The sequence below is a fragment of the Eumetopias jubatus genome, unplaced genomic scaffold (genome assembly GCF_037043125.1).
Source record: "Eumetopias jubatus isolate StellerSeaLion01/CBP00866 unplaced genomic scaffold, mEumJub1_p1.0 scaffold_11, whole genome shotgun sequence".
Lineage (NCBI taxonomy): Eukaryota > Metazoa > Chordata > Mammalia > Carnivora > Otariidae > Eumetopias > Eumetopias jubatus.
This window is the reverse complement of record NW_028274817.1, coordinates 97,321,213-97,393,301: the sequence shown is the minus strand read 5'-3', so window position 1 is coordinate 97,393,301 and position 72,089 is coordinate 97,321,213. Positions and strand designations below refer to the sequence as shown.

The 72,089-nt window shown below is 35.8% G+C and overlaps 3 pseudogenes; 2 read left to right on the top strand and 1 right to left on the bottom strand.

Annotated features, from left to right (window-relative positions):
* The first annotated feature begins 6,744 nt into the window (after nt 1-6,744).
* LOC148163119 (ferritin heavy chain pseudogene) lies at nt 6,745-7,317 on the top strand (annotated as a pseudogene).
* A 15,385-nt stretch (nt 7,318-22,702) lies between these two features.
* On the bottom strand, nt 22,703-44,004 carry LOC114216765 (small ribosomal subunit protein uS2 pseudogene; annotated as a pseudogene).
* Nucleotides 44,005-44,083: 79 nt separating this feature from the next.
* LOC114216764 (RNA-binding motif protein, X chromosome-like) lies at nt 44,084-45,228 on the top strand (annotated as a pseudogene).
* The last annotated feature ends 26,861 nt before the right edge of the window (nt 45,229-72,089 follow it).

The window sequence follows — 72,089 nt, the reverse complement described above, 5'->3', positions numbered from 1 at the left end:
ATAAAAAATGGGGACACTAACTGCTAGGATAAATGAGGCAGAAGAGAGAATCAGCGATATAGAAGACCAAATGATGGAAAATAAAGAGGCTGAGAAAAAGAGAGAGAAACAACTACAGGATCACGAGGGCAGAATTCGAGAGATAAGCGATAACATAAGACAAAACAACATTAGAATAATTGGGATCCCAGAATAAGAAGAAAGAGAGAGAGGGGCAGAAGGTATATTGGAGCAAATTATAGCAGAGAACTTCCCTAATGTGGGGAAGGAAACAGGCATCAAAATCCAGGAGGCACAGAGAATCCCTCTCAAAATCAATAAAAATAGGTCAACACCCTGACATCTAAGAGTAAAACTTATGAGTCTCAGAGACAAAGAGAAAATCCTGAAAGCAGCTCGGGAGAAGAGATATGTAACCTATAATGGTAGAAACATTAGATTGGCAACAGACCTATCCACGGGGACCTGGCAGGCCAGAAAGGACTGGCATGATATATTCAGAGCAGTAAATGAGAAAAATATGCAGCCAAGAATACTATATCCAGCTAGGCTGTCATTGAAAAGAGAAGGAGAGATCAAAAGCTTCCAGGACAAACAAAAACTAAAGGAATTTGCAAACACGAAACAGCCCTACAGGAAATATTGAAAGGGGTCCTCTAAGCAAAGAGAGAGCCTAAAAGCAGCATAGACCAGATAGGAACACAGACAATATACATTAACAGTCACCTTACAGGCAATACAATGGCACTAAATTCATATCTTCCAATAGTTACCCTGAATGTAAATGGGCTAAATGCCCCAATCAAAAGACAAAGGCTATCAGATTGGATTAAAAAACAAGACCCATCAATATGCTGTCTGCAAAAGACTCATTTTAGACCCAAAGACACCCCTAGATTGAAAGTGAGAGGGTGGAAAACCATTTACCATGCTAATGGACACCAAAAGAAAGCTGGGGTGGCAATTCTTATATCAGACAAATTAGATTTTAAACCAAAGACTGTAATAAGAGATGAGGAAGGACACTATATCCTACTTCAAGGGTCTATCCAACAAGAAGATCTTACAATTGTAAATATCTATGCCCCTAACATGGGAGCAGCCACTTTTATAAGGCAATTAATAACAAAAGCAAAGATACACATTGACAACAATACAATAATAGTGGGGGACTTTAACACCCCCCTGACTGAAATGGACAGATCATCTAAGCAAAAGATCAAAGGAAATAAAGACTTTAAATGACACACTGGACCAATAAGACATTGATGAAAGAAATTGAAGAAGACAGAAATAATTGGATATTCCATGCTCAGAGACTGAAAGAATTACTATTTTTAAAATGTACATACTACTCAAAGCAATGTAGACTCAGATTCAATGCAGTTCCTATCAAAATTCTAATGGTATCTTTCACAGAAGTAGAATAAACAATCCTAAAATTTGCATGGAGCTACAAAATAACCCAAATAGTCAAAGAAATCTTGAAAAAGAAGAACAAATCTGGAGGTACCACAGTTTGATTTCATACTGTATAACAAAGCTATAGTAATCAACACAATATAGTATTGACATAAAAAGACACATAAATCAATGGACTAGAATAGAGAGCCTAGAAATAACCCCACACAGAAATGGTCAATTAATTTATGACAAAAGGGGCATGAGTATACAATGGGGAAAGAAAAATCACTTCAATATATGATGCTGGATAAACTAGAATTACACACAACACAATGGAACTGGATCCCCATCTTAAATCGTACACAAAAAATCAACTCAAATTGGGTCGAAAATTTAAATATAAGACCTGAAACCATGAAATTCCTAGAAGAAAACATAGGGGGTAAGCTTCTTGACATTAGTCTTGGTGATGACTTTTTGGATTTGACACCAAAAGCAAAGGCAACAAAATAAAAAACAAGAGGGAACATCAAGCTTAAAAGCTTTTGCACAGTAAAGGAAACAATTAACAAAATGAAAGGGCAACATAAGGAATGGGAGAAAATAGTTGCAAGTCATATCTCTGAGAAGAGGCTAATATCCAAAATATATAAAGAACTCATACAACTCAATAGCAAAAAAACAAACAATCTGATTTAAAAAATGACAGAGAAACGGAATGGACATTTTTTTCCAAAGACATCCAACTGTCCAACAGGTACATGAAAAGATGTTCAACATCACTCATCATAAGAGAAATGCAAATCAAAACCACAAGTTATCATCTCATACCTGTTAAAATGGCTATCATCAAAAAGACAAGAAATAAGTGCTGGTGAAGTTGTAGAAAATAGGGAACCCTTGTACACTGTTGACCACTATGGAAAATAGTATGGAGATTCCTCTATGGAAAACAGTATGTCAATTCATCAAAAAATTATAAAGAGAACTACCATATGCTCATATAAATACTACTTAAATACTACTATGAACTACTAAATATAATATGAACTACTATTCATATATATAGAACTAGATCTAGTATTTCACTTCTGGGTATATATCCAAAGATAATGGAATCACTATCTCAAAAATATATCTGCACCCTCATGTATCACAGCATTACTGAAATAGCCAAGGCATGGAAACAACCCAACTATCCACTGATGAATGAATAAAGAAATTGTAACATATATACAATGGAATATTATTCAGCCACAAAAGGAGGGAATCCTGCCAATTGTGATAACATGGATGGCCTTTGAGGGCATTATGCTAAGTGAGATAAGTCAGAGAGAGACAAATACTATATAATTTCACTTATAAGTGGAATCCAAAAAAAACAAATTCACAGATACAGAGAACATACTGATGGTTGCCAGTAAGAAGGGGTGGGGAGTACGGGAAATGGGTGAAGGTGGTCAAAAGATAAAAATGTCCAGTTATAAGATAAATAAGTTTGGGGAATATAATGTACAGCATTGTGCTTTGTTAACATACTGTACTATATATATGAAAGTTATCAAGAGAGTAAATCTTAAAAGTTTTCATAATTAGAGAAAAAATAACTATGTGAGGTAATTAATGTTAACTAAACTTACTGTGGTAATCATTTGGCGATATATATATTATATATAATTGTAATATATATAAGTATAAATATATATGTATCAAATCATTATGTTGTACATCTTGGACTAATACAATGTCATATACCAATATAGCTCAGTAAAATTGGAAAAAACACCTTGCCTTAAAAAATTTGAATTGGTACATTGCCTTCCTTAATGTGGGTGAGACTTATCCAATCAGCTGAAGGCCTGAAAAGAACAAAAAGGCTGACTATCCCTTGAGGGAACTCCTCCTGCCTGACTGCCTTCCATCTGGGACATTAGTATTTTCTTACTTTCAAACTGAAACTGAAACTCAGTTCCTCCTGGTTCTTAACGCTGCTAGCCTTTGTACCTACACCATCATCTCTCCCGGGTCTCCAGTTTGCTGACTGTAGATCTTGGGACTTCTCAGCCTCTTTAATTGCATGTGCCAATTTCCTTTTTTCCCCCAGAATTTATTTATTTAGTTTTAATTTAAATTCGTTAGTTAACATACAGTGTAATATTAGTTTCAGGTGTACAATTTAGTGATTCAACACTTCTATATAAGCCAACTTCTTATAATAATAAGATATATATATTTTATTGGTTCTGTTGCCCTGGAGAACCCTAACACAAATACCGACCACAAACATTTCATTTTATGGTCCTATAATCATATTTTTAAAAAACATAATCTGCTCTATATTGTTCCCATTCTATGTTTGTATTTAGTTTTATATTCCTCACTAAAGAAAAACTGGATGGAATGCTGTTTATACATATGTATATTTCCTTTATGGAAATTTCAAGTCCCAGTCCATGCTTGTTTGTTGATTTTCTCTTAGAAGAGTTGGTTTTTATGTCTTGGGTTTCTCATAGTTATAACATATATATTACTGTTATCTACTTCCCTAGGAGGTAATTATGAGGGATGAAATATCTGAGAAACACCACTGGCACCCCTTAGTATATGGTACACATAAAACTATTCAATAGCATTATTATTTTAAATATTTATAGAGTAAAATTATAGGGGTAAATTAATTATTAAATAATCTTGGGAATATAATGAGAAAATATTCTACAAAATCAAGACCTCTTTTATTTAAATAGATTCTTACACTGAAATCTACAATGGAATCTCCCAAGGAAATTTTTAAAGTCTACAATTATATTAAGATAAAGTACTTGTAGGGGTGCCTGGGTGGCACAGTGGGTTAAGCCTCCGACTCTTGGTTTTAGCTCAGGTCATGATCTTAGGCTTGTGAGCTCAAGCCCTGCCTCCAGCTCACGCTCAGCAATGAGTCCGCTTGGGGTTCTCTCTCCTTCTCCCTCTGCCCCTCCTGCTTCTCTCTCTCTCTCTCTATCTCTCTCTCTCAAAATAAATAAATAAATCTCAAAAAAAAGACAAAGCACTTGTTAAGCAAATATAGAATAAAATTTTATGTCATTGAGAACTTATCATAGTTCTTTTCCATCTCTAGTGTGTAATTTTATCATTAAAATCAACTTATCAAGTAGACATTGTTATTATTCTATCTCCTTACAGAATCAACAATTATATACCTCTAAAACTGTTTAGAGAAATTTACATTGTGATATTTGATATTTGATCCTTTGCTTTCTTCATAAAAACTGATTATAAAATAGCATAAGCTTCCAAAGGGGAATAAAAAGACCCCCCCCAAAAAAAAGGTGCATCAACTAGAGCCATGAGATTAAACCCTTCCATGAAAATAGGCCTTTTCGGGCGCCTGGGTGGCTCAGTCTGTTAAGCATCTGCCTTTGGCTCAGGTCATGATCACAAGGTCCTGGGATCCAGTCCTGCATGGGACTCCCTGCACAGGGAGTCTGCTTCTCCCTCTGCCTGCCTCTCTCTCTGTGTCAAATAAATAAATAAAACCTTTAAAAAAATAGGTATTTTATCCTAACTTTATCTGAGAGCACTTATAATATTCTGTCACTCTATGTTGTATCTTGAGAACAGAGACCATGTTTGATTCTTCTGTATATCTCCAGAATCAGTGTCTGATATACATTTGGAGTATCTAAATGGTTGTTGAATTAATGCATAAATTGTTATAGATACCTAGATTGGTCTTATATTTGTCACTATAAGATCCTTGAATCTAAGAACATACAGTTTATTTTATTTTTATTTTTTTTAAATATTTTATTTATTTATTTGACAGAGAGACAGAGAGAGATCACAAATAGGCAGAGTGGCAGGCAGAGCAGCAGGCAGAGGGAGAGGGAGAAGCAGGCTCTCACTGAACAGGGAGCCCGATGAGGGGCTCGATCCCAGAACCCTGGGATTATGACCTGAGCCAAAGGCAGCCACTTAACAGACTGAGACACCCAGGCTCCATAGAACATATAGTTTTTTAAAATTTACATATACACATGTAATATCTTTTATGTATGCACTTGGGACAATAAGGGGTTGGGGGAAAGATGGTTGTTTAGTTTTGTCTGCTTCTCCACTCGAATGCAAACCCCAGTGGAACAGAAATTTCTCTCTGTTACTAATGTATGCCCAAATCACAGACCAGTGCCTGGGCAATATTAGGTAATCAATAAATATTTGCTGAATAAATGAATAAAAGGCAATTTGAGATCAGTGGTATTTCTTACCACTGTGGTTCATTCCGCAGAATATAACTGAAGGAGTTTAAAAAAAAAAAAAAAGAGGCTTGCTGAGTGGCAGTGAAAGTACAGATGAGGTCGGAGGGAGGGATACATCCACATGGTTAGCAGTGCATTCTCTAAGAATGCACCTAAAACTTGTGTTTTCTGCGAGAGAAAAGAGAAATCTGCATTTACCCAAGAGGAAGGGAACTGGCGAGCCAGGTGAGAGGGGGGTGAGCAAATCTAGGATGTCAGTGAAGAGATCACTGACGCTGTCCATACTGGGGTCCAGACAGTGCAGAAGGAATGTGTTACTAGCACTGCGCTGCAAGAGTAAGAGATGAGAGGGAATACAGGGAGTGAAGAACAAGTGCAAAAAGAGTGGAAGACTGAGAGGTGGAAAGATTCGCTGAGACTTTGGAGGTGCTGCTCTGTTGGAAAAGACTGAACCTGATCATGAATAGGAGAGAAGTGGAGGTCCCTCCAGGAACTGAATAAGGAGGCTATCAGAAGTGTCATTAATATGGATGTTGAGTCACTGAGGATAGCTGCCATCCAAATAAAGCTCTGTGATACTAAATATTCCAATGAGTCCACACTGTATTTAATGAACAATCCCATCAGGACAATATTCCAGTACATCGCTCAAAGAAACCATGCATGTGACTAACTCAAAACGGTTGCACTTCTATTCACGAGTAACATTTAAAAGCATTATGTAGGCCACCCGCTCAGCACAGAGTCGCACTGTCACCCAGCTCCTTGGAACCCGGAACAGCCCTCGCGCTCCGCCCCGCCCCAGCCCCGCCCCCAGCCCCGCCCAGTCACGCCCCCCTAGCCCCACGAGAGCCCAGGGCACCCTCCCCTCTGACCCCAATGACCTGCTAACGGATCCTCACCCCACCCCCCAACTCCCGGGTAACGGACCCACCTTCCGGTTCCAGCCCAGAGCTCGTGAGCCGCTAGCCCAGGAGCCTGCCTGCCTCCTGCCTCCCTCGTTGCCCACCCTGAAAAGGCGCCGAGGACCCGCCGCCACCGCCTTTGGCCCCGCAGCCCTCGCTTCAGCACCACCTTCGCCTTGATGCCCGGGCTGCCAGCCATGGCCACCTCGCCACTCTCACAAGTGCGCCAGAACTACCACCCCGACTGCGAGGCCGCCATCAACAGCCAGATCAACCTGGAGCTCTACGCCTCCTACGTGTACCTGTCCATGGCCTTCTACTTCGACCGCGACGACGTGGCCTTGAAGAACTTCGCCCAGTTCTTCCTGCGCCAGTCCCGCGAGGAGACCGAGCATGCCGAGAAGCTGATGCAGCTGCAGAACCAGCGCGGGGGCCGCATCTGCCTCCGCGACATCAAGAAGCCAGACCGCGACGACTGGGAGAGCGGCCTGAACGCCATGGAGTGCGCCCTGCACCTGGAGAAGAACGTGAACCAGAGCCTGCTCGGCCTGCACCAGCTGGCCACCGACAAGAGCGACGCCCACCTGTGCGACTTCCTCGAGAGCCACTACCTGCACGAGCAAGTCAAGTCCATCAAAGAGCTGGGGGGCTATGTCACCAGCCTGTGCAAGATGGGGGCCCCAGAAGCCGGCATGGCAGAGTACCTCTTTGACAAGCTCACCCTGGGCGACAGCGACAAAAAGAACTGAGTTGGGACTGTTTCCCCTATAGCCACAGGGTGCATGGTGACTTTCCCTGATCACCATGCCGAGCCTGCATATTGCAGTATTGCCTTTGCAAAACGTTCCAGTTTTTTTCTTCCAGTTCTGCCATAAATAAAGTTAATTTGGTTTCAATAAAGTTATTTGGTTCTTAAATAAATAAAGGTCTCTGGTTGAATCATGTGTACAAATCTCTCACCTTTTAAGTTTTAAAATGGTAACCAGGAGTCCCTCTACCCACCCATGCCCCATCCACATGCAGCTCAGGATCTCGGGAGATGGATGGAGAAGGTATTCCATGGGACCCTGGAAAATACAATATCAATTTTCCCATTATAAATAATGTGGGTATATGAGGTTGGGGGGTGGAGTGGGGTGAGGTGGTGCCCTGGTGAATGTTAAGTGCATGTGAATAGTAAAAGTATAGAAATATGGACTGAAGATCATGACTGCAGTTGCGTCTGGGCAAGAAGGAAAAGGAATGGCATTGGGCAGGGATTAAATTAAAGGGGATCTTGGCTTTATCTGAAATGTTTATGTTCATTAAATTCTGCAAATACTAATGGTTAAGTCTGCATAGCAAGATAGAGATCTTGGAAGTCAGAATGTGAGAGTATCTCTGACAAACTCATGCTGGGCAACAGTGATAATAGGAAACAAGTCATAGGCCAGCTTAAACATAGACACTGGCAGTAACTTCCTGTGATTACCAATGCCTGGCATACATGTTGCAGTTACAAAACAACCACTTATACATGTTTTCTTTAATATGTATCATATGTATATGTGTACATGTATATATATATATACACTCCAATCAGCAACAGAGTTCATTGTGAATCTCCAGACAAGATCCTGAATGTTTGCTTAGGAAGATACTTTGTTAAAAAGCACTGCATTACTGGAAATGATATAGCTACTTTCTAGACCTTTACTGAGCCTGGTTATATTTCTGCCTCTGGGTTTCATGAATCCAACTGTGATTTAGCTTTTGTTATTTGCTACCAAGAAAACCTAAGCTAATATGTCTTCTTATTATCATTACACCTTTACCAGGCCCCACTGTAATTATTTGCAGTAAATAGCTCCTCTGGAGTAGTAAGTGGCATTTTTTCTTTATCCCTAGGACAGAGTCTACTGAAAGGAATAAAATTATGAAGTGACCTGGATGGAAATACAGAGTAGTTGAAGACGGCTACCACAGGCATCCCTTTCACCTGAAAGTATTTCCTTTATAATTTACAGGTTTTAATTCCTTAGACCAGCCTTTCCAAGACTGTGTTCAGTATCAGCCAGTGCCACAAAATATTAGCAGGTGTTCAGGGAAAAATGGATTCAAGGATATTTATAAACACACATATGTATAGATATGCATGGATATATATTTTTTTACATTACACGTTATATATATATAATGTTTGTATTCATTGAATTAGCAGGATTTTTTGTTTTATTTTTCAGTTTTTATTTACTCTAGGAATTTTAAGTCTTTAACATAAAAAATATATATACAGTGAATTTACAACAAGGGGATAAAATATTCATTGTTTCCCAAACATTCTGTCATAGGATCCCTTTTCTACCAAATCTCACAGAATAGCATTCCAAAGAAAATAGCTTTGGAAATGTTAAAAGATCTCATTGTCTGTTGTTTGAGAAGCACATACCTAGCAGCTAAACTTCACTCACTTTCACTAAAAAGTCATTATGAAAAACTGGAATCTTTGCGGTGAAGTTTCCAGCACAGTAAGTTTTAAGGCAGATGTGTAATACACAGCCCTCACCACGAAGGTGGATAGATGTTACACACCTTTCATTTGGTTTCCTGATGGATAACTCCCAACACTGTATTTTTCCATCATATTCTAATTTTCATTTCTAAAAGAATGGCTTCTGGAAATGATAACACTGATATTTTTCCAATATTTAAATCGAAGTTGAGAGAAGGTCCAAAGCTGCTAAATAACTTATATTCTTCACCTCTCTCTACCTATGCATTCCTCTCGCCAGTAGCAGAATTCTTCATTTTGATTTTCCAGATTAGACTGCCAAATTTTGGTCAATAATATACCTTTTGGTGAAAAGCAGTTAGTGCCTGAATTTTCTGAAAATGAGTTGCCTATTCCTCTCACCAAAGCATGCTAAAATTCCTCAAAATTCAGACATTTAATTCTGAGGGGGGAAAAAGGCATATATGCTACAAAGCACTTTATTAGTCAAGTTCAGAATTATTAAATACATATATAATGAGTAATGTGCTTAGTGTGCAGCATCTTACACCACCACCTTTTTCCTCCAGTAGAGATCATCAACTTTATATCATTACTGATTTTGGATGAACACCCTATTGCAGTGTGTTCCCCTCTAGGTTCAATGGAGGACCTATCAAGTTTCTCTCCAGTCCTAAAGGACACGATGGAGTTCTATAAATTGAAACTGCATTATTCCCAAACAATAGTGGGCATAAGGAAATATCTAAATGTGAACTCTTCCAGATTTTTGAATTTAAATTTGTTCCCACAACTAGTTTTAGATATCAATTCTCATGACACCTCCAATGAATTCGATAAAGTGCCTATTTTATTCTCAGGCAGATATCAACATAATACTAAACTATTATCTTCTATATATGGAAAATATTCTATCATGTTAATAAATGATTATATTATGCTAGAAAATAACAAGGTGATTAAAGTAAGCTTCTCAACAAGAACAGTATCTCATTCTGGCCCATCTTATTAATCACAACTTTCATTTCTCTACTGTTTGGCTACTTAATTTGATTTAGCAGGCATTTATTCTTAATAAATGAGTTCATGTGAGGGAATCAAAGTTAAATAAGACATGAACATGGCCTAGTTAAACCAAATGTATTAGTATTTTGCCAATTTTCTAAGAGTAAAATACAAGTCCAATATGAGATTATTTTAATAACCAATTAAATCAGGAGTGTAGGCAGAGAGTGTTTTCATTTATCACTCTCCACTTCACAAAGAGGTATGCTACACAATCATTCAACAAAATTTCACCAATGGGAATGTAGCATTTTTCAATAATGTATGAAGAAGAATAGAAGCCAGCTATTCTTCTGCTCAGGACAGTGGACTAAACAAATCTAAAGCATCATCATAATGACAATCATCTAGGTAAATTATGCCATCAAAGTAACATGTTGAGAAATTTCCTCTTTCTGATAATGAGGGATGTTACCTAAGGGGGACAGAAACTTTGAGGAAGAACAATAATGTAACATGAATAATCAATTAAATCTCAGCAAATAAAGTTACTCATTTGTTTACGTATTTTATGCTGTTGTTGCCTGGAGAGAGGAGACACTTGAAGGTCTATGTTACTCGTGTGGATCACACAGGAGTCTTCTTAAGGACTGCTACAAAAACATCTTCAAAGTTAAAGAAAAAACTCATTTCCACTGTAGATTTGAATCTGTGAGAAATCTATAGGTAAAGATAACCTAAAAAATATTTAGGGCAGCCTTAATGGCAGGTCTTTACAAAAGAAAAAAATACACATACTTGTTGAAGGCTTTTACAGCATCATTACTTACATTCATTAATAAACACTGCTTATACTTACTGAGTTTGCCATTTATCAGGCATCAGGTTATGACATTTATATGAACTACCTCATTTCTGCCTCACAACCACACAAGAGATAGTGCTATTGTTATCCCCATTTTATAGATGATCACAGTGAACTCAGAGATACATTGAGTCTCTAATGTCTCACAATAAATGGCTGAACTTGAATTGAACACACATAGTCTAACTTGAAGACCTAGGCACTTAACCATTAGTCTATATGGTAATAACTAAATGAGAATCTTACAAGTCCTATGAGTTATGATAATGTGACAAAGTTTGCTGTGAGAAATTAGTAGGGAAGAGATCCTACAAGCCTGATTGTACTTACAGAAATCTCAATCCAGCAGGACATACCTGTAACAGATTAATCAGGTAAGTACCAATAATACAAACTGACACAGCCTCTGGTCTAAAAAGTCAAAGAGACTTCTAGAATTATTCAAAGGGTAGTAAATTTGGACACAGAGCCTTCCACTTTGTATTAATATAACTGCACAAACCCAAAAAAAAGTGAACCCTGGCTGTGATTGGGCAGAAGTCAACTGCTGGGATTTTCTAAAGAAATTCATTGGAGTTAGGAAATAAAAATAGAAAGATTATTTTAAATGGCTAGTAGAGTGAGCATATTTAATCAATCAATATAATGCTTAGTGAGAAATAAAAATTACATGAATGAGCATTGATTTTCCAATCCAACATTTTTTTAAATTTATTTTTTAGAGAGAGAGCACATGCAAGTGGGGGTGGGGGAAGGGTAGAGGGAGAGGGACAGAGAGAGTCACAAGCAGACTCCGAGCACGGAGCATGGAGCCCAACATGGGGCTGGATCTCACAACACTGAGATCACAACCTGAGCAAAACCAAGAGTTGGATGCTTAACCGACTGTGCCACCCAGATGCCCCCAATCCAACATTCTGTGGTTAGTAACAGAGTATAATTACTCTATTGCTACCAATCTGAATCTCACATTTTGAAAAAAAGATTTTCAATCCCTTTCCTCTAGAGGCCTCTAATAAAGTACTAGAAAATGGCACTGCTTTTTGCTATATTCCCCCAAAGTTTGCTTTTCTGGTTCTAAACATCATAGAAACAGTGGGAATAGCAGGTCCCAAGAGTCATTATTAGCCAAGAAGCAGAGGATGAATTTATGATAGGATGCACCTACATAAAGTACTTTCTCTAAGAATGCACCTAAACCTTTTGTTTTCTGCCAGAGAAAACAAGTCTGTACTTTTAAAAAGGGAATTGGCAAGCCAGGTGAAGTGGGTGAACAAATCTACGATGTCACTGAAGAGATCACTGAAACTGTTTCAGGTTCAGACAAGGCAGAGTGTGTTTCTAGGACTGTGCTGAAAGATAAGAGACTAGAGAGGATGAAGGGAGTGAAGAACAAGAAAGATGGAGAGGTAAAAAAGATTCACTGAGACTTTAGAGGTGGTGCTCTGCTGTCAGAAAAGTGTGAACCTGATCATGAATAGAAGGGAGAAAAGTGGAGGTTACTGGAGTTAACAAGGTCTAGGAACTGAGCAAAGAGGCTATCAAAAGTGTCACTAGCATCAACATGGGCTCTTTTCTGTTCATCTAGGTGATCTGCTTTGTGTTCTGAATTTCATGTCTGCAGGATGCCAAGACCTTAAAATAATGAAAAAAATTAACTACATTTCCATAGCACTTGATAATGTGATATCATGGTGGTCACTTTTTCTAATTTTTACCTTACATAGAACCCTCTGTTATTATAAGTGTAAAATTCTTTCAGACATTTTGCTTTCTACGCCAAAACTTTTTTTTTTTTTTTTGGCTGTTTCTCAGCTTTTCTTATCATGTGTTCAGGAAGCCACTTTCTTCAGATCTAGAGTTAGGGATAGTGTATGTGCCTGGTATTTTGCCATTCCGAGACCTCTTCAGAAGGTTAGGGTTAGGGTTAAATTTAGATTCAGAGTTAGGGGTTGGGGCTAGGTTTAGGTAAGTATTAGGTTATGTGCCTGGTATTTTGCAGTTCAGAGGCCTCTTCAGAGGTAAAACCCTAGACTTCTGCTGGTGTTAGAATAGACATGTATGCCAAAATATCTTAAGAATGTGAAAGATGAGGAGGTCAAGGTGTTAGATAGTAAGGTGTGAAGATATTTTTAGAACTGGAAAATTTGACTGTGAGCATGTATCTTAGGTTTGAGCAAAGCCAGTTTAAAGTGTGTTTATTAAACAAAACAAAACAAAACACACATGATTTAGTTGATTTGGGGCCTGAGAGAAAAAGAATAAAGGAAGTATATATAATGTATTAGGAGTTATTTAAAGAAAGCAAGAAGTTTGGGAATTGGTCCTCACTTGCCTTCAAAAGACTCCATGAAGTCATTTGGAGAACAAATGTATACTTTTGTCTTGGGTGGTTAAGTCCATCAAAGTATAGAACAGCTGGTGCCAGCATGGGAAATAATCGAGCTGCCAGGCCAAGCAGCAATTCCATGGCTCTGAGTAGTGAAAAGAAAGTGATGTATATTTGTGCAAACATTATCTCAGCACCAAATTCTCAATGCTTGCTGGGTCAGCGTTTCCTTCCCCAGCTGTACAAAATCCCCAAGGGCTACTGATATATTTATTTTTCTTTTTTAAAGGGACATAAAATTCTGGATTGGTTGAAGTAAAAAAAAAAAATTTCCACATGTGCTTATCAAACAAAATGAGTTGGTTTGTACATTAAAGTTACAAAATGTGCAAATTTATGTCATTGCTCTTACTTTGTGATAATACGCTTATCTCATTTTTGTTGGAAGAGACTAATATATTTAACCTAAAATATAAATTAGAATCTAAAGTCCACAGTGGGAACTGAAATTATTATTACAGTTTGAAGAATGGAGTGATATTTGTCAAATTACAGCTATTTGTCACCGGACTTCATGTTCAAAGTTGTCTCTTCTGATGGTGATCATAATCTTTGTGTGTCGGTGTGATTGAGAAGCAAATATGTGATCAGAATTTTAAGGCGGTAATTTAACTTTTTAGCTAACATAACATTTTCAAAGTTCTGTTCTATTAGCAAGTGTGTATTATTACAAAAATTTTCCTTAAATAGAGAACTACTTAATCAAGTATTTCTAAGAGATCTCATTTCTTTTATTTATTGTTCAGGAAGCAACTAAAGGCCCAGATAATTCTCATACCTATACAGTGAATAAATCAGAAGTAAAAGTAAAATCTCCCTTCTCCTAGCCAAGTAAGTTCTTCAATACAAAGTTGACAAATGTTTTTCTTAAAGCAGCAAACTATCAGGCTGAGTCCGGAGCATAATTTCTGAAGGGTGTTTCAGTGTGACCTTTTGGACCTTCTTGTACCTCTCCTCTTTACAATCCCTCCAATTTAGTTTGTTGAGCTGTAGCTCTTTCTATCCATGTTTTCCTTCTATCGCATATGTGTTGCTAATAGTGAAAATGATTGCTCAACCATTTCAACCTAAACCAAAGTGAATGATGTGTCTATTGCCTTAAGTATCAGTCCTAAAGTGAAAACTTACCATAATCGCTCTGGTTTATTATAATCAGAAGACTTGGGAAATGCCTCATGTAATCTTCTGCCTATAGTCACTAATGCCAATTTACAAGCCCTGTCTCAATTTTAGAAAGATTTCAATCCTTGCTGGAGAGAGAAGTCATGATTGTGATCAATACTCAGTTGATCTGGTTTCTCCTGTAGTTCTACTTTATGTTTCAGTTCTAGTAACTTGATTCCTCCCAGGGGGATTCTGTCTCCTATTTGAACTCTGTAATTTGTCCTGACCTTGATAAGCAAACCAGCACAGCAAGGGATTCTTCAGGATTGAGATTCCGATTGTCTCATGCCCCCATCCTTGCCACTTGAGACCTGATTCTGAACCTCAAACTCCATGCTTTAGGGCTAGTCTGTTTCCTCACATCTGTTGACAAGTAACTGGCCTGTCTGCTTACCACATCTTAATATATTACTTCCCTGTAGATTTCTGGTTTTTGCCTTGTACACCTGCTATTACGGTAGTTCCTCAGACTGACCAGTTACTTGTCAGTTTTTCTCAAGATAACTGACTTTTCTTGTCTGGCTGGACATCCTCACCTCACTAGCAACTTCTCTGGTGAGTACATCTAGTTCCAGGTCCAAACTCTCTAGGACTGGCCCCCTGTCTTGCAATCAAACCTTCTGTGGAGAACTATTCTACAGAGAAAACCAAAATCTTCCATGCTGGCTAAAACTACCTGCTCCAAGATCTCTTTGAAGATGGTTATCACAACATTTAATATTATATACTATTTGATCAGAACTTTCTGCAAATCTTTTCTTCTCTCTGAAAATTACAGAATTCCATCTCCAAAATCCAGTAGACATAGAGCTACAAAAATTTAAATAAAATATGCACATTCTTTAAAACTATCTCTTTATTTTACCACATGTAAAATGTATCTATCAGAAAAAGTATAGTAACATTTCTGTTTAATCTATGAAAACATGTTACTTATTTAAACGAGTCATTATAAGCTTGTCATGTAAAAGACAGCAATTTAAACACCACAAAACTAGTACCTCCATTAACATGACATTCAAATTAGTACATGAACTACAGAGACAAAGAAAAACCCATCAGAATTAGAGAGGAAAAAGTATGACTTCGTACTTGCTTCTTTCAACATCAATAGATTTTAAAAATTAGGGTTGAGTTGAATTTGATTCACATTTTCAATTTATGCTTGAACATATTTTTGTCTAGAAAAATGAAGCCTTTTTTCACACTAATTCCCTTAATCTATGTCATCTTCACTTATAATCTAACCTGATGAAGACACGTTACTTGCTTAAATATACCTCACATTATCCTCTCAAAATTTATCCATTAGCATCATTTGACATAAGATATGGAAGGCAAATGCATAACAACATAGTTCAGAAGCACATCTCTCTTTCTGAAACACTGATTTTTAGGATGACGCTAGGAAAATACTATGAAATAAAATATAAATCTTTAACAAAAAACCCTCAATTTCTAAAAATACATTTAAAATCAATGGTAAATCTTTTTGAGAGGCAGTATATCATGGATTTTAAGAATTTGAGCAAGACACCAATGAGTAAAAATCCTGACTATTTGCTATATAACTTTTGACAAGTTTTTCCTCCATTTTATCATTTGTCTACATAACCATACTTTTAAAAAATAGTGAATGAGCTAATTTATATAAACTGCTTAGCAGTGTGCCTAGAAGGTGGAAAATGTTTAATAAATAGTAGCTAGTATTACCTTATTATCAATAATCATTGTATTGCTATAGTTCTTGGCCTTTATTTTCACTTAACTTGTATTATAATATTCTGAAATGCCTTTGATGACACTTATAACATTTTATCACAGACTCTGTGTGGGGATTTTTAATATTTAATCAGGCTGTGGTATTTTGCTTTTGCAAAAGAGTGTGTTGAGATATGTAGAAAAGACAAATGAGAACATTAAAAAGGTGCATTTTAAGTAGTTTATTTCTTGACAATACATTCAGACACAGGAAAATCTATTCTTTCTTATGCATTCTTTTGAAACCTCTTGCCCAGAGAGGCTGTAGGACCATTCATCATTTCCTATTGTTTCTACATTCATCACATCTTTTCCCTCCAGTCTCCATATGACCTCCTTAGCTTTTCTGATTGCAGTAGCAAGCAGAACTAATCATGAATAAATTCATATTTGGGACAAGGAGAAGCATAGTGGCCAGATATGACCTGAGGTCTCTACAGTCCATGGCCCTCAGGGTATTCTTATCTATCATGATAAAGAGTTTATTAGATTTCAGCTGTGCACAAGACTAGGCTAGGCATTAAAGAAAGCAAGTTAAATGGGCAAAATCTGCTAGCTCTGTCAGGCATCTTTAGGTGTTGATTACTTAGCATTTGTCAAATGTCCCTTGTGCTGTCTCTGTCAAAACAAATCAAGGGCTCTGCTTTGAAAAACCTGTGTCTTAATACGGCCCAGAAGAAAATAGCTAGAATAGATACATACAGAAGATGCTAGACATAAATTTATGTATTTTTTGGTAAGGAAAGTAAAAAAAAAATAGAATATGGTCCTCATCTTTCTCTGTGGTTGCACTGTGGTCTTGGTATTTCTGAGTTAAAATGTTGACAGTGGAGAGAAATTCAAGATAATGTGGTGGTAGGAACTAATGCAAACACATCCCCATTTCTCCCTTTATTATAGAAGTCCCCTTTTTAGTTCTCATTTTCTCTGTAAGTCTGAAAATTTGCATTAAACATATTTAATGTTCCCATAATTGTGCTCTCTTTGGGGGTGGAGTTCCAAAATAGGGTACAGTCCCTACTTTCAGAAACCTAAGAATTCCTCACCTTTAGGGAGAGGAGACACATATACTTGAAACAACTAGCAAACAATCCTAATAAAAATATTAAATTCTACATGTTATTACATAGACAATAAGGGCAGAATGGGATTGGAAAAGAAATCAGAGAAAACAGAATAGTTTAAAAAATTATGGATTCAGTTAAATTTTAAGTGAAGTTTTAGTGTCAAATTTAAAATGTTGTATAGGGTTGTTTTCTTTATATTTATCCTTAACTTTTTCGATAAGCTGAAGAATTGAGAGAATACTCAAGATTTGCAAATGCTATTTAAACACAAAAACGTGAGATCCATTACCTCATAAAGAAGGAAAGAGAAAGAACTTTTGCACAGATTGATAGACTCTCTTGTTTTCGGTGACAAAATTATAAAGGTAGTGACTGATTGAAGATCAATAGAAAAGCCCAGCTTTTAAGGATTGGACAGAGGAAGAAAATCCAGAAAATAAGCCAGAGACAGAGTGGTCATAATGATTAGAGAAGAGCCAGGAGTATGGAGGCCCAAGATATTAATTTTCTGTTGTTTTCAAAATACCTCTGTTTTTTGTTATAAAAGCACTTAATATAAGATCTGTCCTCTTAGCAAATTTTTATGCATACAAGTGCTGCATAACAAATTACCACAAGTTTAGCAGCTTAAACCAATATCTATTTATTCTATCGCAGTTATCTTGGTCTGGGCACAAGTTCTCACAGACTAAAATCAAAGTATCAGCCAAATTGGTCTATTATCTGGAGACTGTGGAGAAGAATCTATATCCAAACCCACTGAAGTTGTTGGAAGAATTCACCCATAGCTACAGGACTGTAGGACTGAGGTCCACATTTTCTTGCTGGCTGTTGGTCAGGGGTCTCTCTCAGCAAGTAAAGGCTGTCCACATTCCTTCACACATACTACCTTACTCTCCACTCCATCTTTAAACTAGTATTGGTGAGCGAGTTCCTTCTTGCACTTGAAATCTCTCTGACTACCCTTTCTGTAGCCACCTGGAGAAAACCCTACTTTAAAAGGGCTCACTTGATTGGGTCAGGCCACGTGGATAATCTCCATATTTTAAGGGTAACTGACTTGGAACTCTGATTATATCTGCAAGATCCCTTCACAACAGTGCCCAGATTAGTGTGTGAATAATCAAAGAGCAGGAATCTTAGGGTGGAGGCATCTTTAGAATTTTGCCTACCACATCCAATAGCCCAAGAAAAAAGACTTTAACAAATGGATAAATCAAGTATGTGTAACTATGGCAGGCTAAGGGAGGTCAAGAACTATGTAAAAGACAGTGTATTGTCAATCTGGTAGAGGATGGTGACTTTTGAGTGGGCTAATGTGGCAGTGATGGAATTAAAGAGAGTATGGAAAGAATGATGGAACTGCAAGGAAATGAAGAATGAATGGGTAATTGGAAAGCACAGACACTACATACGGCATAGTCAAGAAAAATCAATTCCCATTTATATTAAGAGTAATGTCAAGGAATCCCAAAGATGAATAGAAAAACTTAAAAAGCACTTAGAAAAACAAATAAAAACTCAATGGCAAGCATGGAAGCCAAAACATGGTGGAAGGTTATTTTCTAACTGTACGGAAAAATTGTTGTTAACCTAATAGTGTGTGCCTAGCAAAGCTGTCTTTCAACGGGGAGAGAAAAACAGACAAAAAAAAATTTAAGATATATAAAAACAGAGAGATTTTACCATAAGTAAGTCTACACTGAAGAGACTTCTAAGTAATCTACTTACTGATGAAAATGCTTAACAGTGGGGAAAAAAGTAAGTATATCTAACAAGTATTTTCTGTGTAAAATAAGAATAATAACAATAACAACAAGTTGTAATCTGTGGAGCTCAAAAGAGGGCAAATAAAACATACTTAATACAATACATGTAAAAATTGGGATGATAAAATTTAAAGAGTTCTAGGGTCTTTGCATTGGTCAGTAGATGTTTGAATTATTAACTTTAAATTGTGTTAAATAAATATTCAGGATAAAATAACTATTATAAATAAAATTGTAATATACATTCAAAACCATTAAAAGGAAAAATGATATGTGAAAGCAAACAAAAGCAGCTCAAATAGTCCCCAAATTAAAAAAAAAAGAAAGAGAGAGAGAGAGAAAAGTAGTTCAGAGAATATAAAACAAACTTAAAAGGAAAAGTAAATGTATAGAAACTAATCAGGCATTCAGTATTTATTTTATGTGTTGTCATATATAAAGTTTATATGGCTAGAAGCCCAGACACCAGACATTTCTAGGGTAGTGTTTTTTTGGGAAAACCCATAAAAATAGAAGCAATAACTAGTGTGCATATCCTGCATTACCCTTTCAATTCTAGGGCAATGAAGAGAATTTCAGGGTAGGTTTCAGACTGGAAAAAGGTCCTCAGATATGAGCTGTGGAGCTTTTAAATATCATTAATCCATGGAAAGCATTAAATCTCTCCATGGTTAGATCAGGAGCCAGACTAATCAGCAATTTGACAAGGCAGAACCTTGGCTTTAACCCTGACCTGCAATCTCGGTATTTGTAGTAGATAGGTGGCATTATCTGCCCCTTCTGGTTCAAGCCATGTGACTACAGCCATTTGATTTGTCAACCTAGCAGCAAGATTTGACATGTTCTCTTCATATAACCTGGGGCTGGGACTCCAACCTTAATATGTACCAGGAGTGGTTTTCTTAGTCACCAGACCATAACTCATCTCCACAGAGCTTTATAGGAATGTATGAACTCAAATCTTTCTGTAGCCCAACCTGCAGTACACCAATCTGGGATAAACTAACCCTTACTTCTCAGTAATATATGAACTAAACTTATTAAGACACATATTTTCAGGTTATATAAAAATATCAAATTTCAGCTATATGGTCTTTATAATACATGCACCCAAAACCCAAGGTCAAGTAAAAATAGAAATTAAAATAATTAATAAGTATATTCCAAGAAAATGCTAATGCAGTTACAGTTAAGTCTATTATTCTAACATCAGAAAAAAACAGACCTAAGCAGGATGGATTTAGTATATATTAAATACATATACTATATTTACACAGAGAAAAGTATCATTTCTCTAAGAATATATAAAAATGCTAATTCTTGTATGTGGTAAAACACTCTTATAGTATGTGAAGCTGAACTGGCCAGAACTATAAGTTGAAATAGACAAATCCAACAACATAGAAGATTTTGACAAAACTCAGGTTCTTACAAGCCAAGCAGACAAAATAGTAAGATACAGAAAATTTGAACAAAATGTCTACACAATTTACTTAGTGGTCATATGCAGAACTCTGGAGCAACATGTGGAGAATACTTAAGTACATACTGAACATTTAGAAAAATGAAGTCTCACCTAATTCATAAAGTCTCAAAAATTGTCAAAGAAGTGGTATTATACAGACCACTTTTAATTTTTTTTTTTCCATACCCAGCACGGAGCTCAATGCAGGGCTTGAACTCACAACCCTGAGATCAATAGTTGGACGCTTAACTGACTGAGTCACCCAGGCGCCCCTATACAGACTATTTTTAAATAACTCATTCATCAAAAAAAAACCATAAGAGATATTTAAAAAATATTTACGATTAACCAATAATAAAATTCTGTATATCAAAAGATGCATTGCAGACCATGAGAATTTTTTAAAATACTATCAGATATCTAAATGCTAAAATAAAATTGTACTAGTGAATTATACAGGTGAATTCCTTTTTTATCTAGGAAAGGTAAAAAATTCCTTGCTGTGATTCAAAATCTAGAATCAAAAAGGAAATTCCTGATTATTTTGATATTAAAAATGTGCATGGTATGAATAAAGAAGAGAAAGGAAGGGAGGGAGGGATGGTAAGAGCGATAAGGATAAATGACAAAATTGAATATAATATTTGCATTTTAAATCACATAGAAAGGTTAAATAAACATTGCTATTAAATAAAAAAAATCTAAGAAATAAGCAGAAAAAGTCCAAAAGCTTTAGGAAAAAAATAGGTAAATGACATGGAAAATAGTTCACAGAAAAAGAACCAGCAATGGCCTTTAATCACATATATAACAAGAGAAATACAAATTGAAACTACAGTGAGGCATGATATCTAAAAACAGATAAACATTTTGAAAACATACGCTGTTGTTAAGGCTGTGAGAAAACAATCACTTTTTTTTAAGAATTTTATTTATTTATTTTTATTTTTGCAAGAGAGTGAGAGAGAGAGAGAAAGTGAGCAAGAGCAGCAGGGAGGGGCAGAGGGAGAAGCAGATTCCCCGCTGAGCAAGGAGCCCGATGCGGGGCTCGATCCCAGGATCCCGGGATCATGACCTGAGCCCAAGGCAGACACTTAACCAACTGAGCCACCGAGGCGCCCAACAATCACTTTCATACACTTCTAGTAGAAATTCAAAACCATACCACCTCTAAGATTTGATATTAGCAAATTATTAATTAGCTAAATTAAACAGACATTTACCCTTTGACCCAGAAATTTCACTTTTGGGATCTGCCCTGAAGATACACTCACAGAAATATTAAGTGACTAATGCACAAGGCTATTTACATCCCTACTATTTGCAAAAGCACAAAGGTTATACAAAAGAATGAAAAAACGTTATACCTCTTTGGGTACCTTTTGGGTAACAAAGGTGTAAGAATTCATACACACACTCATTCACATATACACACATATGTGCTAATACTTTCTAAAAGAAACAGTGAAGGGATAAACCAAGTATTACTTAGAAGAAATAGTAAACTTTAGATAGGAAGAAGACAAAAGAGAGGTGGTGGAAAGTACAAGAATGAAAGCTAGGTATTTTTTTAATGTGCCTTCTTTATAGTTTTGACCTTAGAACCTTGCTCATGTTTTATGTATTTAAAAGATAACATTAAATTTAAAAAGTGAGGCAATCCCTAAAATAAAAACCAAATTGAAACTCACTAATGTTACTTTATAATAAATTGGTAGCATAATGGCAAGGATATTTCTCTTAGTTAATTTAAAAATACAATTTTGACTGAATATACTCGTAAGTGAAACCAAAAATAAAGATCACTAAATCTTAAGTTGCAGCTACTGGGCTTGTTATTAAGTTTAATGTTAGTATAATTTTAAAACTATTATAAGCATATACACATACTCCACTACACACAAAATAGATTACAGCATATACGTTATTATACTAATATCATTACGAACCAAGATTTTCAGCAAAAAAGACAAGATAAAGATACAAATCAAACAAATTAAATAAAATCCTATGATTGCCATTTAAATTTGGGAAATAAATTTTATGAATTTGTAGTTTATTTACTTACTTTTTTAGAAACTTCTTTTCTGCCAACTTTATATTCCATTTTCTATTTAAGAGACCATGGAAGAACAGCTTAAGACCACTCAGTGTTCATTCAGTGGCATGAGCAGAGGGGGCCTGCAGACCAGTCTTCAGTGGGGGTCGGGGGCTGCATGCTCCAGTCTTCCGTAGGGAACCACTGGCAGGCACAGGGGGCACCTGCCTGCCTGCCTGCAGACACAGCTGCAACCTCAAGTTTAGTAGCAGTAAATTCAGGTGCTAGAGAGGTCCGCTCACCCTGAAATTCCTCCTGGTTCACAGCCTTTTTAGCAGCAGTGTACTCTTCAATTTCGTCAGGATTTCTGTTAAAGTAGAGATCACACAGGACCGTCGGAGAGTGCGCGTGGGAAATGGTGCCGCACATGCGCAGAATCTCCGGGCCCAGAATCCACCGACCGCATCTGACCCATGGAGCAGGTGCTTATTGTTGTTGTGTGAGGTGAATCTGCGTTACACAGACCAGTGGTAGGCAAGTTAACTTAAGACACCTCTTTCAGAGGCTAGCGGTCAGCCCTGGGATAGAGTAACTTCTGGAAGTCGCAGTTCCCGGAACGCTGCCTGGATCTGATTAGTAAAATTTCCAGGAGTGAAGTGGCCCGCAATAGAAGTGGCCCCGCTGGCAACTACAACTTAAAGCACAGGCCGCTGGCCAGTATTCTTGAAGGATATGATACTGACATCAGCTGGATTTTCAGTAGCAACAGTGGCATGAACTGCCAAAAGACGATTCTCCCCGGTTCTCTTCAGATTTATGATACAGATGCCATCACTTTTCCTTTTGTAGATGGCCTGTTTCATTTGGAAGTCAAGGTTGGTGACACCTAAGTGGACTCCTGCTGCAAGGAATTTGAGGACATCCTTCGTCTTAATTTTCAGGACGCCACGAGGTCCAGATATAGTGAACGTTTCCCTTTCTGACAGGAACCTAGGACAATGCTGTATGGACTCGTAAGTAGCAGGAAAAGATAGAATTTATTTTTTCTTTTTAAAATAAATTAAATGTATATCTCTTAGGTCTCTACTAAAATACTCAAAAAACTGATAGCCCAGTAGAAAATGCAAACTTACCACCTAGATATAATTTCCAAATATTATTTTCCACAAAAAGGAACTAGCAGGGCTCCTTGAAGATATATCTGATTCTAAGCTGTGATCAAAAATATCCAAGGTGAGCCTAGTCATCTTGTCATTTCTGAAATGCTATACCTAAGCGCTATCACAGACTAGAAAAGGACACAGGAGGCAAGGTGAAGAGACCCCCATTAGCTGAAGATAGGACAGTTTGAGGTTCACAAAGAAGAATAAATACTGAGATGTAACAAATCTATTAAAATTGGTAATTACACTTAACATAATTATACTTAATCCTTCATTGTTCATCTCTTGATATTTTACTTAGGTGAGCAGCTCATTATTCAGGAAATTCATACATAAGGTAAAACAATCAACGAGACTTGCACAGAACTACTTATGAAATATTCTTGCCAAAATAAAATAAACTGAATCAATTGGACATCTAGATCTAACAGTTACATGAAATTTTGATTAAAAAAACGAGACTTTTAAACAAAAAAACAATAGTATATGAAAATACGATAAACCAAAGAATATGGAAGTTAGGAAATAATAAACACAAGATCAGAAATTTATGAAATTCAAAAAAAAGAAATTTGTGAAATTCAAAACAAATACACAATGGAGAAAATCAACAAGATAAAAGTTGATTATTTTTAAACCATAAATAAAAACCACTGGTAAAATTACGAACAGCAACACATAAATAATTTGAGGGATGTAAAAGGGGGAAAAACAGTAAGTACAGATAAAATTCAGATTACAGGAAGAAAAAGCAATGAAGAATTTTATGACAATGAGCTTGAAAATGTAGACAAAATAGTCAATTTTCTGGAAAATAATGTTATAAAAATTGACTTATCACAATATTGTCTTGTCACAAATAAATTGAATCAGTATTTTAAAATGTAGAACAATAACAAACACAAGAACACAAGGCCTAAGTGGTTTTCAGCCAAATTCTGCCAAATTGCGAAGAAAAGATAAATCTAATCTTATAAACACATTTTCAGAGAATACAGAAAAAAATAGATTACTCCGTAATTCATTTAATGATGAGACTTTAACATCAATAGCAAAACCTGACCATGGTAGACTGAGAAAGAGAAAGAAAAACTGGAAACCAAAGCACTCATTAACATAAATGCAAAGATCCTAAACACTATTAGCAAATTAAACCAAGCACTGTAAAATATATAATACATCGTGCCCAGTTGGGGGTTTTAAGAGCTTTTCAAAATTGTGTTTTCTTTTTTTAATATTTTATTTATTCATGAAAGAGAGAGAGAGGCAGAGGGAGAAGCAGGCTCCCTGCCCAGCAGGGAGCCTGATGCGGGACTCGATCCCAGGATCCTGGGATCATGACCTGAGCCGAAGGCAGATGCTTAACCATCGGAGCCACCCAGGCGCCCCAAGATTGTGTTTTTATAACAGTACTCTGGCTGCCATGTTGAGAAGAGACTGACAAGGGAGAAGAGGCAGAGGTGGGAGAGCAGCTAGGAGTAGGGTTGCCAGATAAAATTTTTATTGGCTAAATCTGGCTCTAGTTAAGAGGCTCTTGCAATAATTGAAACGACATGTGTTGTTGGCTTGTACCAGGATGGTGGCAAGGCAGATGGTGAGCAGTGATCAGATTCTGGAAACATTTTGATAATAAATTCAACAGGCTTTTTTGATGGTTTGGATATGGGTTATTTTCTATCCTTCTATCATCACTTGTCCCACTCTGTTCTAGGCCATTATCATCCCTTCCTGAGATTCTGAAACAGCTTCCTAATTGTTCTGTTTCCTCTCACCCTATCCCTTTACAGTTTCAAATTTCCAGTCTAAATAATATTTCTAAAAATGCAAATCTAATTATTCACTACCTAAGTCCCTTCAATGACTTACTTTTGCCCTTTAGATGTCTGACTCCTAAATATAGATGACACTCACTCTGCAAGGCCATCACTTCCACTATGCAACCTTTACCCTCTGTCTGGCTAAGTCCTACTCATTCTCTATTTCTTAACCTAAGTGTGGCATTCAGAGGAAGACCATCACTAAGACAGGTCTGTACCATTGCAATAGGCTCCCATAAAATTCTAGTTTCTCCTACCGTAACATTCATCAAGCTGCATTATAATCATTTATTTAACTGGGTGTTTTCTCAACTGCTTTTGTAACTTAGGGGAGGAGAGAGATATAAGTATCTTGTTTATTATCATATCCCTAGACCTTGAAGAATGTTTGACACAGAGTACATATCTTAAGTGAATGATTAATAAATTAGCTAATTATGTATTTGCATTTCATATTTGCACAAGGATTACTGAGACCTACAAAATAACAAATGCTGTCCTTCATAACAGCGCACAAAAAGGTATCACTAATTATTTGCTAAAAATAACTACATAGAATGAGTTTTTCTAACTTAAAATCTAAATTGCATATGTCACAAAACATAATTTTAACAGCACACACTTTAACATTTTACTTTAAAAATAATTATTTCAATCTCATTATCTACAGCTTCATTTCTACAATATGAAAATAAAATGAACTTTTATTTCTATATATTTTATTTCACTGCCTATCAATAAGATGACTAAAGGGAATAAAACACATTAGAGAACATTTCTTTCTCTTACTGTAACGAATAGTGAAAGACAATGAAGTGACTCTAAAATAGAAGTAAATGAAGCATAAGAATTATTAAAGAAAAAGGGCACATTTAAAACTTTAGGGAGGGTGCTCGCTTCGGCAGCACATATACTAAAACTTTAGGGAGGATTAATAATTTAAGTGTGCATGTCACTGATAAACTCAACTTCACATAAAAAAAAGATTTAATAACATGAAGCTAGATATATTGTGAACTTGTGGCCTTTTTAGAAGTAGTAACTTTTTTAGTCCTAGCTTGAATTTGACCCACCATTAATCTCATCCTATCTACCAGACTTTCTCATGTGCAAAAATCTGATGCGCAGCCCCCAATGCCGAGAATTTACTTTCTAAAATTTTTCTCTTCTTTTTTTAAAAAACAACTAGCACTTCTTAGATAATAGCTGATCTTTTGACCTGGAACATAGTATGACTGCCCAAAAATGAGGAAGATTTCAAAGATAGGTGGGATAGTGCAAGGATTATATGAACTCAGTTAGAAAAAGATTCTCATTGTCTACATTTTGATGGTATGTGCCTAACAGAGAAAATATTATAATTATTTTGAACAAGTTGAGTCTGTAAATAAAAGCATAACTCTTTAGTTTATAGTCATAAGAAGAAAATTTAATATGAAGTTTAACAAGAAAGTTATAATACATATGAAAGGTGATTTAGTAATTTTAACTTAATTTAGTAGTTAATTTTAATGATATGAGTGTAATGTATATAATATTCTTTTTTCTGTTAAATAATTATCTTTTTATAAAGAGTAAATTTGTATCTTTCTCAATATTTGTTATGCAAGCCAAATTGTTTAGGAAAGTTAGGATCCTATGGAAACAAACTGAATATAGCTGGTGGTCTCCGACCATAGATAGGAGGAAAGAAATTTCACATGGTTTTTGAAAGATGAAGAATGGACCAAATATCATATTTCTCACTGACTAGGACATGAACTCTCCCAATGACCAAACCAAATATAATTAGATGATGATAAAGCTTACCTGTTTCCAATACTGATAACAGACTAGAGCAATATACGGTGTTTAACTGGCATCAGGCTATAGAGCATTGGACAAATGAGAGTGAAAGAGATTACTTTGGGAAAGCTGACCAGAGTATAAGATATCAAAACTTAAGAGAAAGACTTAAGTTTGACATAGTTACTGAAGCTTAATTATTAAAATAATGGGACCAGGAACTCCAATTTCAATTATCTTAAGGGGCACAACTATATCCCATGCCCCAGTCAAGAATTAATTAGGTGATATCCAGAACCTACAACTTTGACTGCTTTTCTTGACATCTGGATTGTTTCCAATCTAAATACCAGGATGACCATAGCTATAAACTTCCCAAATCTGCTTGGTGAGACAGAATTTCTCTGTTTCGTTAGAATAGCTTCCTAAAAGTGAAAACACTCCATCCGAAGTGTATACAAATTTAAATATTTAAATAAAGTTTGACAAAATTTCATTCAGAAAGTCTGTAATAATATATACCATAAATAGTAGTGTATAAGAGTGATTTCCCACAGTTGCCTTCCCAAGTGCCTATTATCTTCTTTACTAACAGAAAGCACATTTCATTCCAGATGGCAATGTGTTCAACCCAAAACTACATTTCCCAGTGACATTGCACCCAAGAGCGAGCAATGAGTTGAAGCATACATCAAGTAAGTCTTCCAGATTTTCTACATTCTTCCTCCTTTTCCTGCTTGGAATAAGGACATAAAGTAGGGCTATAGCAGGAATCTTGGAGCCAAAGGAGAATCTGAGAATCAAAATTACTTGCTGAGGATGATGATAGCCTTGGCAGTACCAATTAAGGCCCGGATTGCTACACGTGAATCTTATTTTAGATGAGAAAGAAATAAACCTCTGTCTTATTAAAGCCATTTATTATAGATGTTCTCTTAGGAATTCTTTTTAAAAATTATGTTTGCAAAATATTTATTCTCAGTTTAATTTTAACTTTTTTTCAGGGCTTAGTATCAGTTCATCTTTACCAGGCTTGTATATTTGTGAGCTCTTTTCTCTGTCTTATCCAGTTCCAAAGTTTTTAATAAATCCCACATGTGATGACTCACAGAGTTGTATTTCTGTCTGAGAACTCTCTTCAGAAATCCAGACCCAACTGCTTCCTTGAAATCTGAAATTTTCAATTAAATGTCTCAAAGGATATTCACACTTAGAATTTCCCAACCCTATTCATGTAACCTTCTCCCCAACACCAAAACCACCTCTTCTAACATGTTTTATCTTAGTGAAAAGATACTACTATCCAATCACTTGCACACATCAAAAACCTAGTTTTCAGTCTGGTGTATCTTTAAGATGTATACGTTCTCTGTATTCATCACCACCACTCTAATTCATCATCTCTGGAGGTGCACAAATAGAATGATGTCATAGATGGTTTCCCTATATCCAAATTATCCCCTTTTAATCTATTCCTAAATACTTCAACCAGTGTGAACTTTTAAAAATGTAAATTTGAACATGTACCTCATATGCAAACAAAATACACACACACACACCCCGTAAATCAGTCAATGGTTTCCCATGATTTTCAGATAAAGATCAAAAGTGTTAATATGGCCTGTAAGGCCGTGCATATTCTGGTCCCTACTACTTCCCATGCATCATGTGGCACCATCATCTTTTCTCCTCTATAGCCACAGTGGCGTCTTTCAGTTCCAGAGCCATGTCATAGTTACTTTCTTCCCAGGATCTTTGAAGATACTTTCTCCTTCATCCCAATGACTCTGATTACTACTATTCATTCTTTTGTTCTCAACACAATGAAAGCATTCTCCGGGATCTTTCTTGATTCTCTCTCTGGGTCATAGCTCCTGGTTTTCTCTCTAGCAATGTGTAGGTACAAGTATCACCTTCTAGTACTATGTGAAATTTTTATCCTTAGTGCCTAATATAGTGTCTACTGTAATAATGGTACTACACATAGCTATCATTAAATATTTGATTACTAAATTAATAATCTATGTTTGTGCTGGCTAGAATATATCTTCACGTGTTTCTTGTAAGAGAACATGGGTGGTTCACTTTCTCTACACACTTAGCATGACTGACAAACCATCTGGCATATTAAGTATTTTTTACTTTCTTTCTCTCTCAAAATACTGTGGATTTTACTCTACTCTCTTCTGCATTTATTATTACAGAAATTTCAAAGGTCATTTTTTTTTTATTCCTTGGAGTAAAACTGATTTCCAGCCTCCTTGATTTTAGAATTACTAATTTTTTCTTGAAATTCTTGAAATTCTTGAAATGTTTTACAAATTCACTAGGTTAAGATGGGGTATTTTTCTTGGTAAGCACTTTGTCTTATAAGTCAAATCTTTCTTCAGTTGTATAATGTCTTCTTAAATTATATCTTATATTGATTTTCTTTCATTACGCTTCGGTTTTGATTTCCTTCTTGGGAAGATAAATTTTCTCATTCTATCTTCCCCATGTCTTACCCTGTAGTTTGTGATTGTCTTTCTCTTTTTTGTTATTCTATGTTCAGGGAAAGTGTCCTAGGTTTGTCCTCCACAGGATGGATCAGTTTCTCCAACACCATCACTAGGCTTCATTGTTTTCAAGACTGAATTTTAGTCATTCATTAATTAAATCATTGCCATATTGCCTAGTCTCGCTGAGCTCTTTATTCCTTTCTTCCTGACTTTGAAATCAACTCAGTTTTGATCATGGTTTCTTGTGTTTTCACATAGCTTTCAATGCTCTTACTGAGAACATAATATAGTATGTTTCTTAAAACTAATTTCTACTCATGTGGTGCATCTTTCTCCTAAAGATCGGGTTTTTGGTTTGTTTTGTGATTGTTGTTGCTTTGTGACTTGTGACATCTATGAAACAGAAGATATAAAACTTTATCTGCTATTAGGTCAGTTTCAGGTCTAAATCAGTAAATTCTTCTTTCTTATAATAGCCATGAGATTACTATTAGAATTATTTTCTTAATTTGTAAAACAAAGAGATAACTGATTAGCCCATCCAGCAGCTGGTGGAAAATAGTTTCTATTGTTGCTGTTTTGTAATTGTAAGTTTTGTTTTTGTGGTGTAATGCTGTTTGTAATGTTTAAGTTTTCTGGTCTAAGGAAGGATATCTTGGTTTCACTGAGGTAGATATCTGTTTCTGGATATTCTTAGAACTTCTTTTTTTCTTTCATTGGCAGAGATTGTAAATAACACCATTCTCCAAAGAGCACCATTCCTGTAATTCTCTCAGCTCAGAATGGGACTGATTGTAAAATGAGAGGCATGAATGAGGCAGATTGGGGAGGAAAGATGATACAGTTCTCTCTTTCCGAGGGGGAGAGTGAATCAGTTTAACAGATAGATGAATGGACGTTTTTATGGTCCCTCCTTATCTCTGTTGTCTACTACATTCGGCCTCATGAGCTCACTTATGCTTTAGTAAATAAAAATACTTCTTTGAACCTTGCAGATTAAAGATTCTTAGTTTCCAATGCTGCTACAAGTTGGAAACTTTTTGGAATATTTAATGTGTATTCCAGTGGTTGGAGAGCAAACTAGTTGCCATTATCTGCCATTATAACCTGAAAATCCCTACTTAATATCTGCAGTGTTCTTAAGGAGAACATTATTACAGATTCTAAAGACTAACTGACAAAGACTCTTTTGGTACACAAATAAATGTCATGTTTAGACCTCCTATCAGTATTTGAATTTTTGTCTTTTTTTGTACTTTCAACTAAATTTTAAACTCCAATATTTTTGTGTTTATATTTACAGTTCAAAATAGCAATTAGAATGTTAACATGTACTATAGATGACAAAATATATATTCATAGGCAATATCAGATCTTTTGTTTCATTTAACAACTGTACACTGATTAGTTAGCATTTGTGGGAAAATGAGTATGTTTGATCAATGTAAATTGATGGTGAAGTAATACAACCTAATAACTTATTTTTGTGCAAAGCCTCCCAGAAATTAGAGTGTAATTTTTATGTATGGTTAAGGATTTTTCTACACTAACTGCCTTTGATTATATTTTTCTCAATAGAAAATGCTGCTCTTCTCTTACCAGTGTTGTTACAGGACATATCCTAAAACAAAACTCCCATTACTATAATAAATAACTTAAATGTATGCAACGGTTTTGTGGGAATTATTTAATTATTCAAAATTCATAATTGTTCACTGATATAAAGTAGAAAGAAGTATTTCTTACAAACTTATTTTGTTTTCTGGAGGGTTTTGGTAGAATAGGTATATGAATAATATTTTAGCAATCATTGCAGAGTTTTTAAAACTAGATTTTTCTTGGGTTAGATGTAAATGATATTTATTTTTAATTTATACTTTATCTGATTAACAACAGAATTTGAGAGGACCTATAAAAATACACAAGAAAAGTACCAAAATGGAAAGAAAAAACTTTATAAATTACTGAATTTGTAGGAAAGTAATATATAATAATGATGGGGGTAACAGTTTCTGTCATTTATTAAACATTAAGCTTTGCTAAAGCAAAATAAAAACATAAAATCTAAGGTGAATCTAACATAAAAATAGTAAGATTTAGAACATATGAATGCCCTGGACATGGAGCCTGCTTAAGATTCTCTCTCTCCCTCTCCCTTTGTCCCTCCATCCACCCCATCTCTCCCTCTCTAAGAAAAAAAAAATTTCTTATCTTGTCATAGTGTTAAATGGACTTAAATAAGTCCCATCCATTCATTCATTAAACTACTTCATTCAATTTATTAAATATATATGTATGGAGCCGTTACTATGTACCAGGCACATTTATTAACTTAGAGGTTATAGCAGGAAAATAGAATACAGACAAAAATCTCTGACAATCAGGTGCCTGGGTGGCTCAGTAGTTAAGCGTCTGCCTTCGGCTCGGGTCATGATCCCAGGGTCCTGGGATCGAGCCCCGCATCGGGCTCCCTGCTCAGCGGGAAGCCTGCTTCTCCCTCTCCCACTCCCCCTGCTTGTGTTCCCTCTCTCGCTGTGTCTCTCTCTGCGAAATAAATAAATAAAATCTTTAAAAAAAAATCTCTGACATCATGAAGTTTATACTTTAGTAGGAAAAGAGAAAATTAAGAAATAAAAAAGTAAGATATATGTTATATGTTGATATTGTTGGTCGGTTTAAGGACTATAGGCTGGGGTGGGGGGAGTGTGAGTGTTTAAATTATGACAGCAGAGAACTTTATTCTCACCCAGATGAAGTGACAAAATACTTTCTTGCCTCCAAATAATTTCGCCTGTAGACAAGGTCAGCTTTTTTTCTTACAACCATTAGTTCACATTTGCATTAGTTCACATGCCTTAGCAAATGGTTGATGAAGACCCCAGAGTTCCATCTTATGGAATACAGTATACATACTTTACACAGGAAAGTTTTTTTTTAATTTTTATTGTTATGTTAATCACCATACATTGCATCATTAGTTCTTGATGTAGTGTTCCATGATTCATTGTTTGTGCATAACACCCAGTGCTCCACGCAGAATGTACCCTCCTTAATACCCATCACCAGGTTAACCCATCCCCTACCCTCCTCCCCTCTAGAACCCTCAGTTTGTTTTTCAGAGTCCATCGTCTCTCATGGTTCGTCTCCCCCTCTGACTTACTCCCCTTCATTCTTCCCCTCCTGCTATCTTCTTCTTTTTCTTTTTTCTTAACATATGTTGCATTATTTGTTTCAGAAGTACAGATCTGTGATTCAACAGTCTTGCACAATTCACAGCGCTCACCATAGCACATACCCTCCCCAATGTCTATCACCCAGCCACCCCATCCCTCCCACCCCCACCACTCCAGCAACCCTCAGTTTGTTTCCTGAGATTAAGAATTCCTCATATCAGTGAGGTCATATGATACATGTCTTTCTCTGATTGACTTATTTCACTCAGCATAACACCCTCCAGTTCCATCCACGTCATTGCAAATGGCAAGATCTCATTCCTTTTGATGGCTGCATAATATTCCATTGTGTATATATACCACAACTTCTTTATCCATTCATCTGTCGATGGACATCTTGGCTCTTTCCACAGTTTGGCTATTGTGGACACTGCTTCTATAAACATTGGGGTGCATGTACCCCTTCGGATCCCTACATTTGTATCTTTACACAGGAAAGTTTTAAGTACAAGTATATTTAGTGATTCACCTTGGCCAGAGGAAAATTTCAGTATTACTCCTGTGGGGGTAAAAAATTCTGATTTTTGTGCAACACCATTTCTCAGTGGCCTGTGGGGTTTGAGTCAGCTAATAAATATACATTGAAATAACTAAACAAATTGCTGCATTGACTTCATTAGTATTCACAATATGACCTTTGGAAAATATCTACCAAAAACAATTTTGGTTTTGGCAGATTTACTATTATTCTGTCATTTCTGAAAGTAATTGGAAAATAGGATCAGTTATTTCTAGAGACAATTTCTGGTTCATGACATTAAGACCATTTAATCTGTGTCCAGAATGCCTGTCATCCTCTTTGCTATTACAGGATACACATCTAATTAATTTAAAGTCTGCATCAGAAAATTTAAATATAACCCAAGGTAAAAAGAGACTAAATTTTGGCCTTATTTTCTTCTCTATGATATTGAAGCCTTATGAGAATAGCCATATGAATTCTTACATTTATATTAAAATGCCAGTTTCTGTAATCATGAATATCTTATATGGGTCAAATTATGACTTTTAAAAAGTTAAAAATGACTTATACAAATATAAAATAAACATTTTATTCAACTCATTAACTAATGAAGAAAACCACTAAGATGGTAAAACTGGCTCCAAGAGCATTTCATGAAAAGGGGTTTATATAGTCTAACAAGAAAACCATCTAAAATTTGTTAAAGTAGGGCTGCTAGGTTAGATACAAAACTCATTATTGTCCTATGGGGCAATCAAACCATAACCATCAAGACTGTCATTTCTATCAGAGAGAAACTTACATTTTAGCAAGTAACTTCATAGTGTCTGGATTCTAATCAAATAGTAAATAGCAAACTCAAGCACAGATACATTCCCCTAGAAAACTGTATAATCTTAGGTTGAGTTTATGAAACAATGTCAGAGTAACATTGAAAAGATGTGCCACCCACCTTTTCTGCCTTTTTTCCAGTTTTAATAATTTTCTTAACAATCTCCCTATCTTAGTTCAGGCCAGTATAACAAATAAAAGACTGGATAGCTTAAACATTTATTTCTCACAGTACTGAAGGTTGGGAAGACCAACGTCAAGGTGTCAGCAGTTCCCATGAGGACCCTTTCCTAGTTTGCAGTTGGCCATCTTCTTGCTGTGTCTTCATGTGGCAGAAAGAGAGATATTATCTCCCTCATGTTTCTTCTTATAAAGGCTCTAATTCCATTCATGAATGCTCCACCTTCATGATCTAATTGAGTTCCAGAAGTCTCATCTCCAAATACCATCACACTGGAATTAGGATTTCAACATATGAATTTTGGGAGGACACAAACATTCAGTCCATAGAATTCCCTGTTTTGGCCATAAATAATCTCCAAATATTGATCAGAAAAAAAAGGTTGGTTTATAGTTTAGACTGTTTATTTTCACAAATGCCATAAGAGATGTTAAATAACCCCATAAGCTTTCTTGATCATGTAGTATTTAATAGATACTGAAGTAAAATTACTACCTTTTGTTTGTAAATTTTATTAAAGAATCCAAGATTGAACCATTTAAAGGATTCTGTAAAGTCTAGGCTAGGAAGTCAAGGCCAAGAAAATCTCTCTCCTAGATTTTACTGTTGTATCCATAGAACTAGTAAATTTCTCTTTGCTCAAGGTCCCCGAAATATGCTCTGGTTCCTGGCTTGCCGGGAAGTGATTTTATCACTTGTAAGGTTGAAGCCCTATAAGCTAGGTACCAGGCCAGTTTCCTATGGTTTTGTAGGCATCGGTGCCTTTGTTCTTTAATGGTGAGCTTGATGTACCTGATTAAAAGTGATTCATTCCCAAATATAACACCCCAGTATGTTTTTGGTTGCACAATCAAATTTTCCAATTTAAGGTAAAATGGAGGCAGGTTCTTATGATGATAACTATTACCACAAAAATAAGAAAACTCTAAACATATTTGTTTCTGAATTATGAGACTTCATTGAGAATTAGATTGCATTTCAAAATGCTTCATTTCTATTTATAAAAGGATAAAACAATTCTAAATTGAGGGTAAGAGATCTAGAAGGAAAAAAAGTGATTATGTATTCATCGGTAAATAGAGTATTAAAACAACATCAACAATATTCCAAACAAATAACCACTAGTAAAACTTTCTCATCAGTTTATTCAGTCCTATGTAATTAATTCTTGTTCCCTTGGACCTTGGATCTGCAGTCTGCCTCCATGAAGTCATCTTCTTGTGAAATAGTCTTAGGAAGCCTAATTCAGCCCTCTAGCAAAGATTTCCTCTTGGAAAGATTTCTAAGTGATATAAGCTTGACAATCTTCAGTCAAGAGTCTTTTCTTTCATGTATCAATAGTTAAGATATTTAGTAGAGTCCTTTCCTTGAGTCATAGAGACCGACCTTCTTTGTTGAATACAGGAGTTCTAACCTTTGTTTCTTCAAGTAAAAATCAGAGGAAAATAAAGTTCACCTACAGAAGAGAATAAATGGCTGTTGTTAATTTATTACAGTAATCGAGAGTATAAAAATGGAAGTGAGCTATTAGGTTGTACAACCCACTACTACTTCATGAGACTCTAATTCATTGTCATTTGAGGATAATAACTGAATATTATAAATAACACCGGATAAATACCCAGGGCCTTGCTATGAAGTGTAAAATCTCTTAAATTTTTATAGATAAAATCATTTTATGTGCAAAAGTAACTTAGGTAAAGATGAGCTTCTTTATTTTTTTTAGTTATTCTTTTTATTCATCTTATAATAGTATTGAGCTAATTAATAAATGTGGAGCAGACCAAATAACCTTAATTTTTATAGTATCTTTTTTCTTGTTAATAAGGAGAAAGAAGAAATCTTTGTGCTGTTTTAGGGCCTGCTGGGAAATCTCAAAAATACTTTCAGGTGTAAAGATACCTTAATTTTTTTTAATTAAGGGTCTGATCTTGGAAAGACAAAATCAAAACAGTTATCAAAGGAGATTTAGATACTTGATTAAGATAGAATGATGGGCACCTGAGAAACAATATTTGCTTATCTATTTAATCCAAGTGGGAATAGACTGTTTTAAAATAAACTAGAAGAAGGTGACATATGGTTGTAAGAATTTTAGCTCTTTAAAATGAGGACTCTTTGTTCTTTTAGCCTTTAATAATCTATAAACAGAGGTTAGCAAACCATGCCAATAGGCCTAGCCATGAGTTCATGGGTACAGTTCATAAACTAAGATTAGTTTTTGTATTTTCAAATGTTTCAAAAAATTTAAAATAGGGACAACATTCTGTGAGACATGAAAATTCAATTCTCATAAGTATTACTGAATACAACTACATTTAATTCTTTATACCGTTGGGGAGGAAAAAAACTACCTTTTAAGATTCTTTTGGCTGGTGTAAGAATTAAATTGACATAAGATAGATTGAAATAAGAAAATCTAATTTAATTCTGTACATATGGGAGCTGTAGAAGAATATAAGGCCCATGGGCTATCAGGCAATTGAGACTTATGCACCATCCAGAGCTAAGGAGAAGGGGGTAGGGGTCTGAGGATTCAAAGGTAAGTAAGAGAACTCAAAGGAAAATGAAAAAGAGTAAATGTTTAGTAAACAAATGTTTGCTGGGCTATACAGAAACAATGGGACATAGAGAGGAATTTTATCAAACATCCTTTGCTATGTTTCTCCCTGTCTACCACACCTAATTCATATTATACCGTCATTATCTATGGTGGTAGCTCTCTCCTGGAACAGGTCTTCTATCTAAGTTCTTTCAGGCAGTTAGTGGAGAAGCAAAAAGGAAAAATTTATTGAGTCTTCTGTTTCTTAAAAATAATCAACCTAAGGGGTGCCTGGGTGACTCAGTTGGTTAAGTTTCTGACTCTTGATTTCAGCATGGTCATGATCTCAGGGTTGTGAGATTGAGCCCTACATCAGGCTCTGTGCTGGGCATGGAGCCTGCTTAAGATTCTCTCTCTCCCTCTCTATAAATAAATAAATAAATAAATATTCAATCTAAAATAATCCACATGCCAAAGAGATACATTTTAGGGTGGCAAATTTCCCCCCCTCCACATATAGTCAATGGCTGCTTTTCCACTATAATGACAGAGTAGTTGTGACAGATCTTACAGTCCTTATAGTCCTCAAAACCTAAAATATTTAACAGATGGCCCTTTACAGAGAAAAAATAATTGCTGACTACTGTTCTAGAACTCAATAAAGTCAACACAAAGCACTGAAAAATTTTTGAGTGAGATACTGAATTCTGCTTTCTGAGCAGATTACACAAAGGGTAACCTTTTTATTCCTCTTTGTTAAGACTTAAAACTTTAAGATCAATTGTCATTTTAACAAAGAGAAAACCAACTAAAAGATTCACAGCTCCTTCTTTATAAATTATCTTGTGAATAAGCTCATCAACATTGAGCAAAATTTGTCAAAATGTTAATACATTTCAACTCTTCTTTGCAGTCCCATTATTTGTAGTTATATAAACCAAGACTAAATTTCCTAACTGCAAAAATTCCACAACTTTCTCTATGTATCCAGGATTTATCTTTTGAAACACATACCTTATTTTACAAACTTCTTTCTTTCTTTCCTTCTTTTTTTCTTTTTGTTAAAACACATCCCATTACCTTGCACACACCTCTGTGCTTTTCTTCTATTATTAATTTAATAGAGTCTCAGTTACCCACAATAACTTAACAAACTTAACTTCTTTTTCACAAAGTAAACATCTGTCATGCAAAATAATTAATAGATGAGCAAAACTCATGAGTCCATATAAGAATCTTGGAAAATTATGTACAGACATTCCATACTACTTTGTACATAATTACTATTGTATAAGAATTTTGTCAGAATTATGAATATAGTTTTAAATTTTTCACAATTGTAATCAGTATATAGAAATAAATTTGCTATCTGATCAATAAGCCAATATAAAAAGTTTGTGAATTTCAGAATTATTAGTGTCTTCGTGAAAAAACAAACAATACAGTAAAAAATAAAATCCATTGATTGTATTATATTTAACACATAAAATTTTGAGAAGTCATAAAATTGTTTTGAAACCAGTCTAATTTGTACAAAGATTCATTTTGAAAATGTGAACTTGGGTTCTTACATAAACATGCTCACAGTTTCTGTAAGAAAAATGTTTTGGGGGCGCCTGGGTGGCTTAGTTGTTAAGCGTCTGTCTTCGGCCCAGGTCACAATCCCAGGGTCCTGGGATGGAGCCCCGCATCAGGCTCCCTGCTCCGTGGGAAGCCTGCTTCTCCCTCTCCCACTCCCCGTGCTTGTGTTCCCTCTCTCGCTGTGTCTCTCTCTGTCAAATAAAAAGAAGAAAAGAAAGAAAGAAAGAAAGAAAGAAAGAAAGAAAGAAAGAAAGAAAGAAAGAAAGAAAGAAAGGAGGGAAGGAGGGAAGGAGGGAAGGAGGGAAGGAGGGAAGGAGGGAAGGAAGGAAGGAAGGAAGGAAGGAAGGGAAAGAAAGGAAGGAAGGAAGGAAGGAAGAAAGAAAAGAAAGAAGAAAGAAAGAAAGAAAGAAAGAAAGAAAGAAAGAAAGAAAGAAAGAAAGAAAGGAAGGAAAAGAAAGAAAGAAAGAAAGAAAAATGTTTTTTTCTCTTAAAAGACTAGCTTATTTAAAGTTTCAGCTTCTTTATTTCCTGTAAACCTTTAGAAATAGTAAATATAGAAACACATTTATAAATCTCTATAAACCCATTAAAATAAAGCTCCATTAATTTTGGAGACTCTATAACCTAATTCATTAATACCCTCTGGAGACAGGAAAATATTTCAGATTGCAAGAGGCTCTTCTCAAATAGATACCCCGGCGGTAAGAGAGCTTACAGCTTCATTTCTCTACTTCACCCATAAGTAAAAAATGTAGAAACATAAAAATGTACCTCTTCAGATATCAAAAGACTATTTATGGTGCTATGCTAAGTTGCAACAGGGCGACCTTTTGATGGTGAAACTAAGAAAGCAATTGTCAAACTTTCTTTTATAACATTCATGGAGTGGGACAAGCAGATGATAAAGAGATACCCACCACTGGGTCCTGCAGTACTGGGGGCTGAGGATTCAAAACCTTGGCTGCATTCCAAGAAGAATAAGAGATAACATCCTTTGGGAAACCCCCTTATATTGGACTGAAAGAGAGCAAAATATACCATCCCAAAATATGCCTCTTTGGCATATTGATTATTTTAAGCTAGTTATTTTTAAGAAAGAGCAGACACAGGTGAAGCTCTGAAAACTGAGTAGAACTTATTCTTTTATAAGATATATTTACATTTATAATGGAAATCTCCATTTGTAAGGGTCAAACTCTCTCTATATATATCAGGAAGAGAAGATTAACTCTAAATCTCTAGAAACTCTGATTGATACAGAAGGCTTAAATGACTTAAATCTGTGTAACAACCTTACTCCTGTTTACTATCCTTTTCCTGGTAGCCTCTCATAATTGACTCCCCACTTACAACATCTTTTGTCTCTAGCTGGAAACAAGATTTAAGATGGTGGCTTGGTTGGGGTGCCTGGGTGGCTCAGTCGGTTAAGCATCTGTCTTCAGCTCAGGTCATGATCCCAAGATCCTGGGATGGAGCCCCGCATCAGGCTCCCTGCTAAGCAGGGAGCCTGCTTCTCCCTCTGCCCCTCCCTGGGCTTGTGCTCTCATTATCTCTCTCTCTCTCTCAAACAAATAAATAAAATCTTAAAAAAAAAGATGGTGGCTTGGACCATTTGGAGGTTACTCAGTTTTTATAGGTCTCTACCATGTATACAAGAGGTATACATGTTATTAAACTTTTGTTTGTTTTTCTCCTGTTAATTTTTTTTATTACAGGAGGGTCTCAGCCAAGAACCTAGGATAGAGGGAAAATTGTTTTTCCTTCCCCACAGGATGTTGAACGTTCACTCAGAGGCAGCACCTATAGTCTTTCCCATTGGTTTCCATTTTTCTTCATCAGTGCTTCCCTGGTTGCTTTGAAAGTTTACTTCTACCTTCCTTCTGGTATGCTAGTTCTTAAAAACATAAGCCATAGTAAGTGCATCTGAGTTGGAGAATCGCAACGGACCTCTCTACAGGAAAAGACTACAGAGCTGAAAGAGAAGGTAGTGTTCACACATACTTGTTTAAATTCACTAATGAGGATTCTGAAAAGGACATGACTCTTGATCACTCCCAGACTGATTCAGAATTAAGACTTTAATACCAAGTTCAGCCTTTATTGTAATATTAAAAGACAGGTGCTGCCAGATTATTTCTCAAGAATGACTGGCTTCAAGAATGGGGGAGGGGCACCTGGGTGGCTCAGTCAGTTAAGCCTCGGACTCTTGATTTCAGCTTAGGTCATGATGTCACAGTTGTGAGATAGAGCCCCGCACCAGGATCCATGCTCATGGAGCCTACTTAAGATTCTCTCTATCCCTCTCCTCCTCCCTCATCCTGCTCGCACAGACATGCCCACATGCACACATGGTCTCTTTCAAAAAAAAAAAAAAAAGAGTGGGGGAACATGCAGTTTATTAAACTTACCTTTAGATTTTTTTTTTGAGTCATTTATAAAGCTTTTCCTTAAAGGTAAGAAACTAAGGAATCTTTTGTTTAGGTTTCATAGCTGGCTTGTCTTAGGAAATTACTTTAGCTTCTTACCAGTTTCGTAATATTTACTGTTAAAAAAAATCCTTTATTACAAATTTAAAGATTATGAGACTATTTCTTTTTTTTTAATTTTATTTTATTATGTTATGTTAGTCACCATACATTACATCATTAGTTTTTGATGTAGTGTTCCATGATTCACTGTTGGCATATAACACCCAGTGCTCCATGCAGTACGTGCCCTCCTTAATACCCATCACCAGGCTAACGCAACCCCCCACACCCCTCCCCTCTAAAACCCTCAGATTGTTTCCAGGAGTCTCTCATGGTTCGTCTCCTCCTCTGATTTCCCCCCCTTCAGTTTTCCCTTCCTTCCCCTAAAGTCCTCCATGCTGTTCCTTATGTTCCACAAAGAAGTGAAACCAGATGATAATTGACTTTCTCTGCTTGACTTATTTCACTTAGCATAATCTCCTCCAGTCCCATCCATGTTGATGTAAAAGTTGGGTATTCATCCTTTCTGATGGCTGAGTAATATTCCATTGTATATATGGACCACATCTTCTTTATCCATTCATCTGTTGAAGGGCATCTATGAGACAATATTTCATGTGTACTCTGATCCAAAGATTCATGGTTGGTCTGAAAACAGAATTGAACTGAAGGTTGACTACTATTAACTCTGCACAGAGCAATTGTTATATAAATGAACCATTTTTTTCTTAAGCAAAATACAGATACATGTATATTCTACAGGTGATATCCAATAAGTTGATTGAATGGTATTTATCTCTCTTTTCAGTAGTAAATAACTAAATGAAACAGGATAATAATGAAATAGATGATAAAGCATATCAAACATAGCCACTGAAATGATGTTTTCTCATATTATGTTTTACATATTGCTTTGGTTGATTCCTTCTGATTTAGATTATGTAGGATTTTTTTAAGATTTTTGTTTTTTTATTTGACAGAGAGAGAGAGCACAAGCAGGGGGAGCCGTAGAGGGAGAGCGAGAAGCAGGCTCTCCACTGAGCAGGGAGCCCGATGCGGGGCTTGATCCCAGGACCCTGGCCTCATGACCTGAGCCGAAGGCAGATGCTTAACTGACTGAGCCACCCAGGCACCCCTAGCTTATGTAGTTTTATTACTACATTTTTAGCATCATATTTGGCAATGTATCAGAAAGGTCATAGATTACATTATTTTAAGCTCACCTGGGCGGGGGGGGAAGCATGGGTCACATGTAATATGTTTTGGCTAAGAAAATACAATGTTGAATAAATGCTTTTGTTTTTCTTAAAAAAATTAAATAATGATATTTATGTTCCTACTTTTGGGGCAATTAAGCCAATGAAAATTAGGAATTAAATTTAAATGGAATAAGCTAATGAAGAGCAACTTTTATGGCTATGTAAGGTGCCTAAGAAAAAAATCCAACAAAACTTGTGTGAAACATGTATGAGGAATATTATGAAAATTTACTGAAAGACCTAAACAAATAGAAGTAATGGATAGGAGGATTCAGTATCAAATATTCAGTTGTCTGAAATGCAATTCAAACAAATATCTCAGTTGTCTTTAATGGATCCTGAGATCTTGAGCTTTTGGTAATTGAAAATAAATTTATAGGAAATGGCAAAAGAAATAGCCAAGCTATTATTAAGAGAGAAAACAAAAGCGGGAGGGGGCACATACTCTGCTAGAAAATGAGATAATACCAATCAGTAGTCATTTAAAAGTGCTATACTAACATAGGGGCAAACAAGTGGAGATGGATGAAGCCATTTAATAATGTCAGATTTTACAAATTAGGGGGGTGGGTGGTGTCACAGGTGTTTATTTTATTATTATGTTTTATAATATATGTTACATATGTTCTTCTTTATGGTATATTATTTATCTGTGGTGCACATAACCTCAAATCTTAGCTAGGCAGAAATTCAAGAGCAGCTTAGCAGGGTGGATCTGGCTTAGGATCTCTCATGATGTTCAGATGTTAGCCAGGGCTGCCATAACCTGACCCACAAGAAAAAAATTCATAGGACTTATATGTAATATTTACTCACTGACTAACTTTTATAAAATAAATTTACCTAAAATTATTGGGTACCTTGATAAAATAGGAAAAGCCTGATATCTTTACATGGCCATTTGCTGCCGTAATATGACAGACCATTTTCATTTTCAGAATTTTGTTTGAGGTTTGAACATATTTTTTTCTACATAAAAATCAATCATTTTTGAAGAGTATTTTGGTCATTCCATCTATAATCTACATCTATACAGTACATATGAGAAAATGATAGTATGACATTAAGTAAATTGTCTTTATATCTAGACTCTAATAAATTTAACTTTTAAGAAATATTGCAATTAAAAATATGTTTAGTTATTGTGTATCAAGAGGATATGTTCAACTTCTTTCTATATTTATTTCAAAAACAGTAAAATAAATGTTCTTTCTTCTTTGAAATATGGATATAAGTATTGAGTTAGCAAAGTTAATGGAATTTTGCATACCCATATATATCCTGTTGATCAGATAAGCTATAGTAAAACTATAAAGTTCAGTAGTGTATTTGGAGCCAAAATGCTTTTGTTTTCTCCTGTGTTATAGCAGAAGAAATTCTCTATGTTGTTGTAAGAGAGTTTTCATCTTTTACTTGGATAATTACAAAACTAGTACACAAGTCAAGTCTTAACAGACTTAACATTTGCTTATTGAAAGCAGTGTCATAAAGTCAAATAGTCAATTAACTTATTGAATTAAAATTCGATATCAGGTTTGCCCTTGTGTAGTAGCAGTAGCAGCTTCCCTCTTCTGTTCTTGGAACCAGCAGTTATCCCTCATGCTGAGTTGCTACAGTGTCACTGCCAGTAAGCTCATAAGAGCATGAAACCATCATCACCCCTCCAACTCTCATCAGGGGATGAAAATAGTTGAAGCAGATCACCCAGGAAAGCTCTTCATTGGTGGCCTCAATACAAAAACAAATGAGAAAACCCTTGAAGCCATGTTTGACAAATATGAACAAATAGTAGAAGTTCTATTGGTGAAAGATCATGAAACTAACAAATCAAGAGGATTTGCTTTTGTCATGTTTAAAAGCCCAGCTGATGCTAAGGATACAGCCAGAGAAAGTCCTTAGATGGAAAAGCCATTCAGGTAGAACAAGCCACTGAACCATCACTTGAAAGTGGTAGGTATGGACCACCTCCATCTCCAAGAAGCAGAGGCCCCCCAAGAGGTCTTAGAGGTGGAAGAGGAGGAAGTGGAAGAACCAGGGGACCTCCCTCATTCAAAGGCCGCATGGATAATGGTGACTATTCCATGAATTTTAACATAAATTCTTCCAAGGGACCACTTCCAATAAAAAGGGGACCACCGCCATGAAGTGGCTGTCCTCCTCCTAAAAGATCTGCCCTTTCAGGACCAGTTCACAGCAGCAGTGGAATGGAAGGAAGAGCTCCTGTGCAACATGGAAGAGATAGTGCAACAAGGAAGGCAAACCTTGAAAGGAACCCCTGCCCTCTCATAGAGATGTTTATTTGTCTCCAAGAGATGATGGGTATTCTACTAAAGACAGTTATTCAAGCAGAGATTACCCAAATTCTTGTGATACAAGAGATTAAGCACCACCACCAAGAGATTATACTTACCATGATTATGGTCATTCCAGTTCACATGTTGATTACCCATCAAGAGGCTACAGTGATGGAAATGGCTATGGTCCTGAACTTAACTATTCAGATCATCCAAGCGGAGGTTCCTACAGAGATTCATATGAGAGTTATGGTAGCTCACATAGTGCTCAACCTACATGAGGGCCCCCGCCATCTTATGGTGTAAGCAGTTGCTGTGATGGTTACAGCAGCTGATATAATGGTTATGGTGGAAGTCAAGACATTTACTCAGGCAGTGGAAGTGATCTCTACTCAAGTGGTCATGATCTGGTTGGCAGACAAGAAAGAGGTTCTCCCCCTTCTATGGAAAAGGAGGTATCCTCCTCCATGTGATTCCTATAATACTTCAAGCCACAGAGCACCTAGAGGTGGAGGCTGTGGGGGAAGTTGATCTGATGGAGGGGGAGAGAGAGGCAGATAGTAAAAACAAACAAAACTTTGGACCAAATCCCCATTCAAAGAAACAAACAAAAAAACGGAACCTTTTCTGTCAGAACCACCCAAGGACTACTAAAAGGAAAAATTGCATTACCTTTTAAAAATTTCCTATTAAGTTCCCCTGCCATAATTTTTATGTTCTTGTAAGGGAAAAAAGTAAAACCTGTTTAACCGTACTTGACTTTATGACTTTGCTTTCAACGAGCAAATGTTAAATGTGTTAAGACTTGACTTGTGTACTAGTGTTGTAATTTTCCAGGTAAAGGTGTCCCAAAAGGCCACTTCCTATGTCTGATTTTTCCCAGTAAATGATGCAAGCAATTCTGATACCTTCTACAAACATCTAGCCATCTAAAATGGAGAGGTAAATCCTTCTGCCTATACAGACAAGCTAGCTATTAGAGGGTGGTAGGGGTAGGATTTCAGAGTGTCTTCAAACTGAAATCTCAATATTCTCAGTATGAAAAACCTGAGATCAGATGCTTATGTAAGGAAAGTGCTATTTGCCCAGTAAATCCAATAAAGCAAATGGATAATGATGGCCATATTTTGCCATTCTGACATTTCCTTGGAATCTTCAGGAACTTCACCTTTCCCCTCCCCCAGTAAGACCATTTGACTGTGTGTTAAGCAACTATAGAATACGAAATAGAAAGTTTGGCCAAAACCAAAAAATAAAAAATTTGATATGATTTCAGTCTTCTTAAATTTATTAAGACTTGTTTTGTGACTTATCATATGATCTATCATTGAGAATATTCCATGTACACTTGAGATGTATATTCTGTGGTGTTGTATGGAATATTCTATATTACACCTGTTAGTTTTATTTAGTTTAAAGTATAGTTCAAGTCCAATGTCTCCTTATTGATTTTCTGTCTGGATGATCTATCCATTGCTGAAAGTGGGGTATTGAAGTCCCCTACTAGTATTACATTGTTATTTCTTCATATCTGTTAATATTTGCTTAATATATTCTGGTGTTCCTATGTTGGGTGCATATAAATTTACAATTGTTTTATCTTCTTGATGAATTGACCTCTTTATCATTATATAATGACCTTCTTTGTTTCTTGTTACTGTTTTTAGCTTAAAGTCTATTTTGACTGATGTAAGTATAATTTACCCTGCTCTCTTTGGTTTCTATTTTCTTGTAATATCTTTTTCCATCCCTTTTCTTTAAACCTGTGTGTGTCCTTAAAGCTGAAGTGAGTTTCTGGTAGACAATTTTATTATAATGTGTCTTGAAGAGGATCTCCTTAGGCAGAATTTTTTTGTTGACTATGAGCTTCAGGAACTTAGATATCCAAATCTCTCCCCACATTTTGCAAGTTCTCAGCCATTATTCATTTAAATAACCGTTCTGCCCTCTTTTCCCTCTCTTCTCCTTCTGGAACTCTAATAATTTGCAAATTGGTACTTTTGATGGTATCCCACAGATCTTTTTTCTTTGTTCTCCTCTGAATGGATAATTTCAAAATTTCTTGTAACTCACAGATTCTTTCTTTGCTTTATTCATCCTGATCTTGATGGTCTGTGTTGCATTTTTCATTTATTTCATTGTATTCTTCAGCTCCAGAATTTATATGATTTTTATCTCTTTGCTTAACTTCTCTTTTTGTGTATTGGTTTCCTGGTTTCCTGGCATTGTCTTTCTGTGTTTTCTTGTGGCTCGGTGAGTTTTCTTAAAACAGCTATTTTTTTTTAAGATTTTATTTATTTTTTGACAGAGAGAGACAGCGAGAGAGGGAACACAAGCAGAGGCAGTGGAAGAGGGAGAAGCAGGCTTCCTGCCAAGCAGGGAGCCTGATGTGGGGCTCGATCCCAGGACCCCGGGATCATGACCTGAGCCGAAGGCAGATGCTTAATGACTGAGCCACCCAGGTGCCCCAAAACAGCTATTTTTGATACCAAATGTGTGTTTTCAGCTCCCCCCCTTCACAGCTCCCTAATTTCCTGTGGGCAGGTACAAAGGACCCTTTAAGTGTTTCTGGAGTTTGGAGAGAGGAATGGGAGACATAAGCCTGTCTTGTCTGAATTCCAGGCTGGAGAGAGTAGGTTCAATGGACTCATGGGCTCACCTCCTGTCAGCACTGGCCAAGCTCAGGCCTGGGGACCTAGGGGTTGGTGATTTGGGGGATGGTGCTACATCTGTGTCCACTGTTTGTTTTTCTTCCCCCAAAATGGATCCTTTTTTCCTAAGAGTCCTAGAGAATGGGGAATCATTCCTATAAATATATATTTTTAAGGTGAAAAAAAAAACCCAGCTATTTTGGATTCTTTATCAAGTAAATTATAGTTCTTCCTGTCTTTGGGTTCAGTTACTAGAATTTATTGTGATCTTAGGTGGTGTCATATTACCTTGATTTTTCATAATCCTTGAAGTTTTGTGTTACTCTTTCCATTTGAAGTAGCTGTCACCTCCTCAAGTCTTTACTATCTGCCTTTGGGAAAGAGATAACTTCTGTCAGCCCTTTTAGAGATTCTGGGGCTATCTCAGACTTTCTATGGGCACACATGCTTCGTGCTTTTTGCTCCCTCTTGTGGCAGAATTCTCAAGCTTGTATGCTTTCTCGGGATTCTGTAAGGCACCAGGACAAGTGCTGACAGCCTCACTTGTTTTCTCAAAGGTGGAGCTAAAGCTCACATTTATGGTTTCTCCCTGACCTGCAGATTTGGGCCAGCTTTCAGCTTTTCCATCTCCCAAAGCTTATTCTCAGCACCACCATCAGGAGCTTGCACAGAGAGCCAGTCACAGGATGGGATGGTGTGTGCATGAGGTACACTGCACACTGGGGGTTCCCTGTGGACCAGCTGGGGTGGGGGGGATCTGCAAGTGAGGCATTCCTACCTGTCCATGGATGGGCTCCTTGATGAAATCTGTGATGCATTTAGTAGGATCTGTGTACCTTAAATGCTTTCTGAGAGTCCTATTTGCAGCTCTCACAGCCTCTTTCCACCTTCCAGTCATGTGGCTCACAATTTAGTACTCTGGATGGGGTGAGAGAGAAATGAGCTCCTTTGGCAGTATCCTGTAAAGCCAGGTGCTCATGCACACACTCTCCGTTTCCTCTGCAGGAGAAATCATGGGCTAAGAGATCTTTCTTGGCCATAAGCTGTGCTGCCTTGGGGTAGGGGTGATGCAGGTAAAGTCAAGCCATTTCACTTACCCATTCCAGTATGTCCAAATCTGTATCTTTTTCCTCCAGCAATGTGCTGGGACTCCTCTTCTGGAAACCTAAATTCCTGCAAAGATTCTCTTGTCCATAGGTGATTGTCTAAGAGTGTTTCCCACGGGCCCCTAGACTCTGGCTGAGAGGGGCTGGTGCCAGTTCATGAGTCATTGCAAGTTCTACAGCTGTGACTGAGATCTGTCTGTCTATTACCCAACACATAAGTAGTCAGGCCTCCTCCCATGTTCCTTGGTGTATGGTGTTGAATCCCACAGCTCCCACAAAGGCACTTTGAATGAATGCTGAGGATGGATGCTGAAGTTTTATTTTTGAGGGGAAGATAAATACAAGGAATGTCAGATGTTCCCATGATGCTGACTTCACTATCTCATTTTCTTTGGAGACCTGTTTGAAACTGTCATTGCCCTGGTTTCACATAAGCTGCTTTTTAGAACTCTGCTTGGCACATGGGAGACACTCAAATGTTGCTAAAGATGAATCTGAATTTCAGAAGGTAGCAGAAGTTTTCAACTTACAAAATCAAATGCCAGTGTGCACATACATATTTTGCTGTATATTAATGTGTAAGTTAATCTAGGTGTAGAAGTAAACCAAAATTGACATAGAGTGGAAGGGATTTTTATTTGTTCTTCTCTATTTTGTCCTTTTTTTCCTAAAATAATGTAAATTTCAAACATCTTTTCAATTTCCAAAATCATTGTTCTTTATAAATTAAGTATATGGGCATTTTTCCTTTTGCTTGGTAGATATTTCTCTAAATAATGAAAATGTTAAGCCTTTTTAAAGCTACTTCTTCAGGGATGCCTGGGTGGCTCAGTCAGTTAAGTGTCTGCCTTTGGCTCAGATCATGATCCCAGGGTCCTGGGATCGAGTCCCCATCAGGCTCCTTGCTTGGTAGGGAGCCTGCTTCTCCTGCTACCCTGCCACTCCCCCTGCTTGTGCTCTCTGTCTCTCTCTCTCTGGAAAATAAATAAATAAAATCTTTTTTTTTTTAAAGCCACTGCTTCAAATAAAATAAAAGAAATTATTTAGAACCATTATGTCTATTTGAGTAAATGAAAATATAATCCTCTCATATATCTCATGTAAATAAAAGATTTTAAAATGACTTATACTGAAATTTTGAGAATGTGAATTGTATATTTATCATCTGTGTATATGCCATAGCTCTTGGCAGAGTTCTGTGTACATAGAATATGCATAATAAATTTCATAGAGAGAGAAAATAGAAGAAAAGCAGGACACATTAAAATAATGGAAGAAAAGGAAGAAGTTTATTTTCCATAAAGATACTCAGTATTTAACCATTTTTTAGTATTCTTTCAAAACAAGATAAATATAATGAAATCTACTTAGCTTGTCCCATCTAATAAATGAAAAGAAAAAGAATTGTCTCTGTGGTAAGCATGCTCTGCATTGAAAAATATCATAAAATTTCTCTTGGGTTTGAGGGATTTGGCAGCTGATCAGGGGGAAAGGTATGACCACAAGGTGACAGTAGCACACAGGCTTTATGGGGCAATGCTTTGATAGGTTTGCTTTCAAGAGAAGTCCCTCATAGTAGAACACTATCCAGAGGCTACCGGCATTGTCCCTACTCAGAAGGGACAGAAATCATGAGAACTCCCAGGAAAGAGGGGACTCAGAAAAGGTGCCTAAGTGTCAAGGTGATGTCATTCAACAGCACAGCAGGAAATCCCTGGGTCAGAGAACTCCAATGGACAGCAGCAGCTTGGGATCTTTTAACCACAAGGCTTCCCTTACCTATGGCTGGCATATGTTGGGTGTGGTTTTATGAGATACTCAAAGCAAGCATGCTCTAAAAAATTGAAAATCTGCTTGTTTGGATTATAATATGTAAATGTATTAAATTAACATGTCATATACCTCAAACATGTACAGTGTTATATGTCAATTATATCCCAATTAAAAAAATAATAACTGGAATGTGGAAATATTTGAGGTGGACTTCAGTGGGCCTTTAAGCTAATGGATCTCAGCCTGCAGTGAAGAAATAAACAACATATACAGAAGCCATCTTTGGCTCATTTATATAACATGGATGTTCTCCCTTACATTAGAAAAGCCATGCCACAGGAGATGCTAGCTACAGATGATCAGTTGGTATCCCATATCCTAAAGGCCTTTTTCATCTGGAAAAGTTATATTTTTTTAAAGATTTTATTTGTCAGAGAGAGAGAGAGACAGAGAGAGAGCATAGCAGGGGGAGCAGCAGGCTGAGGGAAAAGCAGGCTCCCCGCTGAGCAGGGAGCCCAGTGCAGGACTCAGTCCCAGGACCCTGGGATCGTGACCTGAGCTGAAGGCAAATGCTTAATCCACTGAGCCACCCAGGCATCCCTAGTAAAGTTATATTAAACTGACTAGAATTTTTTCAAGTGCATCACGTTTTATAAACTAGTTCATTTACTCTGTGAAGTGAGAAAAACTACAATATACCCACAATAGTCAAATGATGACACAGTAATTTGGAAGTAAAAATTTCACTTGTATTTTCTTTTACAGAGAGGGAGAAAGGAAGGAAAGAGGGAATATTATCTTTAAACACTTAGAAATAAGTGCACCTGGGTGGCTCAGTTGTTAAGCGTCTGTCTTCGGCTCAGGTCATGGTCCTAGGGACCTGGGATCGAGCCCGGCACCGGGCTCCCTGCTCAGCGGGGAGTCTGCTTCTCCCTCTCCCACTCCCCCTGCTTGTGTTCCCTCTCTCACTGTGTCTCTCTCTGTCAAATAAATAAATAAAATCTTTAAAAAAAACTTAGAAATATTCCTACTATCAAGATTTGCTTACAAACAGAACCGGGAGTTATATTTTTAAAGGATGGAATTATAAACTTGGCTACATTAGAAATAGGTATCACCAAAGACTTAATTCAGTCAGAATAAGCAAGTACTGAGCTAGCTTATTTAAATTAGAAGCACAGATGTGTGTGGGTGGAGGATAAAGTCAAAAGATCTCAAAAGAGAGAGGAATGTTCCATCAAATATTTACTCTAGGCTGGCACTGTACAGAACTTGCATTATACTAATATGAGCACAGTTTAATGGACTCATTTCTCAGTGGGTTACGTGTATACAGGCCAATCAGGACACTAACAGGAGTGGATAGTGGAAAACCATACAAAATAGTATAACAAAAATCAATCAATCAAAAATACTATAAATAAATATGGCAAAATGTCTCTTCTTTCTATAGAATTCAGTGACTCTACTAAGGCCTTAAATTACAATTCAAAAATAAGCAAGTTTATGAAAGTGCAGATGATGTGGTTTTTAATAACTGTTCTTCAGTGCACTCAAATGTACCCTTAGTGGACAAGAAATAGTTAATTCTACTTTCAAAAATGAGTCAGTCATTAGGAGAGTGTAGTTTAAGTGCACAGAGACAATCTAGCTCTAAAAGTATAGTAGGTTTGAAGAGTTCTAACTTACTCAAAATAACTATGTGAGGGGAAATTACTACCAAGACCTTTCAAGTTGGGTTTTTAAAAGGGTTATTTTTGCAGTATTCAGATGCGGATTACTTCATATTGGAGATAAGATCTGGGAGCATCTCTGAGGAAGATGAAGGGTTAAGATATGTATCCACTCATTTTATGTGTGCTTGCCTGCAGTCAAATATGAGTGGGCTCACTTCCAAAGTGATTGGCTTTCTTGTAGGTAATATGTCTTCAAGCAACATTTCTAGTGCTTGCTCTCCTGCTCATAGACTAAACGTAGCATCAACCATTTGATTTCATTGAGATCCAATTTTGTTTTAATTGAAATATATTATGTAAAAAGTTAATAAACCATTGAAGTTGCAATTTACTAAATGGTACCCTCGGGATTTGAAGAGCTTACATAGCTTCCTTAAGTATCTAATATACCACAAGGGAGTAGTTATGCCCCTGATGAAACCAAATGTGTATGTGGATAAAATTCTAGATATTGTTTGCTTATGTAGTCTAATCAGTTTCTTGTAAAAGTTTCTTTAATAAAGAAATGAATCAAAATCCGAGACTTTTAAGTAAAGAGATATTTTTACCAATTTTTTAAAATGGGAAGGAAATATGCATTAAATTTCTCTCTGTATATGTAAATATACATACATATTACATAGTATAATAAGAAAAATATTTGATCTTTCTCCCCATTTCCTGGCACAGAGCTCTTAAAACCACTGGAATTTTCTGTGATGAAGGTGATAGGAATATCTTTTGTTCTAATGAGGCAAGTCTTGATGGGCCGCTAGTTAAACAGGATGGGGACTGGTCCCAGGCTGGTCAAGCCTTGAAAAGAACCTTGGAAATTTCACCCCCACGCACAGCCTCTGGGGACTGGAGAGGGGCTGGAGATTGAGTTAATTGCCAGTGGCCAAAATTATGCCTATGCAATGAATCCTCCATAACAACCCCTAAATGAAGGAGTCTGGGAAGCTTCTGAATTGGTGAACACATCCCTGTGCTGGGAGAATGGCATATCCCAACTTCAAAAGACAGAGGCTCCTGCACTCAGGATACCTCCAGGCCTTGCTCTATGTACCTCTTACCTGGCTGTTCATCTGTATCCTTCATAACAAACAATAATAGTAAGTACAGCTTTTATTTGAGTTATGTGAGTCATTCATGCAAATTGTCGAACTTGAGGATGTAGTGAAAACCTCAAACTTAGTAGCTAAGTCTGACAGAAATGAGGGTAACCTGGGGACCTGAAACTTGTGACTGGCATCTGAAGTGGAGGCAGTCTTGTGGGACTGAGCCCTCATACCTGTGAAGTCTGATACTAACATCAGATAGTGTCAGAATTGAATTGAATTATAGTATATTTAGTTGCCCTATATCTGTATCAATAAATGTATTAAAATATTTTAAAGCATGTAGACCTGAGACTTAAGACCAAAAACCTGGGATTTGAGATTTAGTGGTCAGAAAACTTGTGCTAAAATAATCAAACTGTTCTGTACTCCAATGTAGTTAATTTAGATATCTACTTTTGGGATTAAATAGAATCAGCATATTAGCATTGGAAGAAACTTAGAAGGGCATGCAAAACAACCCAACTGTTTCACAGATGAAGGTACTGAAATCAAAAAGGTTAAGTGACTTGTTCAACTTCATAAAGCTAGAATCATCAAAACTGTAACTAGAACTGAATTAACTCAATCTACATTTATTTTTCACCATTCTGTGTTGCTTTCCATTAAGATGTATATATTTTAGAGTAGTAAGATTTCATTACCTAATAACTATTTAAAAACAACTATAATATCCAAATCAGTGCACAAAATTAACCAAAAAGTCTTTCAGTGAAAATTACAGACCAAGTATCACTCTTTTCTCCATTTCCTCCTAAAACCCCATTAAACAACAGTAAAGCAATAAAGGAATAGAAAAATATAAAAACCCAAAACAACAGAGAGAATGGAAGAAAAGGGATTTCTACAAGTTTCCTGCAGGATAGGATGCTACGGGCTAGTGAAGCAAAGTGGAGGGAGCAAAAATCTAGAATATGCGTGGAAGGTAATGTAGCCAGAGAGAGATTAATCTTCCAATCAAAACATGAAATAATTAACTCAAAAAGTGAAACTTTTACCTATACATGATAAAGTACCAACATTTGAAATGCCAGAAATACTAATTAGCAGAAAGATGAAAAACATTCAGTCTTCTCTTATCCTTTAATGCCTCCCACATGGAGTATAGAAAAATAAATTAGGCAGATATGCAGATGCAAAAACTTTTGAGTATCAAAAATAATTAATTAAAATTGATACAAAGCATTGACTACCTCAGAAAAGGGTGATTACTCTACCAGTCTGTTCACTTACTTTCAGGAAGACATAGAGTAAACCTGGAAAGAATTAACTAAGAATATACTACTGAATTCTTTGCACTGAGATAGTAATTTCTTTGCAATTAGGTAGATGTGACTAATACATGAAGATGATTTTTGTCATTAAGTGGTTCTATAAAGGTTTAATTACTTTTCATTTAATTTTTAATTAACTAAAACCATCATATTTCCTGTCTCTGTGTTAAACAATACTGGGACCAGGTACATGTTCTTTCCCTATATTAAATTATACCAATAGCAAGGAAAAATACCTTAGCCATTGCACCAAGAAGTACCAATTCCTCAAAGGTAAAACTATGAACCAATTAATAAGCTTTTTTATGAAGACTAACATCTAAACTATTTCTAGCCCTTGCTTCACTGTGCCTACCAATTAATTGGAAGCTATTATGTTTTAAACTTTGCCCATTCCTGGTCAATTTCCTACATTGCCAGACCTGCCTTAAAATCATCTATCTCAGGCCCCCAAACCCTATTAAATATGTTTTCCTAATTTCCTCACTTTGAGATGCTGCTAACTTTCTGTCAAGATATTCTAATTGTAGTATATCTAGTAAACTTAGACTTGCTTGATCAACAGGTATTTCCGGTGGTCTTTTGGGAGTTGATCCTTGACAAAATGCTCAACCAAAGCCTTCTGACATGATATCAGTCACTGAATAAATGTCTGTTTTGTGCTTGGCATATGCTAGGGATGCTAGTGGGATTTGAGGAACCTGATCATAAATATGAGCTCTCAGTCTAGTATGAGCTGCATCTTAGAATCAATCATTTCCAGACATGGAGATCTTATTAATTAAGAATTATCCTGCCTTTTTTTTTTTCTTGTGCTGGACCTGACTCTGACTTACAGGTATAATTTAAAACTTGAAAATAATTGATATCAGAGGAAGTTTGGGAGATGGGCTCGGCTTAAAGTTTATTAGTTTATATTCAAATCCATTAGCTTCTCTCCAAATCAGAACATGATGATACTAATTCAGAAGAGTAGGGCTTATATTTTAGACATTTTAATAGTCATGGAAATATATTTTTGCTCATACATCCAGTTCAGTCTGATATGCAATGCTGAGATGATTGGTTAAATTTCAGAATTAGCCTGAGGCTGTAGAATAGAACATAATCCATTGGTCAATAACAGATAATTCAGTCTCGTTACTATTAAGTTTCAACCAACTGGTCAAATCTTCCTAGGTTAAGTTCGCATTTCTGGCCTGTCTGAGCCCATGAATTTTCACTGTACTTCCAGAAATAGTTTGTAAAACAGAGCTAAGATGATTGACGTGATAAAAAACAAAAACAAAACCACTCCTCTCCCCTACACCAATGCTAATTTGCCCGATGCTAAAATGGAAACCAGACCTCAGTTTTTGGTTTAAAATTATTCCTGTGGCTCATTCTAACAAGAATAAGTACAGTAAATAGGTCCTTGAAAAGCAGAGTCAAGTGTTGCTCCTATTGCTGTGATAGTGTTCTAAAGAAATTAATTCTTGTTTTAAAGCATTGAAGGCCCAGGGCACCTGGGTGGCTCAGTCAGTTAAACGTCTGCCTTGGGCTCAGGTCATGATCCCAGGGTTCTGGGCCACCGCATTGGTCTCCCTGCTCAGTGGGGAGCCTGCTTCTCCCTTTCCCTCTGCCGCTCCCCCTGCTTGTGCTCTCTTTCTCTGTCTGTCAAATAAATAAATAAAATCTTTAAAAAAAAAAAGCATTGAAGGCCCTTGAGACACAACCGTTTTTATCCCTCTCCTTGCCAAAAATAATATCTGGCTAGGAATGTGTGATAATTGTTGGGGTAGGAAGGGAGGTTACTTAAATAAATCTTTGAAAACTTTCATGTCATTCTCTGAAGACTTTATGTAAATCTACTGTAGGAGTTAAATGTTTCATTAAATTATAACTTGAGGTGTCTTACATCTTGTTAACTATATTCATATTCATTACAGAAATTTTTGTTGTTGAACCCCAAGATACTTTATTTCATTACCTTTTAATTACAATACTGGGTGTCTGGGTGGCTCACTTGGTTAAGCATCCAACTCTTGATTTCAGCTCAGGTCATGATCTTAGGGTCATGAGATGGAGCCACACGTCGGGCTCCACTCTCAACACAAAGTCTGCTTGAGATTCTTTCCCCCTTTGCTCTTTACCCTGCTCTCACTCTCTCTGTATTCTCTCTTAAATAAATAAATAAAGTCTAAAAAAATTACAATACTTATATCCATTATTTCAGTTTTTCTTTCAAATTCAGTAGTGCCACCCTATAAAAGGTCAATTTTGGATGTCCTGCCATTACTGCATATCCCATAAGCAGGCACACATTTGGTATAAATAAAGATATTTCATATGCTCTCACATAAAATGTAAAATGCAAATATTTGAATGCTTTTGGGCTCCAGGATGGTATTTTCAACCAAAAAATTATACTTATTGAAAGAAAGAGTGAACTAGAAGAAGAAACTATCCTCAAATATATTTTCCTTGCAGGTCTTTATCAGGTATTTGTTACCAGCCCTAATCTGCTCCTGGAATCTAGGAAACAAAATGAGCTGGCAGAGAAAAAGAGAATCTGTCTGTCAAGCTTAAATGATGTTGATGTGAGTTAAATACATCAAAAAATGTTGAATCTGATCAATAAACCTTCTGAACTAGATTAGCTCAAAAACAGGCACAGAAGACATCAGTGGGAGTTAAGGAGTAAAATGTTTCTCTGCACTAAATTTGGTCTTCACTGTATCTGTCCTTATGCTTACCAGCCTTTTATAGAGAACATGTTCCCCTCCCCCAGAAGGAAAATAGGTCTTATGCATGGATTAAGCAATGAGATTCTGTGGTAATAATATTGCTAAAAAATGCACTGTATTTATAAAGAAAGAAATTTGGAGTTCTCAAACACAAATTCTATGTGTGGGCATATGAATGAAGGTGGTCGCAGAGGAGGCTGGGAGGCAGGAAAGGAGGAAAAGAGAAAGAAAAAATGAAGGAAGAAAGAGAAATAACAGACAATCCCCAACTTAAAATGGTTCAATGTAAGATTTTTCAACCAATGGTATGAAAATGATATGCATTCAGTAGAAACCTTACTTCAGATTTTGAATTTTAATTCTTTCCTGGGGCTAGAATATTGTACAATATTCTCCCATTATGCTGGGCAGTGGTAGTGAGCCCAGCTCTCGGTCAGCCACGTGATCACAAGGGTAAACAACTGATAGACTTAAACCATTCTGTTTTTCGCTTTCAGTACAGTGATCAATCAATTACATTATTATTCAACACTTTATTATAAATTAGACTTCCTGTTAGATGATTTTGCTCAATTGTAGGCTAATGCAAGTGTTCTGAGCAGGTTTAAGGTAGGCTAAGCTAAGCTATTAGTGGGTTAGTGTATTAGACGCATTTTCGACTTACGTTATTTTCAATTTAGAACGGGTTTATCAGGATGTAACCCCATCATAAGTCAAGGAAGATATGTATTGAAAGGGTGGACAGGCTTAGAAAGTTCTTATAATTTGCCAAAGTCTTTCAGTTTGTCAGTGGTAGAGTCAAATCTGAATTCAAGTCTGATGCCAAATCACTAACCCAAACTGCCTCTAGAACTTCTATCACTGGTATCATTTCCACAGCAAATTATTCCTTCTATTGCTCTCTCTCCATGAAGTTATAATTTTCCTTAGGTTTCTGCATTTCTCTGCATTCTGAAAAGTGATTATTATAATCATGTCTACATTAATTAATTATTATCTACATGTTAGATAAGTAGACTTTGGTTGTTTTACATGAATTCCATGTCCTTAAACTTTGAATGTCTTTTTAACAGATCCCTAAAATCTCATACTTTTGAATTCTTTTTGTTATTCACATGCTTTGCTATTAATATGCCATATTCTATAAGGCTTCCAATCATTACACAGACTTAATATCATTGATAATCTACTAAACGCTTATTGAAATCCAATTAGTAATTTAAATAATGCTTCACCAGTTTGCAGAGATTTTCTCATCCATTATGACATTAAAATGTGTTTTACATTGTAATTAGCATCGATAAAGTAAGGCGTGAGCTTTTTCATCTATTATGAGGAAAATGACATGAATTTTAATATCAGTGAAATGCAAATGTTAATATCTTAAGTCTGTTCATGATGTTTATTAAGTGTACCCAACACTAAAGTTATTGTATGTATTGAATTTTCTTGGTAATTCCCTGCCAGATTTTAGATATAGTACATTATTTAAAATGTGGTCATCTGTACTTAGAAGATATATATATTCATTTATTGTCCATTAATTCAACACCTATTTAGTGTACTTCTTTGTGCTATATCTCTTCTTGGTGCTGACTTTACAGTGATAAATCAAACAGAACAAGAGCATGCCTTTTGTGCTAAATGAATAATTAAGTAGGTAGGAAGTAAGTATCTTTTGGTAAGTGCCATGAAGAAAAACAAAGAAGTGCATGGGAGTTTGGGTGCTATTCAATATCTTTAACAATTCATTGACAAACCAGATTAGACAAATGAACAACAGACTTTGTTTTGCAGCAGCATCTTTGAGGTGACCTGCTGGGCAGTTTCTTGTTCATGGAAAGGTTTAAGGGGTCCCAGGAGTGAAGTTCAGAAGTCTGGGCAACCGAGGTCCCCTCAGGGGACTTAGAATAGAGGCTCTTTAGTAATCTTAATGGGATTTCCTTAAAACTGCACTATAACATGCCATGAGGTATCCAAAATTTTAATCACATAAAATGTGGCGTCACTGTATTGTGAGTTTAAGAAAAGAGTATGTTTTTCAAATAGCCTGAGCTGTGAAAAGCACAAAAGCAAAGAGAATGAAGCTTATGCTTTATATAACTGACTGTACACTCAAGTCAGGAACTCCCAAAGAATCCAGTAGTTACCACTTCCTAATCCTCTCACTCCCTCCCATTCTGAGTTTACAAGAACTTTTCCGAGTTACATTTAAGAACAGGTTGTGGACAAAAGACAGAGATCAGGGACAGCAATCACCAATCATGCTATATCCAGTGCACATGATCATTGAGTTTTACCCTATTTCAATATTTTAACATCTGAAATACACTTTAACATATGACATACACTCATGTTGAACCAAAGATTATCTTCTTACAACTTCTCTTTGTTTATAACATTGTTATTGGGAGCAACACATTGTAAAGACAGTTATAATGTATTTTCTTAGTCTTCCTTTGTCCAGATTAACTGCTGTCTGTTCTTTCAACAAATTTCCTACCTGGTTTTCTCCTATGTCAGCTCTCTGCTCTTTCTTATATATTCTCCTTAGTATTAATGATGTCAAGTATTTATATAAAGCTGTCAATCCAGATACTGTTCTAAAAAAATTATATTAATCTCACATAATCCTATAAATAAATTTATATTGTTATCCCCACTTTTTATTGTTATCCCCACTAAGCAGGGAGCCCGAGAGGCATAGAGAGGTTAAGTAAATTGCTCAAGGCAACACAATTAGTACAGTCAGAACTAGGAAACAAACCCACATAGACCAGTTTCATAGTCTGTGCTTTGAAAAAAATGTCCAGAATCACTTTACAAAATATAAAGTCTTTATTATTGTTAAGTTATATTGTCATGGCAGCCTAACCAGAGAATGATCTGGTATGTAAGGAATGTGCTAGCACAAGTCTGCTCTTGTTTTTGTTTAGCTACTCTTGAGAAATAGGTCTCAAAGATGTGTGGCTGTCAGAAACGAACAGAAAATTTAATCATTATTACCAACCAGCCTAGCTCAGTGGTTCTCAAATTTAAGTATACATCAGAATCCCCTGAAGAGCTCGTAACACAGATTCCTGGTCTCCATTCCTGAGAGTTTCTCCTTCAATAGGTCTGGAGTGGGGCCAAGAAAATCGCATTTCTAAAATGTTGCCAGGAGCTGATGTTGCTGTCCAGGAGCCACACTTTGAAAATAACTGTCCTAGAAGATTTGGGATTACAGTCCTTATATGTATGCTTCAAATAACTGCAGGCCTGCACATGCCTAGACAATATGAGTGTACGGTTCTGATGCACTTCACTGATGAAGAAGTGCACATTATAAAATAATTGTGGAAGAACAGAAAACTGTTCTATAACTTGTATGGTTCATAGGATCTTGCAGGGGGTAAAATACCTGACACTGGATGACTTATAGTCAAAGGGCAGTGACCCTAATGTGCGCCATGACCAAGTAGGACTTGGGAGAGAAAGTGGATTTACTTGTCTGGACTATACTATGAAGAAGGCACACACTGCTGTGGTAGTCATATTAATATTACATATTAAAGTTATTTTTAGTTCAAGTGTGTCCATAAATCTAGCTTTTCATGGTTAGCCTGTGTCATAGTGACCTCAGTGAACACACACACACAAAGTATCCATGAGTGAGACAGATCTGGGCATGAGGAGACCGAATAAATGCATTACATCAATGCAACACACTATGCATTAAACATTAATCGGCCTTATTTATAAAATGCCCTTCACCCTATCACTACCACAGAATTTTGACTGGTTACCTCACTCCACCTAGTCCTTAGCTTCCTACTATTTTCTGAGAAGACATACACACACACATGCACATATTTGTCTTACTAGCAAGTAAAGCAGTAAATCTATTTTGTTTTCTTGGGTGATGCTAACATCAGGGCCCTTATCATGATGTTTTCCTAAAATAGGATAATTTATTTTAAGAGAAATCTGGGGTAGGCTATTCAGAGTATAATTTTTTCACTGACACACATTATATGCATGCTGCAAATACATACCGTATTGCTCCCCTTCCTAAATTATTTGAGAAATATCCAATTTTTATTCTACCAATTTGACTTCTTTGTATAGTTCAAAATAATTCCATGATTCACATTTCCTGAATGATCTCTCTTTTCCCCATTTTCTCAACCTCTTTTCTTTTTGAATAACTTTTCTGTGTGTTCTTCTATTGAGTGTTTTTGAGAAAAGCCCTCATTACTACATTCTTTTATATATTTTTCCAAGAAAAGAAGGTTATAACAGTAATCACCAAGTTGTCATCATCAGAATGTCTGCATCTTTCTAAGGAGGCAGGGAATTTGTTGACTGAATGCTCTCAAGGTCAATGCTAGAAAAGAAATTTGAGCTTGATGGGGCAGAAACAATCTTCTCATTTCTCCATCACTGCTAGCAGATCTACTTCTGTTATTAGCAACTAATATTTAAATGTATGTCAGCAGTGTAGCTTTGAAGATTTTGCCAAAAAAAGATCATGTGGCCTCTAACTAATATTTAAAAAAATATTTTGTAAGATAAATACAACAAACATACAGAAAATAGAAAACATAAATGCCTGAACCAAGTATAACATGACCAGTTTCCCAGAAGCTCCCTTATCAATCTCATACTTCATTGTTTTTTTTAAAGTTTGATCATATATTCCTAGAAAATATACTTCTCTTTTTTACCTACTTTTGAAATTCATATAAGCAAAAAACATATAACTCATATTCTTTTATATTTGGTTTCTTTCTCTTAATATAAATTTTGAATGCAGCTGTAAATTGTTTGATTTTATTGTTGATAATGTTCTCTCATATGAATAGCCTACAATTTATCCATTTTATTTTTGGTGTACATTTGCATTACTTTCAGTTTCAGACTATTATACAAACACTGAAATAAATATTGTACAGAGATCCTGGTGCTTATGTGCACATTTTTCTAAAGTGTTTGGCATGTAATTGCACAACCATCAGGTACATGCATCTTCAAAATTACTAGATGATGACAAACTATGTTCTAAAATGGTTTAACAATTTAAATTCCACACAGCAGTTTATGAGAGTTTCCATTGTTTTATATCATTCCCATCACTTGGGTATGTCATAGTTTTAATTGTTTCAACAAACTGTGCAATATGGAGATATGCTGTAAGTTTGCCATTTCTCTAGCAACTCTTTCATTAACTCCTGTTCAATGTTTTTCCCATCTTTTCTTCTATCAAGATGTCTGTCTTTCTTTTTCTAATTTTTAAGAGTTCTTTAAGTCACTTGCCAGTTGTATATATGATAAGTCTATTTTCCTATTCTGTAGGGTATCTTTTTGCTCTGTTTGTCTTTTAATAAACAAAATTTCTTAATTTGGGGCGCCTGGGTGGCTCAGTTGGTTAAGCGCGTGCCTTTGGCTCAGGTCATGATCCTGGAGTCTCGGGATCGAGTTCCACATCAGGCTCCCTGCTTGACAGGGAGTCTCCTCCCTCGGACCCTCCCTCCTCATGCTCTCTCTCTCTCTCTCTCTCTCTCAAATAAATAAATAAAACCTTTTTTAAAAAAGTTCTTAATTTTAACATTTTCAAATTTATCAGTCCTGTTTCTGAATCATTGGTGTCTTATTTAAGATATATGTCCTTCCCAGAATTCTGAAAAATATCCTACTGTATTATCTTTTAAAAGCTTTATTGTTTTACACTTCACATTTTAGAGCACTAATCTGTATGGAATTGATTTTTGTGTATTACATGAAGTAGAGATCCAATTAGCTTTTATTTAATAAGGATAACCAATTTTCCCAAAACCATTTATTTAAGATGACCATTTTTTGCCATTTTTATGCAAGAACTATGTCTGTCATGAGTTAAGTGGCCATTTGACATACAAGAGTCATTTTGGATCCTTCTAGTCTGTTCCCTTGGTCTGTTAATATATCATTGTGTCCAAAAGACTTAATAACTTTATTTCCAAAATCACTTATCTGTATATGTCCCTTTTTATTCCAGGTACATTACAGAAACAGCTTATGAAATTCCATAAAAATTCTGTACGGATTTTGACTGGAATTACATTGAGTCTCTAAATAAATTTGGGGACAATTGCTATCTTTATATTACTGAACTTTCCAATCCATAAACATGGTATACCTCTCCATTTATGTCTCTTCCCTTAATGAGTTTTGAAATTATATGGTTTTACATGTAGACATATTAGATACCTTTTGCTTAGATATATTCCTAGGTGATTGTAACTTTATATTTAAATGAAAGTTTTATTTAATTTTTTTCAAATTTTTGGCATAAAGTTATTCAAATATTCTCTTATTTTTTTAATAATTACAGGTTTTGTTGAGATACATCCTTTTTCATTTCTGTGATTAATTATTTGTGTTGTCTCACATATGGAATTTATTAGTCTTCACTAAATTTTTTCAAATTGTGTTAGTTATTTCAAAGAGTCAACTTTTGGCTTTTTCATGATCTCTAATATATATTTATTTTATATTTATTCATATATGATTTTATCATTACTATTTACTTTCTTCTGAATCATGTAGGCTTATTTTGCTAATTTTTGCCCCACAATATTGATGTGGTTATTTAGTTTATTAGTTTTTAACCTTTCTTTTTTGATACATGCTTTCAAGTTTCTAAATTTCCATCTAACTACAGCTTTAACAACATTCCAAAGGTTTTGATATGCAGTATATTTTTCAGCACTTTGATGATATTATTATATTCTTTTCCAACTTTAATTACTGTTGAAAAATCAGCTGTAAGTGCAACTGCTGTTCATTTGAAGACAAACTTTCATTCTACCTTTTTTTTTTTTTTTACTATATTTGCCTTTGTAATAAGTTTTCACTATGATGTTACTATGCATGGGGTTTTTAAAAATTTATCTTGTTTGAGATTCATTAGATTTATTGAATTTATGGATTATGATCTTTCATGAATTCTGCACAATTCTTAGACATACTCCCATGGAATAATGCTTTGGTCACCTTATTTCTCCTAAACTTTTGGGACTCCAAATAAAGATATATTAGACTCTCTAATTGTATCTTCTATGACTTTTACTCTTTTTTCCATCTTCTTTTTTGCTTTTCTATGCTAAATTCTTGATATAATCTGCTGGACTAATTTTCAGTTCACTCATTCCTCAATTGCTTCTAATATACTTTTAGTATTTCATTGTCAGTGAGATTTAATTTCATTTAATCTTTCTAATAATGTTTGATGTTGTTTCTAGGATTATCTCCATTATATATATGCGGAAACCATGGCTTTCAATGGTTATGGGATTTGCCCACATTCACGTAGCTAGTAAATAGTCAAACCAGCATTTTCATTGGCCGGTAAAATTCCAGAAATACACTTGGAAAGAAACAAGTAAAGTACTGATGGTTGCCAGAGGGGAGGGGCTGGCAGTTGGGTGAAATGGATGAAGGAGATTCAGGCTTTCACTTATGGAATGAATAAGTCATGAGAATAAAAGGCACAACATAAGGAATATAGTCAGTGATATTGTAATAGCAATGTAATGGGACAGATGGGAGCTACACTTGTGAACATAGCATAATGTGTAAACTTGTCAAATCACTAAGTTGTACATCTGAAACTAAGGTAACATTTTGTGTCAACTGTACTCAAATTTTTAAATAAAGAAAACAAAACTCCGGACCATTGTCCCTCATGGGAAAAAAAAGAGACTAAATGCTAATGGAAGTATAAAGAAAAGCTTAGGTCATGACTTTGCTAATTCTTTCTTCTTTGATGAAAATATTGCCAATGATATAACCAAACAATACTATAATACATGACACTAACATATAAAATATCAGTGTTTGATATGGGGAAGTTGCCAAAGTTTATGCTAAAATTATATTGGCTTTATTTTAGCTAAAATTTCATCTACCATTAATCCAAAAGGGAAAGAAAAACCACTAAAATCCAGAACTTGATATACATGTACTTTTGAAGAGAAGAGGAGGAGGAGAGAGGGAGGAAGGGAAAGAAACAAACTAGCAAACTAAGTAAAAACAAAACAAAAAAAATTGTGTGAATTTCCTCTTTTTCCACCTTGTAGATAGACCAGTAATTTAATATTCTTCATGATATAATGGATGAGAAAAGAGATGCAGGGACATCTAAAATCAGAAGAGGGAAAGAATTTATAAGTCCTTACCTATCTATAGCTCACTGAATTAGCAAATATTGACACTTCAGCTGAAATATGCTAAATAATGGATAAGCAAAGCACTTCTGAGAATATAACACATCCCCATATTTGCTTTTCTGAAGCTCACTGTAGATGTGCATTTTCAGAACTCTCTCATAAGCATTTTTTTTTCAGCAGAGTAAAATCTTGCTATAAAGCACTTTATTAAAATACCAATTCTACCTTCTCAGAAAGCCTATGTCCTACATTCTTAGCAATGTTTAGTGAGCTCTGACTATAATAGACAAAGCCTGTAAGTAGGAATATTTATCCTTATTTTCCAATATCCAAATTAGATCAGAGTTGTATAGAACAGTAATTGTTTAGTGAGTGCTGCTCTCTTAGTAGGTAATTTTACCCTTGCTCCCACCAAAACCATAAAGGAAATGTCATTTTGAAGAGAACATTACTGCACATTTTTAATAACTGATTATAAAACCCTATATTAAGCAATGTTGTTTGGTTCCTGTTTAAGAATGAACATTTATTGCTTACAAGTGAATATGATCTTAATAAGAATCAATTATGAATAGATTGCATGTACAAAAGAACTTATATTAATAGAAAATTTTAGAATTACAAATGTTTATTAAAATTCTGAATAAACGAAAGTTTGCAATAATGGAAAATTGTATAGTTCTCCTAATCAAAGGGTGGATGGATCTTCAAAAAGAAGGGAAGGAAGAAAAACATTATAAAGTGGGGCATTAATAAAATATTAAAAATCAGTATCAATAAGTATGTTTTCAACATTATTAATAAAAATAATAAAAGAATGAGAATAACATTCTTGTGAATAGTTGGAAAAAGTCCTGCATTGTGACTTTATAAAATGAAAACTGATAAAGTTCATATCCATAGTGTATGACAGTATTTTTTAACTGATTTTAATATGACATGTATTTATCTTGGTAGTTTCCTCCTTCCCTCCTTTCATGCTACCAATGAACTTGAAAACAAAATTTTTGATGTAAATAACCGTATATTTCATATTTGATATTGGTCATGTTTTCAGATTAAACTCTAATATTAATAAAAATGTGAGATCAACTTATGAAAATATAGTTAAAAATGTAGAAACAAACTGAGGGTTCTAGAGGGGAGGGGGGTAGGGGGATGGGTTAGCCTGGTGATGGGTATTAAAGAGGGCACGTTCCGCGTGGAACACTGGGTGTTATGCACAAACAATGAATCATGGAACACTACATCAAAAACTAATGATGTAACATATGGTGATTAACATAACATAATAAAATTTAAAAAAAATCTCAAAAAAATGTAGAAAACTTCAAGTGACTCTGTACACAAGTCCAAATAAAACATATGATTTTAGTTTTCTAAGTAAAAAGGTTTGGGACCTATAGTTTATTTGCAGTAAAAGTGAAAATGATCCCTACATCATCCAATCAAAGGACATCATATAAAAATGGACATATACATCACTGTAATTGGAATGGGAGGTAGATTTTTCATTTCCCATCATGATTGTGTATGGATAGAGAGACTGGAGAAAAAAAGTGCTATTTTAAGGGAAAATAGTTATGCCACATGTCATGAAAACATCCAACTGCCTGAATGTCTTACGATTTCCTGACATTTTCCATTTGTGAACACTGCATATGTATACTCCATAGTCACGCTTTACCTGTTGTAACTTGTTGGGGCTTCACACTTAGATATGGCATAAAGGAAAGCTTTAGTTTTAAATTCTTTGGAGATAACTAATGAATTTAAACATAAAAATTTTGAGGAACAAAAAAGAGAGCTGTACAAACCGTTTAAAAGAGAGATGAAGAGAGAGAGGGTGAGAAACAGACTCATTTATGAAGCAGCATCTGGATAAACGTCATTATGAGAAATTCCGTAGGTTTTTAAAAATTCATTTAAAAACTACCCACTCAGAAAGCTAGGGAATCCTCTCTGTTTTCTATGAATTATTAGCAATGTCTAGGCCAGTATACACAGGTCACTTTGAACCAATAGTAGAATATAGTCAATCGATCACTTACGTATTGTTTTAAAACTATTGGTTAGAGAGATTTATCTCATGCTTGATTTTCCAAGAGTTGTATATGAGTAAGACAGCTAACAACTTAAAAGTGTTTCATTCTGTTGTCAGAATTTATTTTGATTGCATTCTGTTTGATTTTAATAGCCTGCTGCTGTGTTAGTGTAAGGGCAGCCTTCTCCTTTCCCCCCAAAAACAAACTCTACATGGCAGAAAATAATTTCCTCTAGTCTCACTTGGAACCACCAAGTAAGAATATAAAATCATAGCATTTAGCCCCAACTTCCCTCCACTCTTTCAGTTCCATAGCAACAATAAATTTACCAGAGGAATAGTATAAAAAAAAAATCATGTAAATCTCTAAGATGGATTACTGAGGTTACCATGGCAACTATTTCTTTAAAAAGCATTGCAATACAATTTAACCTGAAAGAAAATACTTGAGATGCTAAAGCCCATTGATTGCTTTGGGGCTATTATACTTAGCTACTGCTTTTGGGCAATTTCTTATGATTGTGAAGTCACACCTTAGAGTGGCAACCTTAGATATACATTGAGGCTAAGCATCCAGCAGTTTAAATAGTATATGTGCTGTGTAGGAAAAAGATTGGAAAATGAAATCTAAGTTTTAAAAAACTGGTTTAAACTTTGATATGAACTTATGTTAACTGTTCTTTTTGGCTCATTCTCCCCAGCTTCTGTTTTTGACTGTTGAAAAAAATTTTTTTGATACTAAACATCTTTTTTTCTGCTTTGCCTTCCTTGTCATGTTGTGGAAATCGTTTCTATAAGAATTAACTCCCAAGATTATAAAGTAATTAGTAGGTTAGCCAAAAATGACTTTGAGCAAGATTCATTTTTTTTCTTTCCGCATGGCTAACTATATTACCTTAGGTAAATGATTTAATCTCTGTATTCTTTATTTCCCAACTTACTAATGGTAGTAGTTCAGAATGCAAGTGTGAAAATAAAACATACTTTAGGACTGCTGGTTAAACATGTAATAAAGTAGGAGAATTTTTGCTACATATCCTCTCTCAAATCTCTCCAAAAGGAAAATATAAAGAACAAATTGGAGAATAAACAATACAACAAATAATTTCCTCAACCCCATATGACCAAGAGTGAGAAGTCAGAACTGAAACAATGATGAAGGTTACCAGTGCCACAATAGACCTATTAAAAGTTAAGGACTAATATCCTCAAAGGTATTGCCAATGTGCCTTTGGTTAGAACACTTTGAGATCTAATGTCACAGGAAAGGTTGAAGAGGTCCCTGCAGAGTATGATAATACAGAACCACAGGGGAGGGGAGCTAAAGGAAAACATGTGTGCCTACAGGCCATAAGCCATTTTTCTTAGAAGGGGAACAGAATTTGCCACTATAAAATATGTCTCTCTGGCATAAGGACTATCTTGAACTGGTTATTTTTTTTTTAAGAAACAGCAGACACTGAAGAAACTCTGAAAACCAAGTGGAAATTATCCTTTTGTAAGGGACATTTACATTTATAAGGGAGATCCTTATTTGTAAGGGTGTCGCCCTTTCTGTCCCAGGAAGAGAAGAATGACTCTAAGTCTCTAGAAACTTTGGTGATGGAGAGGGCATGGACTTAATTCTGCATAACATCCTTACCCTTCATTACTGTGCTTTGCCTGATAATCTCTCATAACTAGCTGCCTCCCCCCAAACATCTTGTTTTGTGTTTAGCTGGAGATGGTATTTAAGGTAGTAGCTTGGGCCATTTTGGGGAGTTACTCAGTTTTCCTGGGTCTCTCTCATGTTTAATATGTTATTAAACTTCTGTTTGTTTTTTTTTTTCCTTTTAATCTATCTTTTATTATAAGGGGTCTCAACCAAAAACCTAGAAAGGGAAAGGGAAAATTGTTTTTCTCCCTTACATAGCATATAAGATCAAACTATGAAAATAAATCGTACTTCTATATATTAGCAATGATCGCTCTAAAAATGAAATGAAGAAGCAATTTAATTCACAATAGTATCAAACAGAATAAAAAACTTAGAAGTAAATTTACCAAAAGCAGTATAAGATTTGTATATTGAAAACTATAAAATATTTCTGAGATAAATTAAAGAACAAATTAATGGAGACAGTCATAAATCAGAAGACTCAATATTGTCAAGATGGTAATTCTCCCCAAATTGATCTATTAATTTCTGGCAATTCTTGTGAAACTGAATAAAGAAAACCTCGTTTAAAATGGAGTTGAGAGGCCAGAATGGGGAGCTCTTACCCCCTACCCCTCATCATCAATTGCAGACACCAACAGAAAGAAGCCTTACTTTACTCCTCCAGGGGGAAGAAGGAAGAGTTTCTCCTTGCCCAGCAATAAGCTCAGCCAATAAGAAAATACCACAAGTCAGCCAATGAGAAAACATCACCACCTTGAATTCTTGCTTTCCTCCAATGGACTTTCTTTCAAAGCAGCACCTCCCAACTTTTCCTTTTCTCTATAAAGTAATGTTCCTCTCCTTTGATCTCTGGACTTGCCAGAGGTTTTCAATAGCTTACATGTCCCAAATTGTAATTCCTCTGCTATTCTGAAATAATTCCATTATGCTGGTAAAATAAATGGCTCTTTTACTTTTTAGATTGATATTCTCAAAATGCTAGCAGGCGTTAACGTAGGAACTGGCAAGCTGATTCTAAGATTTATGTGGAAAAGTAAAAGATCTAGAATAGCCAAAACAATTGAAAAAGAATAAAACACTATTCAATTACAAAACCTATGTAAAGCCATAGTAATCAAGGCAGTATGGTATTGCTTCATGGATAAGCATAGAGTTCAATGAAAAAGAATTAACAGTCTAGAAATAAAGCTTTACATTTATGGTCAATTGATTTTCAGCAAAGGTGGCAATGAAAGCAATGAGGAAAGGATAGTCATTTTAGGAAGTGATGCTGATGAAACTAACAAAATATTATATGTCAATTATCCTTTTTTTGATATTTGAGTATAGTTGACACACAAAGTTACATTATTTTTAGTTATACAACATAGTGATTCAACAACTATATATGTTATGCTCTGCTCACACGTATGTACCCACCATCTGTTACCATACAACACTATTATAATAACATTGACCATATTTCCTGTGCTGTACCTTTTATTCCCACGACTTCTTCATCGCATGACTGGAAGCCTGTATCTCCCACTCCCTTTTACCCGTTTTACCCATACCCCTCTCCTGTGGCAACCATCAGTTTGTTCTCTCTAGGTCTAACTCTGATTTTTGTTTGTTTGTTTATTCATTTGTTTTGTTTTTTAGATTTCACAAATAAGTGAAATCATATGGCATTTGTCTTTGTCTAACTAACTTATTTCACTTAGCATAATATCCTCTAGGTTCCTCCATGTGGCCACAAATGGCATGATCTCATCCTGTTTTATGGCTGAGTAATATTCCATTGTGTGTGTGTGTGTGTGTGTGTGTGTGTGTGTGTGTGTGTGTGTACCACATACCACATCTCTTTATCCATTCATCTGGCCATGGACATTTGGGCTGCTCTGATATTTTGGCTATTGTAAATAATTCTGCAAAAGATATAGGAGTGCATATATCTTTTTGAATTGGCAACTTTGTTTTTGGGTGGTAAGTATACAGTAGTGGAATTATACTTTAATTTTAAAAAGAGGAAGAAAAAAAGAAATGATGTTGGGATGATGGGATATCCACAAGTGAAAAAAGAAAAAAAGAAGTTAGGCTCTTATCTCACACCATACACAAAAATTAACTCAAAGTGGATCACAGTTTTAAGTGTACATGATAAAACTCAAATTCTTAGTGTTTATTTTTTATTGTGGTGAAAAAAAGACTGTATAACATGAGATCTATCCTCTTAACAAATTTTTAACTGGACAGTAAAGTACACTATAAGTGCAATGTTGTACAATAGATCTCTAGAACTCTTTCATGTTGTATAACTGAAATTTTATACCCATGGAACAGCAGCCCTCATTTCCTCTCCCCTTAGTTCCTGGCAACCACCATTCTACTTTCTGCTTCTTTGAGTTTGGCTGCTTTAGATACCTCCTATGAGTGGAATTGTGTAGCATTTGTCCTTCTATAACTGATTTATTACACTTACTATATGTTTTAATACTGATGCAAACTTCCTAAAAAGACATAATCTTTTCTCTCCCTCCAATCCTCTCTATAGAAATTTTTTTTAAGTAGGTTCCATGCCCAGTGTGGAGCCAGATGCGAACTCACAACCCTGAGATCAAGACCTGAGCTGAGATCAAGGGTCTGATGCTTAACTGACTGAGCCACCCACAGGAACCCCTCCATAGAAATCTTTTAGATGTATCATCTCCTTATAGTAAAAAACACATAATCTTAAATTTAACAATTATTCCAACCTACTTTTTAGTCCCTCCTCCTCCATTAAATTCAAGTAAATTAAATTTAAGGTTGTATTAATTAGAAATGTTTTCCTGATTAAGAAAGGTTCTTTGTGGGGCACCTGGGTGGCTCAGTCAGTTAAGCGTCTGCCTTCGGCTCAGGTCATGATCTCAGGGTCCTGGGATGGAGCCCCACATCGGGCTCCCTGCTCAGCGGGGAGCCTGCTTCCCCCTCTCCCTCTGCCTCTGCCACTCCCCCTGCTTGTGCTCTCTCTCTCGTTTTGTCAAATAAAATAAATAAAAAATCTTTTAAAAAAATCTTAAAAAAAAAAAAAGGTTCTTTGTTTTCTTACCCCGAAGTCTGGATATAAGGAGTTAGTTATAGGAGTTGTTAGCCGACCAACCACATTACCACAGAA